This window comes from Leptonotus elevatus, chromosome 17 (assembly GCF_054856555.1).
Source record: "Leptonotus elevatus isolate MCC_2025b chromosome 17, RoL_Lele_1.0, whole genome shotgun sequence".
Lineage (NCBI taxonomy): Eukaryota > Metazoa > Chordata > Actinopteri > Syngnathiformes > Syngnathidae > Leptonotus > Leptonotus elevatus.
This window is the reverse complement of record NC_141255.1, coordinates 18605536-18674975: the sequence shown is the minus strand read 5'-3', so window position 1 is coordinate 18674975 and position 69440 is coordinate 18605536. Positions and strand designations below refer to the sequence as shown.

The 69440-nt window shown below is 41.2% G+C and overlaps 7 protein-coding genes and 1 long non-coding RNA gene across 12 annotated transcripts; 5 read left to right on the top strand and 3 right to left on the bottom strand.

Moving 5' to 3' along the window:
- Positions 1 to 11098: 11098 nt before the first annotated feature.
- Positions 11099 to 27618, top strand: dcn (decorin). The gene is made up of 8 exons (XM_086059822.1): positions 11099 to 11289; positions 20832 to 21070; positions 24074 to 24186; positions 24819 to 25032; positions 25113 to 25226; positions 25315 to 25408; positions 25896 to 26034; positions 26713 to 27618. The coding sequence occupies exons 2-8, from the start codon at positions 20854 to 20856 to the stop codon at positions 26911 to 26913; spliced, it is 1092 nt and encodes a 363-aa protein (XP_085915948.1). The 5' UTR covers positions 11099 to 11289; positions 20832 to 20853; the 3' UTR covers positions 26914 to 27618.
- LOC147160322 (uncharacterized) lies at positions 27071 to 28335 on the bottom strand. The gene is made up of 2 exons (XR_015090542.1): positions 28156 to 28335; positions 27071 to 27703 (listed from the first exon to the last, which is right to left on the bottom strand). It is a non-coding gene; the product is annotated as an uncharacterized LOC147160322 (long non-coding RNA).
- Positions 28336 to 31401: 3066 nt separating this feature from the next.
- On the top strand, positions 31402 to 33978 carry lum (lumican). Its single transcript, XM_086060345.1, has 3 exons — positions 31402 to 31543; positions 32125 to 33003; positions 33103 to 33978. The coding sequence occupies exons 2-3, from the start codon at positions 32130 to 32132 to the stop codon at positions 33255 to 33257; spliced, it is 1029 nt and encodes a 342-aa protein (XP_085916471.1). The 5' UTR covers positions 31402 to 31543; positions 32125 to 32129; the 3' UTR covers positions 33258 to 33978.
- Positions 33979 to 38487: 4509 nt separating this feature from the next.
- Positions 38488 to 41640, top strand: kera (keratocan). Its single transcript, XM_086060332.1, has 3 exons — positions 38488 to 38717; positions 39205 to 40084; positions 40149 to 41640. Exons 2-3 carry the CDS (start codon positions 39223 to 39225, stop codon positions 40310 to 40312), a joined length of 1026 nt encoding a protein of 341 aa, XP_085916458.1. The 5' UTR covers positions 38488 to 38717; positions 39205 to 39222; the 3' UTR covers positions 40313 to 41640.
- A 1231-nt stretch (positions 41641 to 42871) lies between these two features.
- On the top strand, positions 42872 to 53678 carry epyc (epiphycan). The gene is made up of 11 exons (XM_086058113.1): positions 42872 to 43015; positions 43125 to 43220; positions 46252 to 46441; positions 48899 to 49055; positions 49284 to 49958; positions 50106 to 50300; positions 50555 to 50674; positions 50831 to 50989; positions 51068 to 51270; positions 51356 to 51451; positions 53098 to 53678. The coding sequence occupies exons 3-11, from the start codon at positions 46259 to 46261 to the stop codon at positions 53266 to 53268; spliced, it is 1959 nt and encodes a 652-aa protein (XP_085914239.1). The 5' UTR covers positions 42872 to 43015; positions 43125 to 43220; positions 46252 to 46258; the 3' UTR covers positions 53269 to 53678.
- LOC147160318 (uncharacterized) lies at positions 52418 to 55420 on the bottom strand. The gene is made up of 3 exons (XM_086058115.1): positions 55254 to 55420; positions 54712 to 54893; positions 52418 to 54621 (listed from the first exon to the last, which is right to left on the bottom strand). Exons 1-3 carry the CDS (start codon positions 55324 to 55326, stop codon positions 53998 to 54000), a joined length of 879 nt encoding a protein of 292 aa, XP_085914241.1. The 5' UTR covers positions 55327 to 55420; the 3' UTR covers positions 52418 to 53997.
- Positions 55421 to 55772: 352 nt separating this feature from the next.
- On the top strand, positions 55773 to 58745 carry psmc2 (proteasome 26S subunit, ATPase 2). Its single transcript, XM_086058114.1, has 12 exons — positions 55773 to 55960; positions 56345 to 56382; positions 56479 to 56560; positions 56674 to 56773; positions 56886 to 57017; positions 57108 to 57180; positions 57255 to 57350; positions 57539 to 57703; positions 57785 to 57872; positions 58039 to 58241; positions 58332 to 58428; positions 58505 to 58745. Exons 1-12 carry the CDS (start codon positions 55891 to 55893, stop codon positions 58660 to 58662), a joined length of 1302 nt encoding a protein of 433 aa, XP_085914240.1. The 5' UTR covers positions 55773 to 55890; the 3' UTR covers positions 58663 to 58745.
- A 1-nt stretch (position 58746) lies between these two features.
- Positions 58747 to 68062, bottom strand: slc26a5 (solute carrier family 26 member 5). Of its 5 annotated transcripts, XM_086058107.1 has the most exons (19): positions 67898 to 68062; positions 67455 to 67476; positions 67241 to 67385; positions 66519 to 66658; positions 66226 to 66336; positions 64476 to 64654; positions 64238 to 64402; positions 63930 to 64165; positions 62979 to 63126; positions 61827 to 61940; positions 61663 to 61740; positions 61327 to 61422; positions 60828 to 60934; positions 60684 to 60753; positions 60508 to 60600; positions 60197 to 60295; positions 59672 to 59851; positions 59473 to 59527; positions 58747 to 59194 (listed from the first exon to the last, which is right to left on the bottom strand). In XM_086058107.1, exons 2-19 carry the CDS (start codon positions 67456 to 67458, stop codon positions 59067 to 59069), a joined length of 2148 nt encoding a protein of 715 aa, XP_085914233.1. In that variant the 5' UTR covers positions 67459 to 67476; positions 67898 to 68062; the 3' UTR covers positions 58747 to 59066. The 5 variants fall into 5 exon arrangements, with proteins under 5 accessions (XP_085914233.1, XP_085914235.1, XP_085914232.1 ...); XM_086058109.1 differs by having other exon boundaries at positions 59672 to 59898; positions 67241 to 67476; XM_086058106.1 differs by having other exon boundaries at positions 67241 to 67476.
- Between the last annotated feature and the right edge of the window lie 1378 nt (positions 68063 to 69440).

Here is a 69440-nt window from a genome sequence, read left to right as displayed (position 1 = left end):
CTGCTCCCACACATTCAAATAAAACGATTGGTTGTTAATTTGAAAGTCGGGGTTATGCCATAGGGGAGAAAGCCCGCTGGGCTCCACTTTGGCTTTTGTCATTTCTAGTGCCTTCCACCAGGCAGTCAGGGTGGCGGAAATCATTGGATTTTTAAAGCAGTTATGGCGCTTAATCGATGTTGTAATAAAGAGTAAATCTAGGAGTCTGAGGTTATTACAATCCTTCTGTTCTAGTTCCAGCCAACAGTTAGTATCTCTATTGGGTTGTGCCCATAAAATAATATATTGTAGCTGGTTGGCTATATAATAGTGCATAAAATTTGGTGCCTCTAGACCTCCTTTGGATTTATTTTTCTGAAGAGTAGATAGACTAATCTTTGCTTTTTTTTTTTTCCAGTAAAATTTTGTAACGGCTGAGTCCAACAACTGGAACCAGTTAGCCGTAGGTTTAAATGGAATCATTGAGAAAAAATAGTTTATTTTGGGTAAAACTTTCATTTTAATAGTGGCTATTCGTCCTATTAGAGAAATAGGAAGATTATTCCAGCGCTCCAAGTCACTATAAATGCTATCCAGAAGTGGAGTGAAATTTAAATGAACTAAATCAGTTAATTTAGGTGAGATTTTTATGCCTAAGTATTTTAAATTACCTATAGGAAATGAGTAGTATGGGTCCTGTCTTGCAGGGTTCCATGAATTTTCTGTAATAGGTAGAAGTGTTGATTTTGTCCAGTTAATAGAATAGTCTGATAACTGTGAGAATTTAGTTATTAAGTTAAATACTTCCCCTAATGAAATAGCAGGCTTTTCTAAATAAAGTAAAATATCATCGGCATATAGATTAATTTTATGTTCTGTTACCCCAGAGTGAATTCCTTGAATCATTCTTTCCTGGCGTATGGCTAATGCAAGCGGTTCAATAAATATTGCAAATAATAAAGGCGACAGTGGGCATCCCTGTCTTGTGCCTCTCTGTAGAGTAAAACTCTTAGATATAATCCCATTAGTAGTAACAGTAGCTTTAGGAGAATCATATAATACTGACACCCAGTGAATAAATGACTTCCCAAAGCCAAATTTATTTAAAACAGCAAAGAGGAAGGACCAGTTAACTTTATCAAAAGCTTTTTCTGCATCCAATGATATAATAACTGCCTTTTTATCATGCCGCTGTGACATACTAATAAGGTTAAAGAGCCTTCTAATATTATTAGTAGAGTGACGCTCTTTAATAAAGCCTGTTTGGTCGCTATGAATGAATGTCCACCATCTTAATGCTAACACATTATTAGAAATGGCATAGACATGCAAACGAATAGCAGCTGTGTGGCGGTGTTATAATCCTTTCTCAAATCAACTCAATTTATAAAGCACTTTAAAATAACCATTGCAGCATACAAAGTGCTTTACATGGAATAAAAATCAGGTCGGAAGGTCATTCAAAGGGAGAGATTGGCAACTGAAAAGGCTTGATCCCCTCTGAGTTTACGCTTAGTCCTCAGTACCTCCATTTGAGTCTGGTCTGCTGACCTGAGGCATCGGGCAGGTGCGCAGGTTCTGGTAATGGATGGATGGATTCTACTGCCCCCAGGTGGCCAAGTTGTGCAACCAGTAGGAGCAGCGCAGTGTCCATTGAAGTGAAGGAATAATGTGTCATAAACTTTTTGTATTTATATTCTATTTAATTATGGCATTACTAATTTTTTTTAAATGCAATTAAATACAATAAAAACTGCAAAATTATTACAGAGTGTTATTATTTTATTTTTCTTACAAAAGGACATATTAAAAAATTGTTAGTTGCAAGTGTGGTCACACAACAACAAACAAGGTCTTCTCAAAGTTGCCAAAAACACGACTGCAAGTCCACTTCAAGCTTCAGTGTGTAGCTATTTGTTAAGTCGACTCGTCAATTAGTTGACTAATTGGTTCAACACCGACTTCATACACCAAAATTAAACTGTCAATATGCCAGTGGTGTTTTATTCTGGTGTGTGAAACGGATCCAAGTCACAAGCAACCTGAGTGGAGGAGCTCATTCGTCAGGCTGTATGCCTCCAGATGTGCACTGCAATTGACTGGCGACTATTCCAGGTTGAGTGAGACCCATCTCACAACAACCCTGAACATGATAGGCAGTCCATCTGTGGAACTTCATAGCTTGGATCACTTGAGCAGACATGGATAATGAGTTTTTTCGGAATACTTCAATTCCATCATCCAGTGTGGATTTTAATGACACCATTGTTGACTCATCAGGCCCATGGCGACACACACACTCACAGGTGGTCTTGTAAAATTCCCTCAGCCATCTGTCGGCCTCGGGGAGCAAAACTATAAAGCAGGTCACCGCAGGAAGCGCTTGCCCTTCTGCTTCCTGTCCAGCCTCAGTCGCAGTCTAGACAGCCAAGCCAATAACAGAACATTGTCGCTGGAGTGTGCAAAAAGTCATGGATTTGCCACTGAGCATTAAAGGTCATATGTGCTGTTTTCAAACGCCGGGAGCAGACGTTACCGAAGCCAATACCCCCTTGGAGACACCACAAGCGGAAAAAACGAAGTGTAGGCGACTCTGCGGCAGTCAGCAAAGTGCCTAATTTGACATTTTGAGTCATTTGACACACAAAGTGTTGCCATTCTTGCTCGGGTCTCTCATTTAGCAGTTGTAAAAGAGATTTGAGGACACTGAGATGTGAGTATGTGTTAATGTGACCAATCATCACAAATGGGCTTTTTATTTTTATTTTTTATTTGGGGTGACATTTGGGCACACATACAGGACTGTAATGTATGTTATGTTACCTTACTTTTGATGACTTATTGCTATTCTGCAATCAAAAGCGCTAAACGTTCAAATGGCACATAATTACCTTGCCATTTGTAAAAGAAGGTACACAGAGTTGACATCTAAATAAGCGTCTCATTTGGGGGTGGCATTCTATTACTTTCCACGTACTTTATGGTGGAGGTATAAAATACTACTTTCACACCCAAGTTGAAATTTTGCTTCGCTTGCGTTTCTCACAGGAGTGTGACCGTGCAGGATACTACAAACATAGCTGCTTCATTCACCACACCACAACTGAGAAGAGGAGGGGCTCCTCATTCTCCTCCAAAAACGGGTGGCCATCTCAACTTTATCCTACCCGTCATCCCTTGATGATTTCCTGCAAAGAAGTGGCTTTAAACACAGACGATATTTTATTTGTTAATGAATAACTTGTTAATGAATGTATTAAAGCCTAATGAGTAAAAAATACTACAGTGGCAGCAGATGCTTGGATGAGGAGCACCGGTGGAATACTTCATTTCATGCGCAGAATTCGGACATGTGAAAAAGTCAATGATGAAATGCGATTTACGGCCCTCGGCGGCGAGTCCGCATCCGTGTCAATGCTTTAAATGGATCAACGTACGGTATAATTACTTTGATTGCAGTACACGAGAAGAAACAAAAGAGCTGTCTTGACTGCGGACTGTCACTTACAAAATTAGAGCAGCAGGAACAGGATTATGTGACCACTTAGGAGCAAACCACTGTGTCCAATCAAGATAGGCCCCAGATTCCAATCCAGAGGCAAATGGGCTGTCGTGACTGTATACGCGATGACACCACGTAGCTTAGTAAACTATTAGAGCAGCAGGAACAATAATGGATGAAAAACTTTTTTTATGCACAATTGGTTTTGACTATACATTTGATTACTTATCAACGAGTCATCGTTAGCACAGCCGAAACACGAACGTGTGATCATTTAACAAAAGCAGATATAGTCACAGTTACCTGTACATTTGGCTCCTTACCAACAGGTCTAAATTAAAACAGCAGGAACAAGAGAACGTGTTCACAAAATCAAGTTTAGGAGCGGATACCTATGATCACACCTTTGATTCCCTGAGTTACGGCATCCCAGTAAAGCATCAGTTTTGTGAATGCATACAAGACATAATTTTGAACTGTCAGAGACAGGCTGTTCCAGAACGGGTTTCGACCACACAGCTGAAGAAATAAACTAAAAAGTTTCAACTAAACGTTGACTGATCAATGCCTTCGGAGCAGGGGGACCCTTTCTGTCTTGTCTAGCTAGAATCAGGAAGTTTCTTGCGTAGTGAGCGGTATAACCGGAATCCTTGTGTTCAATCAGGATGAGCCCCGGAGACCAGTCGGGTTGGCCAAGGTCGTGGATGATGATGGACTAAACCATCAGAGTTCCAAATCCATGATTTCCGCAACGGTCAAGTCCAGACAGGCGCTTCCAGTAATAGCAGCGGGAATATGTTGTAAGTCGTTTCATCAGGCGACAAGCTAATGTTGTTCCTGCTCTGGGCACGGATACGCACACCATTCCACCATCCCCACCACCTCCACTTGAAACATTTTCCATGTTGTTGTCAAACGTTTCAAGATGTTTGGTAGGAAATTTCCATCAGATAACCTGCCAGTTTTTGCCAAACATGGCCAAGATTTTTCCTAAAAGAATCAATGGAGCGGACGCTGCTGAGCAGGCAAACACACACACACGCACCCCCCCCCCCCCACACACACACACACACATATATATATATATATATATATATATATATATACTTCATTCACTACAACATTAAAACCAAAATTACTGAATGAAAGCATAAATAAATAAAAGGTTTATTGATTAATAGTCATAGTATTTTTTTGCTTATTGATTTTATTAATACTGATAGTGAAATCATTGATTTTAATCTATATTTATTGGTTGTTAATTCTTTGTGAAAAAAAATTATGAAATAAAAATACACCCATTTGGATCCAAAATAGAACATATAATTTAAACACAAATAAATAAATAAATACATTTCTGCATATAAATAAATAAATAAATACATACATACATACATACATACATACATAAATAAATAATATCAGTATTCCATTGTTAAGTTGTTCCAAAAGAAGTGTTATTGATTTCATTAATAATGATAACGAATGAAATACAATTTTGATGATTATAAAAATAAAATCTAAACTTAATATTCCTAAAAGATGTAGCATAATATAACGTAAAAAAATGCATTGCTTCTTTCTTTCTTTTTATACAGAATTTAAATTAAATAAAAGAGAGGGGAAAAAAATCACTGACTGGCTCAGAATATGTTCTGTCACGTTATTGTCCAGATTCCATTAATACGTCTGAACACGCTCAAGGAGCGTGTTCAGACGTGCAAACTAAAAATAATTATCTAACATGCCAAAAAGGAAGCAAGAAAATCACATTTAATTGTTGAAGTTCAGCCGTGGGTGTCGTCTGATGTGATTTCAATTAGAGATAGACCGTTTATCGGCTGTATTGAGGCTGAGAAAAGCAATAGCTAATTTGTCTCCAACAAGATGTTCATTTTGCTGTTAAAACTTAAAACTTTTGAATTGTTTGAGTTAGTGTGATGCTATTACAAGCCGTGTGTTGGGTTTGTACGGTGGTTGGACTCTCTGTGTGTGATTCGTTTTGTTTGGAAGACATCTAACGAGAAGCCGGAGGGGGAAAATGTCCATATGACTCGCAAAGCATTTTTTTTTCATTTAAAATCTTGGAGTCTGACACACAAAAAGGATTCTGGGAGAGAGTTGTACTTCACTGGCAAAGCTTGTTGGCTGCTCACCTCGCTATCAAGCCAATCAAAAGTCAAGTCAAGTCGTAATGGAAAGAGAGGAAAGCCCGGACAATCCAGAAGATGCATGGGATCCATTACAGCTCCTCGGTAGCCGTTAAACGCTTGTTGCTAATACAGATTTGTGGCAAGACTGGCTATGAGAAAGGAATGCTGGATGGGAGAAAAATGAGATCGCACACGTGTTTGTGTATAATTTATTTTGGTATATAAGAGTGTACAGTATAGAGAGATGGCCACTATGTCTGTGTTAGAGAATGATCGCTGAGCAATCTGACTGGATGTTAAGCAAGTAGCCTTATAGCCATGACTTGGGGTTGGTGTTAGGTTAGGGTTAGTGTACTCAAACTCAGGACATCAATGCTTTTTGTGGGGGAAGGTGCTGCTATGAACAGGCTAAAAAGACAATAATCATAATAATAGTAGTCATCATAAAATACAATGAATTATGTAACTTTTACTTAATTAGTAAACAACAAAATATTTGAAATTTATCTGATTTTATGAATTGAATTAATTTTGAAATATCAAATAGAAAACATTGTAAAAATATTATTAAATGGACATCACTGTGACGATACCATTGATATACACTGAAATACACAAAGCTATAAAAAAGCAACTCTCAAAATATTATATTAATGTTAAAATATTAAATAATGCATTTTGTAGTGTTTAGTTTAATTCTGTTTATTTATGTAAAATATTTTTAAAATGTTGCTACAAGTCCAAAACAAAATTTGATAAATATTCAGCTACCGCATCTAAAATATTAATTTATCATTAAAATTATATGAAATTCAGTTCAATAAAAAACTGTAATTCAGTTCATAATTTTAAACATCAATAAAGAATGAATGAATATTAAAATCGTGTTAAAAAATAAAATAATATAAAAATAAACTAATTTTTTTTTTTTTAAGAATAAATGGAAGTATATTAAATGAAATCGAATTGCATATTAATTAACTAAAAAACATTTTTGTTCCCATTATGGTGTAAGCATATGTAAGCGAGTTGTCTTTGACACTTAGTTTAATCACTGTTTGTGGTTGTGGTCAATCAAATATATAGCTTACACGTTGTGTATTTTGTCTAATTGGAAATAAAACATTTTTGAAGAAAAGCCACTGTTGTTATGTGGATCTTGTCCAAGCACTTTAACAAGCTTGGAAACAAATATAGATAAAATGTCAAGCCACCACATTTGAACATTTCCACACTTCCTCCTGGAAATGATTGACGTGCATATCAAATCAACATGGACTTCGTTCACTTAATTAGCTACAAAATGCATTCTAAGAGTCGTCGTCTTACCTGTCTTACTTGTAAACACAAAGTACCGACCTCAGCATGTACTTGTTCCATTCCATCCACTCCGAATCGCCGCCTTTCTTCTAATCAAGAGCTTGATCCCACTTCGCCATATTAAACCAACCAGCGCTTAAACGCTCGTAATATTAGCTCAGCCTTTTTGTCTTGCAATTTGATTATTCTTCTATTATTCTGCTAAAACTCCTTGGTGTAATAACTTGTAAACCCAACAAATCACAATTAATTGAGTCGTCTGGCAAGCTGGCATACTGGTGGGCAACTGTGTTTGCCGACATTAGCATATCCTGGATTTTGGGCCGCGACAGAAATGTTCCCTTGGCCAGTTACCTAGGAGACGGCACAGACAGCGAGTGTAAAGTAATGCAGTCATTGCAATTGTAAGAAGCTGAAATCTGATCAGAATGTCTTGGTGAAGCAGCATGCGGCTCATCAGCCAATTGGCCATTTTTTCTTTCTAGTTGAATAGAGACAGACAACTTCAAAACAAGCATCAGATAGTGAACAAAACCACATTATGACAGACCACTAACTTAATGCTAACACACAATACAAAACGTCATAGGTGGGCTAGCAAAAGTAGCATTGATGGTGTGGTAGATGATAACACGTAGACAGACTATATAACGATACTCACATGCTTCTATTCTTTATCCACTTGTAAAAAAAAATTAATATTACTGCAGCTTACTGAGTCAATTAGTTGTGAAACTCTTATTTGAAATCATGATGCACAACCTATTTAAACTGATACATCAAGAAATTTACATAAACTTAAATACCGTGATGAGCCAATTTTTCTTATTTAACATGCTACACAAATTCTCAAATGTACTACTTTTAGTAGTTTTTATTTTTTATTTTTACAAAAGTATCTGTACTTCTACACACATACAGAGTGTACGTTTTCCACTTCTGTGCTAGTCAGAAAATGGGAGTAAAACAGCTTTAAATGAGCAACTAATTTCAGTGAATGGATGTTACTTTGCCCTAATGAGCAACCACTTTGTGTGTGCGCATGTGTATGTGTTTGCATGTGTGTGCGTGTTACAAAAGAAAACAGTGCAAACATTGAAGCAAACTTCTTTCATTATCACATGAATACGCATCAACAGCCAGATTTGTTTGCATTGGCCCACAAAGGTCATTTCCCACAGGGCCCCATGTGTGTGTGTGTGGGTGTGTGTGTGTGTGTGTGTGTGTGTGTGTGTGTGTGTGTGTGTGTGTGTGTGTGTGTGTGTGTGTGTGTGTGTGTGTGTGTGTGTGTGTGTGTGTGTGTGTGTGTGTGTGTGGGTGTGTGATCTGTTTATTCCATTAGCCGAGATACAGTCGGTCAAAAAATGGGGACAACTTTGTTCCCGTTCCTGCAAAAGGATTTAAGAATCCATCCAGTCTGGGATTTACTTGCACACTCCCAACTCTCATTCTTCAAATATTTCCACTTAGTATGAATATAAAAACACCAGTTGGTCTATTGAGGAATAATGGTGGAAACAGTGACTGAAGTCAACAATCTGGTTTTTAAAACAGCGGCTTTTTTTCATTTCAGGTGCAAGCGCGATGTATTGAAGAGAAAATGCTTGAGTCAACACACCAGTTCAGCTTATGTGCTCCAATTCAAAAGAAATCTTCTGTAATTTGTGGAAAATTTGAGCTTGTGTTGACCTTTCACTTCTATGGAAAAACATTTCTGAACAAATAAGCGTCCTGTGTTTTTTCAACTTCTTGACCTTTTTTGTAGGTCTACTCATGACAGAAGTGTTAAGCAAAATTCTTGTTGCTAAGTGTAACTGCCTTACAGGGATGAATTTTCGAACCCTTTTGTTAAACTCTGACCTCGGGAAGCTGACGTACTTTTATGGCGAGTCATCGAACATCCGCACGCAATGTTGAAATCTTAAATGATTCACAATTTTGTGACGCAGGTCAGGTGGTTCAAATATAGCAATCGACCAAAATCTTAAGGAGGAATTTGTCTTTGAAGAAGCCCTAGAAATGACCTAAACTGACCCTAAAATGAACAATTCAAATCAAAATGACAGAGTTTTTGTCATGGCTTTCGTCAGAATTGTTTGTGGGTCTTTGTGTGATATATGAAAAACATCCAATTTCATATTGCAAAACAAAGCTGGCTTCAGGGGCTGAATTTACAAATATTCTTCGTTTGGATGTGGACTCAAATGCAGGGAAGTCAACGATGCAGGGGTGCTAAAAAAAAGTTATTCTAACAAGGATGAGAAGGCAAACATCACTAAGTAAATAAAAAAAACTGAGATACAAACTTCATGGACAAGACTGGACAATGAACTGACAAGGACTGAACGCCAGCCTGGGACTAAGTACACACAAACTGACAAGACAACGTGGCTGAGGAAATAAATAAATAAATAACTTTAATACAACACTGACCGAGGGCTTTTCCTCGTCATTGTCATTGTCAATTAACTAATGCTTTCCATTATGTTCTACAGATTGACAGATCAAGAAAAACCCATTACTTTTTTGAAAGCATTATTTTCACATTTGCCACACAATTTTGGTACCATTCTTCATTTCCTCCCTTCAGTAGACTCAATCAGCACTTTAAAGCTAGGAATTCAACCCCAGTTGATAAAATGAGCTTTTCTTTCACCCACTGGCACATGTCAAACAAGCTAAGATGGAACCTTTCGACACATTTGGGGCTTCTATGTGCGAGTGTTCTGCCTTTTACCTTGTCTATATGTGTGTGCATTAGGGAGTGTGGGTGGAAGGGAGGGTGGGGGGTGTAAGACAGGATCAAACCTGCTCCCCTGCTATCTGATCCTGCTAAGCTTGGAAAATTAACTCAAACTCAATGCACGTAGCCTATATATATATATATATATAAATATATATATATATATATAAATATATATAAAAGAGCGATTGATTGACCCAAACAGAGCCCACTTTTGAAGGCCTTCTGAAAATGTCCAAAATAGCTGCTCCAACCAAAATGGAAGACTTCCCGTGTGTTTTCAGGCATGGCTTATTGAGACTTTTTTGTGGACCTACTCATGATTGGTTACAGTACGTCTAATTTAACATTCCTATGTGAAACTGGCTTCAGGGGCTGAATTAAAACAACGAGGTTGATGTTGAGCTGCTTCAAACCAAAACAGCAGACTGTGTCTTATATTTATATAGTGTATGGTTTCTTGAGACTTTTTTGTTTCGTCTACTCATGTGAGAATCTTCTACCAAAGTTCATATTTCTATGTAGAACTGGCTTCGGGCTGAATTTTGATAAGTTTTAGAGGGTAGTACCAAAGCTTGACATCAAAATGCAAGATTTTCTGTGTGTTTTCAAGCAAGGGTTTATAAGACAAATTTTGGGGGGGTCTACTCATCATAGACATGTCTTCCAAAGTTCACATTTCCACATGAAACTAAATTCAGGGACTGAATTTAAAAATTAAAAAAATTAATAAAATAAAAAATAGGGGGCAAAAAACATTCTAGAGGGTGCTACTGAGCCAAAGTGAGTATCTTAAACTTCATGTGTGTTTTGGTTTAGTGACTTTTTTGTGGGTATACTCATGATAGACCTGCCGTGCAAATGTCATGTTGCTATCTGAAAATGGCTTTGGGCAATTAAAAAAACAAAAACAATTATGACTTTTTGGGGATGGGATTAACTCAACTTTCAAAAGAGCCTTCGCTCCACATCTGTCATAGCTTATTTCCTTGGACTACTTGTCAAAAACGCAACATTTCTGAAGCATTTGGTGAAGCAAATCATGAAAGACGGAGAAGAGGATGTTTCCTTGCAGTCCCATGCAAACCCTGACGATTGGTTAGTCAGGAGTGTGTTAATGAGAATGAAGCGAAGAAGTTTTCAAGTCCCCCTATCATTCCCAGATGTCAGCGCGCCTGGCAGCTGAATCACTGCTCCACTCTCCCTTTCTTCCCCTCCTTCCTTGCCTTCTTCGTTCCTTTCCAGCTGTTTTTGCTCCACCAATTGTTTTGGGTCTTTTCCCTCCCTCCTCTTTCTCCTCTCTCTCTCTCTCTCTCTCTCTCTCTCTCTCTCTCTCTCTCTCTCTCTCTCTCTCTCTCTCTCTCTCTCTCTCTCTCTCTCTTTCTCTCTCTCCCCTCCCCTTGTTGTGACACAGCACACCTGCTTGATCTCCGCTGTCGAGCACTCCCAAGTACAATTACCCCAAAGGCCCGAGCAGCCGCTTTTTGCTGCCTCATCCCCCCGAAAAAACAAACTTGCTTGTTTTTTGTTTTTTTTTGTTTTTCGGGGAGTCCCAGCCTCTGCTCTTTGCCTTCTGCTTCTACCGGGAACAGGTTGGTTGCTGCATCCTTTAGACTTTTGGGGGGAAATGACGGGAATTGTATGACAGGTGGGGAAAAGAGCTGGAAAGTCATCGGGACATATGTGCAATGTTTTTTGGATTATGTCATTTTATGTAAATTCTGTCTATGTGTTTGCAAGCTTTTCTGATTCCCACTTTGAATTCCACTCAGGAACCCTTTTGCTGGGAAAAAGGGGGTGTGGTAGGTGCCTGTTGATGCTGGTCCCTCACTCTCCCCCTTTTTGCCTTTTGTTCAGGATTTTTTTTTTCGTAACCAAGTGAACTGTTTTGACACTCAGTCGATTGATTGTTTTGATGGAGTCCGTGTGGAACCTCCTGCATTCCTACGTGGCGACGGCTTGAAAATCTAATTTTTGTGTGTTTACACAGAGAGAACTGGATTCTGGGGGGGAGGTGGTCGTTATCATTTGTGTTGGGAAAATGTTTGGAATTGCTGCATAAATGAGGAAAAACAAGCATTTCTCTGTGATGATTCACCCCATTAATATTAGTAATGGCTTGTTTTTGAGCAGCAAACCCCTTATCTGTCAGAAAAAAGAACCTCCTCCTACCCAACGTTTCCCTGCAGGAGCCAAATTGCTTGAGGGGCAGTTTGAATTAAAAATTTAATTTTTTTTTAAAAAAGGTCGTACCTGCCATTAATTCTATATTTGCACAGCTTCCATCCTCTCTCATTGAGAGGAGGTCTCAGCTAACTCATTACATCCTGTTTGCCAGCAGCAAAAGGAACTAATAGGACTCAGCTGCAGTGGAAAAGAAGAGAAGAGAGTCAAAAGTGATGAAAATCTGGGCTTGGAGGACAATCAGCGTGAAGCCAAGCAGATGTTTAACATTTGAAGCAACCATGAGTGAATGGAAGGTTTGTGCAGAGGAGCTTTTCCATCTGGAGTCCAAAAGCTAAAGAACAATACAAGTTACATATGTCTTTCTGTTTAAGAAGAATCAAACAGGGGACGAACATACGAAAAGCGGCGGAGGGATGGAATTGGGTGGTGGCATAAATGTGTTCAAACATTGTTTTTGTTTTTTTATCCTGATAATGGTGAAGTCTATTGTCTTATAAGGCGAGTCTCGTTCACTCACTCTTGAGTGCTTGCACATGTTCTCTCTTGTGAAATCGCCTGATAAGTCACAAATCCGTCGTTGGGAGGTCTTCCAGAATTTTTTTCATGACAAGCACATGGGAGGAGGAGGCTTGCAACTGGGACAAAAGCGACACACATGTTTTAAATGTCGCACGGCCTTGAGAATAACCTTCAACGCTTCGGCCTCCTTCAGCGTTGTCAAAAGTCAAACGTAAGCTGGGAAAGTCGCACAAAAGCCAATGGAGGAAAAATGATGTGAGCCATGCTTTGTCTGGGATTCATTAGGAGTGCTGGAGCCACGTTTTTTTGTTGTTTTGGGTGGGGGGCTGCCATGAAGGGGGAATGGGCCTTGCTTCCTTGGTCATGCATTAAGATATCAATCATGTCTTAGAAGAACATGGCAATTTTTTCCAGTATGGGAGCCAAATTTTGATGAGGTCCATGCACAGAAACATCACCCCAGTTACACAACTTATAGCGGTGGGTGGATTCACCCAAATATTGATACCAACGTTGGTACTGATCATACTCAACATTTGATGGTGCGTTGACTTCAGTTATTCAAAAGAATTCTGTGGACAATACCCAATCGTCCAGTATCCTTACGACTTGGAGTTAATCCACCTTAATTATTAGAAAAAAAAGAAAAGAAACACTGACACAGGCCTTGTATTGAATCAAAAGCAAATCTTAAATGTCACCCCAGACGCACCCAGAATAAAACATTTTCAAAGTGTAAAAATTAGCTTCATGATGCTTCATGAAGGGGCTGTTGTTTCACAAATTTACTTTTTTAGGGTGTATAAAAGATAGAGGGGGTGTGCCAATGATGATGAGGAGGTTTTTAAGGGGTGGGGCTTAGCTAAACATTAGTTAGGTCCCTTCACCACTTAAGATTAGTTGGACATTTTACAACTCGTGATGACTCAACTAAAAAGTATGTTTAAAAAAAAAAAAGAAGCAAAATCCTCCCCATGGTAAGTCCCTGCAGTACCTGCCACACAAACACACTTCCGCACACAAAGCCACAGCTGGGAAAAATTACAAGCCTATTCAAAAAGGAATGCCGTGAAAAATGATCAGCAATCATCTTTGTGAAAATATCCTTCTTGCTCACTGGAAACGGGACAAAACATAAACGTTGATTTTGTTAAAATATTTTTTTGGGGGGGGGTTGCTTTTTTCTTTGAGGTACAGATAAGAAGTGTTTGAGGTGGAGACGTGTTGCGGCGCATTTTGACACGTGTCCTGCTTTTAGCAGATTCTCCACGAGACCATCATCCCGCCAAGCCTGCGCACGCCGTCGCGAAAAAGAGGCGCGAGCCTGAAGGCGCAGCAGGTCGACTCATGTTTTTCGACTTTATTCATGGCAAGAAAGAGGAGAAATTGCACAAAATGAGGCGTACTAACAGCAGCACTTGAAGATTGAGTGGCCCCGTGATGACAAAATTGCTTACAGTTGCTTGGAAAAGAGCGTTCAAAAATAACAATAATTTACATGCTGCTTACCAACGTCTAAACATACATACACATACTGTCAGCCTGTTCTGATAAGTTTTTATCACATGAAGCCTTCCTGACAGGCACCCCCTCCCTTATTTTTGAAAAATGGAAATGTGTGTTTACCATTACTCTTTGTAATCCAGGGCACCCCCAGGAGTACATCACGCAGTAAAATTTGGAACAGGGAACAATCTAAAAATTCCAATAATTTACACTATTTACTACACAGCAAATTTTGTAGTGTTAAATTGAGTTAAAAATCTAGTGTTAATTATTTTGAGTTACTTGGTGTTGATTTGGGTGTTATTTGAACACTCAAAGTGAAGAAAAAGCCCTACGGGTGGTGTTATTTCAGCGAGTCAAACTCATTGACTCCAGGCTTTACCTTATACATCCGGGCTCTTTTCTCGCTTTTCTCGCTTTTCTCATTTACCGTGAGTCGTGCAAGAAGTAACACTAAAACTGTGAGAAATTAACACAAAAAGGAATGAAAATAGCACTTCGTGGTTTACTTACTCCTGCACTCGCACGTGATTTCTAACTATTTTGTTGACATTGGGATTTTTAACTTCATTGTTGCAATATGCCTGGCGGAAAAAGAGCTGACGAAATTAAGGAGATAAAATCTTCTCTTGTAAAACTCAAAGAAATGGTCACCGAAATACTTGAAATGAAAAAGAGCATTGAGCCACTTCTGAAGGAAATTCAGCAGTTGAAGAAAGAGACACAAGAAAAAGATTGACTCATTGTCACCTTGGAACAAAAAGTGGATGATTTGGAACAGAATCTTTGAATCAACGATGTGATAGTTACAGGTATCCAGATTAAACCGCGCCACGGCCCTCGGGCGAGGGCTGCGGCCAGCACAAGTGCAGTTGATTCTGACCAAGCTTCAGCGAACGAGACAACAGCAAGTGACAACTCAACTCAGTGATTTGGGATTAATTGTGGATCCAGCATACATTCAGATGTGCTTCTAACTGGAGGGACACGACTACCAGCTGTTCTGATCAGGTTTGTTGACAGGAAGAAAAAGATTTCTCTTTTGAGAGATAGCTACAAGCTTTAAGGTAAACATGTCTACGTCAATGACAATCTCACTAAATGAAATGCTGACATTGCCAGAAGGGTGCGACACTTGAGAAAGAATGGATTTATCGAGAACAGATGGACAAAAGACTGTCGGATCTTCATCCAAACAAAAGAAGACTCATGCTCTGAGAAAAAAAATACGGATTGTGAAAAGAGTGGAATAATTGGCAGAGTTTGAGAGACAATAACTGCTATCAGTAACTCACATCATTAAATTGTAAATTATGTCTTACCCAAATTAAATTATTGTAACATATTACTAATTAACCCAAAACTGGAGCTGTCATGATTTGAATAATGTAAATATAGCATATGATTACTTGCTGACACTGCCATGGTTAAAGTTGCAATATGGAATCTTTTTCCCCAAAATACATTTACAATAAGCTTTTTATTTGACCATTTTTGTGTGAAATGCCTTCTAATTAGTAGATTAATACCTTAGCTGTTCACAAGGGGTACTCCTGCAAACCTCTGGCCAATAGTTTTCACACTGGATTTGGGTTAGAAATCCCCGCGCCCTGTCTGCGAATGTGACGTAATGTGGGTGGTGTGTATGTGAAGAACAGTATGTGCAGTTTCATTTCTCGTCAGCAGGTGTCAGTAGCGATTTGAAATGGAATATTCTACGTTCAGTAGCTTTAACTCTTGTCTATACACATGCATTGATAAAATGTATTGCTGTTCCTGTAAGAATGTAAACATTGTCTGGCTCTATTTCTATTTGGACATTTGATGTAACATGCAAGGCTGTCGTGATAAGGTTGTATTGTGGCTGCAATGTCCATCCATCCATCCATCCATCCATCCATCATCTACCGCTTATCGCGGGGGCAGCAGCTTTAGTAGGGAAGCCCAGACTTTCCTCTCCCCAGCCGCTTCAACCAGCTCCTCCGACGGGATCACAAGGCGTTGCTAGACCACCCGAGAGACATAATCTCTCCAGCGGGTCCTGGGTCGTCCCCAGGGCCACCCGCCGGTGGAACATGCCCAGAACACCTCTCCAGGGAGGCGTCCAGGAGGCATCCGAACCAGATGCCCAAGCCACCTTAACTAATTCCTAAATGCGGAGGAGTAGCGGCTCGACATTGAGTCCCTCCCGAATGACCGAGCTTCTCACCCTATCTCTAAGGGAGAGCCCGGATACCCTGCGGAGGAAACTCATTTCGGCAGCTTGTATCCGGGATCTTGTTCTTTTGGTCATAGGTGAGGGTAGGAACGTAGATCCACCGATAAATCGAAAGCTTTGCCTTTCGGCTCAGCTCCTTCTTTACCACAACAGACCCATACTGAGTCCGCATCACTGCAGACGCTGCACCGATCCGCCTGTCGATCTCCCGCTTCAACCTACCCTCACTCGTGAACAAGACCCAAGATACTTGAACTCCTCCACTTGGGGCAGGATCTCATCCCCGACCCGGAGAGGGCACTCCACCATTTTCCGACTGAGGACCATGGTCTCAGATTTGGAGGTGCTGGTTTTCATCCCAACCGCTTCACACTGGCTGCAATGTATCTGCTGTAAATAGTTACAATGGGGTTGGTGAACATGGTTCCAGGATGTGGCTGGCTGGGGCTACTCCGCCGGGTGGGCTGGCCTTGGTGAGCGCTCAGGAGTATCAAGGTCTAAGCATCATTGGATGCTGGCAACAGTGGTGGCTGAGCTGAACAGAATGGAGTGAACATTGCTGTGGACGCAATGGGCAGAATGCAAGCCGATCTACTCTTCTGGAAGCCACAACATGTGTGAAAGCTGATCCAAGGTCAGTGAAGACGCTACTGGTGAACGAGCATGCGCACGCCTTGGCTGCTTGCCTGATTGGGTGGGCTTGTTGGTGGCGTTCGGGAACCGATTTACCAATTCCAAATGATTGGTGCTAGCTGCAACTTACACACAGACATTACTCAAGATGAACTGAGCGAGGAGTGTGCAGATTTAAGTCTGGGATTAAAACAATATGAATCCATGACTATCATAATCAATGTATATGACTGATAAGCATAGTAAGAATCAATGGGAACAGGGGTTACTAATAAGCCATGGCTTCTACCAGTGAGCCCTTCTTTTGAATGTCAATGTTGCAAATGATATTATGTGATCGATGTAACCTGTAATAATGTGTCCGAAAGGAAAAAATTAATAAAGCAAAAACTAAAATTACAACAAAACTGTGAGAAATTAATACCAAAAAATGAAAGGAAATAACACTTTTAAGTGTTAAAGAATAACACTGATAATGTAAAAAAATAACACTGATAGGTGAAAGTAGATAACACTTTAAAGTGCAAAAAGTTTGCTTTTATGTGTCAAATAATAACTCTCTATGAGTGTTGTAACGTCACTCTACCAATGAGTTAAATTGTTATACTTTTGGAAGTGTACATTTAACTCTGAACTTGTGAGAACTATATAAACTCAGGGAAAGTGTTCAATTTAACCCTATTGGAGTTAAATTTACACTTCTGATCTTACTGTGTAGTTTAAACATGATGCCTTTTGACTGGACAGGATTTGTGAGGGGGTGTGCCATCTCTGATACAAGACCTGTGGTGGGTGGAGGTGGGTGATCACACCCTGAAAATCAAGTGAAACAAAACCAATAAGTCAATAAAGACATGTTGAGTCAATCAAACCTTCAAATTGAACTGAAATACTGCCAAGAACTAGACTTTTTGAGGGAAGGGGTGTGAAGGTGTGCCGTCTCTCTTTGAAAGTTGCCAATTGCATCTTCAAAAAGGTATCATTGGAACAAACCAATCAATGTTTTATATAATTGTAAGTCTTAAGCACACCGTCAAATCTAATTTGAATAACCAAATTGACTTCTACACCAGCTGAACCGTGAAGAGCACCCTTTGACCAAAATCCTGACAGTTGGCGCACCCCTCTCTCCCCCGCTAAAAAAGGCTTCATGTTTTATCAACTCAAACCGAAACAACAAAGAAATTAGCTGTGTGTGTTTTTATCGGGAGATGGTGCACAGTTGAAGAGATAAACAAACCAAGTGTCTGATCATGCAGCACTCTTTTTTTACAGACGGGATTAGCTGCTGTGGAAAACAAGATGACTGGCAGAAGCTGATGAAAACTTGACGGGGGCAAAAAGGAGGATGGGGGTGCATGGACATAGCGGGTAGGAGGCAGGAGACATGGTTAACTCAGTAACAGTGAAGGCTGTTATTCCACGCGCATTGTCGGAAATACTTGGCTCCGCGGCATGCAGCCAAATGTGCGTCCAATCCCTAAAATGAAAAATTTGCAATGAAGGACCTCGCCCTAAACAAACAAGCGAAAGGCATCTGTAGAGAACTTGGCCCACTATGTGCGCAGACAAGAAGTATTTTGCTGAATTTGTACTTTTTTTGAGATAAGAGAGCTTGACACGGCCAAGATGACTCAGCCTGCGAGGAGAGTGGAACATGTCCTCTGGATCTCATGAAGCCCAGACAAGAAGTCTTTGTTGCAGCTAACATGAGACAACATGGCAAACATGCTGGAAAGTGCAGCAATATAAAATATGTGTGTGGTTTTTGTTCAAATTCAACAGATTACTAATCCAATGCAGGTAATTCTCAGTTAAATGGAAGTAGTTGGAGCTGGTGGGGTTTGCCGTGCCAGGTTCTGCTGAGTTGGGCTTGGGGCGCTGGCCGTGTCAGGGGGGAGGCACCCGTGGGGCCCGGGGGGTTGTGCCCTGATGCTGCCGCAGCCTGGGGGGCTGTGCTTGCCTGGTCGGGCTGAGGTTGACGGCTCCCCTCTTTGGTGGAGGTTCTCATGCATGTCAGCTCCACCACACCCGCATCTACTGAAACTCAAGTAGAATTTGCTTATCCCAGTGGTCGCTGAATCAGTGAAGGCTGGTGTTTGTGGATCTCACTCTGCTTCATCTATCCTTCCTTCCTTCCTTGAGGTCTTCCTAATCTGTTAGAATTTAGATGTTTCTGGGGTTAGTGAAAGATTCAGTTTTTTTAACTCTATGGATGGTTGGTGTTGTCTGGTTGGTGCTGGATTTATAACAGGTTTCATGCGAGTTAAAGAGCACAAACACACGCACGCACACACACACACACAAAGAAAGCGATGATGATGATGATACGTTGATTTGGGAAGGCTGCTGAATCAATAATACTGAAAAAAAGGAAGTGGTTGGAGATTGTTATTGTGGCATTTTCGGTGGACGAGGGTTATCATTACGGCTCGGGTCGAATGGTCATCCCTGTGACCTCATGTAACCGTGCCTCGGTTTCCGCATCCTAGTAGCGATTTCCGAGCAGTTGCGCCAAATCACTTGTTCGCTGCATGTGGCTCATGTGTGCCATTTCATTACAGAGCCTACAGAGGCTGCAAAGCATGGCAAGAAGATTGGCGGGTCCTTGTGCTGTGAAAGGTCGGCGAGTGTGTGATGCAGTTGCATTGTGTGCATAGAAACTGTACAATTGTGAGGAATGGCAGTCGAAAACAAATCATTTCACATTCTTATTTGCTTCTCAGCTGTTTGGATGACTTGCTACTGTTGCACAAAAACTCATTATTACAAAACAGTGGGCTTTATGGAGAACTGGTTCGAATCAAAGTATGGAGCTAAAAAATAACTTTCATTTGGACAAAGCAAAAAAATGGTACTGTACAGTGCAGCATATATTTTTTAGAACATTTTTAATGAACAACATCTGACAATTATGTCATTTTTAACTGCTGTATGATTGATATTTTTATACATATTATGTTAAAACTGGCATCGCATTCATCACATCATTTTAACATCTGACTGTACATCATGCAATTTGTTTTTCAACAAAGTCTATTAGACATGTTATTTTTAAACCATAGTCAGGTTTGCATTGAGCCTTGTTTTCTGATTAGAATAACAAATGGCAGTGTACTACCAGACCTTGTCTGCCAAGGGAGAATTGTTTTAAAGTACTTGTAACTTGTTTTTTCTAAGCTGTTGCTTTAATAAAAGTGTTTGTTTTTTGTTTTGTTTTTGGTGAGAGCTCAGTATTGTTCATTCTGTAATTTTACCGATTCGACATGTCATCATCATTGCTCTCTCTCTTTTTATTTTTTTATTTTGTATGTGCGTGAGTGTGAGTATGTGCATGTGCGCGTGTATGTGCATGTGTGTGTGTGTGTGTGCGCATGTGTGTGAGTGTGTACTCATTAGTTCACCTAAAACCTATTAAAAATCCCATACCGTTCACCTAAACCGAATACTTCAGAATCCAGCTAGAGTCGTGAGGTTGTCGGGAGACCCGAGGAAGGATCAAAGAAAAGAAAGGAAAGTGATATCCAGCACTGACCAGTTATTACCTACTACCCACCGGGTTACCAACCAGAGTCTTTCACCAACCCCAGAAACATCTAAATTCCAACAAATTAGGGAGACCTCAAGAGACCAAAGAAGAGACTGAGGAAAGGAAGGAAGGATAGATGAAGCAGAGTGAGATCCGCAGACATCAGCTTCCACCGATTCAACGACCAGAGGAAGAAGCAGATTGTGTTGTTTAATAAAAGTTTTATAACAATCACAGCTACTGTGCGAAACAGACAAATGAAATCCATGTTGATCTGTCCTGTGATGTTAACTTCAATCTCCAGTCCAAGTGTAACACAGATGTAAAATGGCTGGTCTGAGTCATGTATTGGCAGATTGGAAGAGATCACGTCACATGTAAATAGTTGACCAAAGATCTTCAGTCGGAATTAGAATGACAAGAACGTCTCCATGTAAATCTGACTATTGTTTTGTTGTCTTGTTCCTAAATATTGGACACTTTAGTCAGTTTCCATTTCCAGATAGAAGACATCTATTGACATTTTGTCTCTATTTCTGCAGGTTCCCCTCCATTAGCAGCACCATGAGGTCGGCCTGTCTCTCTCTGCTCCTGGTCACCGCCTGCTGGGCGCTTCCCTTCCGCCAATCGGGCTTCCTGGACTTCATGATGGAGGACGAGCCCGGTTCCGGACTGCCCGAGTTACCCAAACAGGTGGATGAAGCATTCATGATGCCCGAAGGACCCAAGTGCCCATTCCGCTGCCAGTGCCATCTGCGTGTGGTCCAGTGTTCCGACCTCGGTAAGACCACTAGACAGAGTAACGTTTCCTGGTGTTTGGGATTTTCATCCTTGAAACAGCAACATTTCACAGTCTTAATCCATCAGGAGGAAATTGTGTTACCAATAGGCCTGGAATGGAGGAGAAATCTAAACAGTCAAGAGTTAATGAAACCCAAATGTTGCAATTACTCTCCACAGTCACAGCAGTTTACTCCATTGTTATCTTCTATGTTTGTCTAATCTGATGTCCAGCATATACACAATACAAGAATAGTCCCTCTTTCCGTTTTTGTTTAAAAGAGAAGGGGTGCTCAGCTTTCAGGGTTAAGCGAGGAGTCAAACTAGGTGGTGAAATACGTCAAATATATGCATGTCCAACGACCATCTTAACTGAGATGTTCCAATAATGAGCAAACAGCGTACTCTGAAGATTAATTTCCATGACTGAACATCTTTAAAACCACACAGACATCCGGCATAACCATTCCACGTACAGTCCACGGTAGCAATACCCAGTTGGGTTCAAATGACACTTAGCGTGGGTTGTGAAAATATTGCGGTCGCGTCGTTGTGGCGATGGTAATAACAGGAAGTGGGTACCTGCGTCAGGGGCACCGTGTAGCTCCAGTGATTAGAAACATGTGAATGTTAATAGTGGTACACCAACCACAGGGCTGGCAGGTGACTTTAATTATGACCAAGTTAGCGGAATGTCGCAAGTGGTCTCCAGGGCGGTGTCCCACTCAAGGTACTTAAGTTGTCTCATGTACATGACATAGCAAAATTTGCTGTCTGCATTCAACCCATCCTTGAGGAGTCGGAAGATTTTCTGTTAATATCTTGAAAAAGAAATGACGCAACTTGAAAATGTATCGCATTCTTATTTTATAAAAATATGACTCTTTTTATAATAATGATAATTAGAATGCATCAGATTTATATAGCGCTTTTCTAGACACTCAAAGTCGCTTTACAATGGAATGGATACATTATTCATGCACTCACACATTCACACTGGGGTGGCAGTAAGCTACTTAAGTAGCCACTGGGACAAGCTGACAGAAGCATGGCTGCCAGTGTGTGCCTACGGCCCCTCCGACCACCATCAAACATTCACACCTTCCATACACCAGTGTGATTAACACTGGAGGCAATGTGTGTGAAGTGCCTTGCCCAAGGACACGACACATGACTTGGAGAGAGCGGGGATTGGACAGCCGACTTTCTGGTTACTGAACAACCGTCTCTAAACCCTGAGCCACGGCCGCCACATTTTAAATCAGTCCTTTTTTTCTAGTCTTCCGTACACAAGTATATCTTCTAATTTAGGACGGAGAGCGGGTACTGAGCCACCTCTGATGACAAACTCTCACGATTTGACATGCCAAAGAATCGTCGATTGCTGAGTGCGCAGTTTGCTGCTCATCGATCAGAAACAGACACATTTTCGTAAGCCACTGTCGCAGACGTGGTGAGGAAATTTGCTTCACGTGTTTAAAGTGATTCAAACACGGCTTTGCTATCAAGCAAGATTCATGGCAACTTTCAATTGCATGGGTGAGTCATAAAGTACTTCTCTTATCCATTTCCTGGACGTCATTCGCTTACTAATTTGTCATACTTGACACAAGGTTGGCCGCCAGTTTTCAAATGTTGCGTAAACTTTGACATATTGCCACGCCCTTTGTATTACGGCAACATTTTTGTGGTTTAATGTAAAAATCTGTTAGGATAGGTTGAGGAGCTCACAACCCACACCTACGAAAGCGCATTAGGGCCATGTATAAAAAAAAAAATTTTTTAGAGGGGGGGTAATATTCCGAGAAAAAATAAATTGGCCACTTCATAAAGTGGCAAATTTGTGAGAAAAAAACTCAGAAACTTACAAGTACACGTAGCGTAGCGTAGCGTAGTCTAACGTGAGGATTCGTTGGTGGTCTTTATTAAATGGCAGGATGGAGACAGATTTATTCTGAATTTAAACTTTACTGTTATACATGACAGCTAGAGCAACAACACTTGCTGACTAACGCTAACCAATCAGAAGCTAGCATACCTTAGGTAAATGCAAGTGAATGACGCAGAGAGCAGCAGATTCAACACATCAACTTAGCTACTTGTACAAAAAAAATACCAAAATGTAGGTATGTGTAAATAATAATTATGGTAACATAAATGTACATTTTAACAAATTAACTTAAATGCTTGATCCCCAGGGTGTGTACCTTCACAAAGCGAGGCGTCTTTGTCATTGGCTGTACCCAACGCTTTAAAAGTGCAATGTTTAACATCATATGGTTAATCTCTGCTAAAGCCATTACTATCTCCTTATTTAAAACCCTACCGAAAACTATTGGCACAAAGTAGTAAGCTACGTGTATTTCTCGTAAGTTTCTGAGTTTTTTTCTCGCAAATCTGCCACTTTATAAAGTCACAAAATTGCGAGTTTATAAACTTGCAAAATTTATAAAATTTTTATTTCAAATATATACACCCTCCCCCAAAAAAATAAAAAAATAAATATATATATATATAAATACGCTGTTGTACAAACAGACCTCAAAACAGAAACAGTATATTCGCCCCTCAAATGTAAACGAACCATTTGCGTGTCGCCACAGATAGCAAACCGCCGTAACCGGCAGATGCCTCTCCTTCAAAACATCTCTAGTCTTGAGCGCAGGTATCGGTTTCGCAAGTTGTGTCGACGGCCCGTGTCCTCCGACGCTAAAATCTGAGCTTGGTGTGCAGGTATGTCGTTCAGGAAATTTGTTTCCAGTTCCATTTCCTGCCATGTGTGCCTCGGAGAATGCTGAATATTTATTGTTTTATTTATTTAGTCCCTTGGGAACGTCAGCATATACTGTGTCCAAGTTTCTGCCTTTTGGACTTTGTGTGGACTCAACTAATTTCCATAATAAGTGATTGAGCGTTCGAAGAATTTTCAATCTTGATAAACATTAAAATTTAATAATCTTTTATTGGGATATTTTCCTTGATAAGTCTGTTTTTTTCTCCCCAGGTCTGAAGGAGGTTCCCAAGGACATCCCGGATGACACCACCCTGCTCGATCTGCAGAACAACAAGATCACCGAGATCAAGGAGAACGACTTCAAGAACCTGAAAGGGCTGCATGTAAGAGACCTTGGACTCGTGCTCGCCGTTTGCATGCACCTGGTGACTAAGGAATTCACCAATTCGTATAAAGGTGGGATAGTGGTGAATCCTTCTGTACCGCCACTCCCTCAGTCGCCAGGTGCACAGAAACAAATCATGTGTCGATTTCCAAGATCTGGTTCTCCCGTCGGAAGGGGTCACATTCCTTGCATCATCTCTCATCTGTTTACATGAGCATGGAATGCCAGTGCAGACTTGGTTCCCCCCCCCCCCCCCCCCCCAACCACCCGTGCTGACGACTGATAAGGTCCCAGCATGTCATGGAAAACTTTACAGTGACCTTGCAGGAACGCAACATTGTGGAGAAACATGTAACTTGAAAATGTCAGAATTGTAGAAGGACTTAAAATAGTTTATTCTGTGTTTACGAGGCCGAGCACAGAGTCTGAGTCTGAGTCTCGCTTCTAAGCCTTGGAATTTTTTTTTTTTTTTTTTATGACGTGAACACATGGTTGTAGTCTTGGCAAAACATTGTTGTCTGGCTTGATTTATGGCCTCTATATGTCATTGCTTCCAATTACAATGCTAAAGTGTTCCACTGATTGGAAACAGAGCACCGGTTGAAGATTCCAATGTTTTTCCGTCCACAGGCGCTGATCCTGGTGAACAACAAAATCAGCAGCATCCACGCTAAGGCCCTCAACCCGCTTACCAAGCTGCAGCGCCTCTACCTGTCCAAGAACAATCTGAAGGAGATGCCAGCCAACATGCCCAAGAGTCTGCAGGAGCTGCGCATCCATGAGAACGAGATCACCAAGATCAAGAAGGCCTCCTTCCAAGGAATGTCCCACATCATCGTCATGGGTAAATCAAATTAAACAAGTGTTTATTCCACAGAGATTAATCTTGTCAAGGTTCTTCTGGTGATTGAATTCTCATCTCAGAGCTTGGATCCAACCCCCTGAAGAGTGCAGGGATCGATTCCGGCGCTTTTGCTGACCTCAAGAGAGTCTCTTACATTCGTATTGCGGACACTCAGATTATGGAGATCCCCCAAGGTACCTCGTCAATATAACAGGATTTATTCGGCCTCAGCATTGATGTCTTGGTGGTGGTGGTGCTTTGTTTTTTGTTTTTTTTGCTCAGGTCTGCCCAGCTCACTCTCTGAGCTCCACCTTGATGGAAACAAAATCTCCAAGGTCACTGCTGAGAATATGAAGGGCCTCAAGCAGCTGGCCAAGTATTAAGAATGCTTTCCTTTGTTTATATGTCAATTTAGTTTGCCGGAAGTTACATTTCAGATGTTTTTCTTATTTCCTCAACTTTAATCATTAATCAGAGCAAAAACAATTTATATGTTGTTGTTGTTTTTTAAATATATGATTAAGCCTTGCCGGAGGTCTTCCCACAAGACTGACACTTATGATGCACAGGATTTGGGATATTTTATCCTTTTCAAATCTCTTTATCTCCTTGGATACAGCTTGGCAAAGCAAACAATAGTTGCGGCATTGTCCAAATTACTTGTTCGGACACAAAATAGACTATGGAAAATTGGGAATGAACAAAGAGAGCTTTGATGCAGCACCGGTAGAATGTGTTTCACTTTCCATTTTGTCATACTAAAATCTTGGATTGGGCCAGGTGCGAGTAGCCCGTGTTTCCATGTCATAATTTTTCACTTGACTACTACTAAAGCTAGTGGTGATGTGACTTGTTCCCCACAGGCTGGGTCTGAGCCATAATGAGATCAGCCTGGTGGAAAACGGCACCCTGGTGAATGTCCCCCACCTGCGGGAACTCCATCTCGATAACAACGCCCTGACCACTGTGCCCCCCGGCCTGCCCGACCACAAATACATCCAGGTTCGACTTTAGCTTGTGATTACAGCAATGAAACATGGCTTGTTGGCTCTGATCAAAGCCACACTACATGGTCACATAGATTCATTTACTTTGATCATTAGGAAGAACGCTGAAATCCCATCCTTGTAGAATGTGCTTGACTTATTTTCTCTCATTGAAAAAAGTTTATTGTCCCGAAAAGACAATCATGGGATTATTCACCCCATTTGTGCGACCCCAAATAGTGCTGGCTCTCATGAGAAACACAGTTTATTTGCGGGATTCATTGGAAATGAATCAAAATGCTTCCCAACCATCCAGTTTGTGAGACTGCTCATAATTTTTCAATGTTATCACATAATTGTATGTGTCTCAACCCTTGTTTTGTAATACCTCTGTGAGTTTTAATTGAGTTATGTGCTCTGTTTTCAGCAACATTTGTCAGTGGTTAGGATTTGGCCAAAACGACTCAACTTATTACCACGAATGTTGGCCAGCATTTCCTTAAATTTTTCAGGAAATACTGATCCAATTTTGGATTGTTGGCCCTGGTATTCTCAAGTGTCCTGGTAGTTTGTCAGTCCAAATTCCAAATTTCCAGTCTCTTGGTTTCTGATCAGATGAAGTTTTCATCTGGTTGCTGTCATATTTTTTAAACAAAGGCTGTACTTTGCCATTAATGCAATGCCCTTCACGCAGGTGGTCTACCTCCACGCCAACAAGATCGGTGTGGTGGGAACGGAAGATTTCTGCCCTCCCGGCTTCAATACAAAGAAGGCCATGTACTCGGGCATCAGCCTCTTCAGCAACCCTGTCCCCTACTGGGAAGTGCAGCCCATCACCTTCCGTTGCGTCTTTGACCGCTCTGCCATCCAGCTGGGAAACTACAGGAAGAAGTAGAGAAGCTCTGTCCCCAACAACCGCCATCCTTTACCACCACCACCACAGAGGAAGTGTGCATTTGTAAATGAGTGTGTGAAAGTGTGTGTGTTTGACCACTGACCGTCACTTCTCCGACCCGACTTTCTCCTGATGGTGGACATGGACCTCAAGCACATTTTTGTTTTATTACATTGTTTTTTACAGTTATTTAGTTCGGCTTTGGTTGGTAGTAAACACGGCTTGCAGCACACATGCACTGCACATCATTGGTAGAGCCGTAATATATTCTCACACTCATACTGTAGCATAGTCATGTGCATCATACGGGACAGTTATGAATTTTTTTTGTAGACGAGGCCTGTGGAGCAGGCGGCAAAGCCAAGAAAGTTTTCAATCATTTCTGTTTTTAGGAAAGCGTGACTTCCATCACTTCCTCACGCTAACTACTCGTCTCCTCTTCCACTTTTGCTGTCCAGTGAACCGAGGTTACTTCTAAATTTAGAATAAACCATATATGTTTTAAATGTCACAACCAAAAATGTATATGCATGCTTTTATTCTGGACTCTCTTTGTAATGTCTTTCCCCTGCCACTTCATTGTTTGTTTCAAAAGAAGAGGCATCCCGCTGCACCCGGAAGTTGGTGTGAATGTTGTATGTATAGACACTGTATATAAATGCTGTATAAAAACCTCTCATTGCATACAAAAGGCACAAGCACTTATCATAGCTTAAATTTTTAATGACTATATCAGCAACAAAGGTGCTCCTCTTCATCTTCAGGGCAGGGGGCTCCCGCTAAAGGTGTCCTGAAAGAATAAAAAATACTAATGGAAAACATTTGCGATGGTTGTAATGACAGAAACCGTGCATTGACGTCATCAAACACTTGTTGGGAAACAAGGCCAAAGAGAAGGTAAGATTGTCGTAGAAGAAGGTGCAAGACTCCAGAAAGACACCACATCCTGGTCTACTAGCCAGCAGGAAACGCCACCTTTGCACTGCCTAACTTTACGTGACCATTTTCATGGTCCGAGCCAAAAAAATATTGACACAAGAAGCACATTGGGCCTCTGTGATTTACAGCTCTCGAGAGACTGTGGGAATATTTAGGTTAAAGAAATGGAGCGGGACACAGTGGGTGAGACAAAGTGTTTAGCTCCAAATAAGCCCTTTGCGGTTGAAGAACGGCATTGATCTCCTGCCGCAACATCTGTAAAAACAGCAGCCCTGACAACCAAGCTGCTGGGATCAAGCGTACCTTTTCCAGGACCTTGTCTTGAGGACCAGGAAAGGAAAGGTGGCTCCATCTTGAGATACTATAAGACATATAAAAGTGTTTACTGACATCAGTCGAGATTTCCGTGACGAATGGGCACCTTTTCCCTTTGCAAACTAACGTAAGCTCACGGATGCGGCAGACAACGACGAAGCACAAGGGTTGCCAGGATGAGCAAAGTCCTTTTCAGGTATTTACTTTGTCGTTATGTTGGTTTCCAAGTCAACGCAGGGGCACACACAAGCATAACAAACCAGAAATGACGGACCACGTACTCCAGTGAACATATGCCACCAGATGGCATATGTCACTATGGACTCAAGTAAAATATTTCAAAAAAATGTGTTCATACTGATAGAGTAGACAATATTATTGTACTCTTTGCGTGTTCAATATATTGAATGGTGAGATTCTGGTGAAGAAGTCCCTTTGCAAAGGTAATTAGTCAGAAGCTTCTGATCACACAAATGAAGACACCCAAGCAGTGATCTGTTCAAAAGTGTGTCTCCTCCTCCAGCACACAGCACATTTATTGAAAGTCAGTGAATACAAGAAAATCCCTCTTGCCTCCCTTCAGCAAGTTCCCATAGGTACAAATCAGATTAGACTACAAGAGTAGTAAATCAGCCTGTCCTTGGACTATTTTCGACCGAACGGAGACTCGTACCAACTATACTCCCTTTAGATAATATAGAAAAGAAACCTGTTACCTTCCTCTTTCCCAGGCAAGAGACAGATAAGAATACAATAGACAGTACTATTCATTGAGCTATACTGAGTTAACATAACTATACCTATATCTACACAGCTATAACTAAATTCAAAACAGTTAAAATATAAAGTAAAACAATAAAAATGTTAACAATGTTAACAATACCAAACGAATTACCTTGTCGTCTGTAGCACGTTTTCCGTATCACATAAAAACAGTTTATTCGTATTAATTAACATATTTACATCAGAATCAATCAATGAAACAGAAATCACACACCATGTTAGGGATTGTGAATGTTATGGTGTGTTTCCTCATGCATCAGTCTGTTGCCCCCATGTGGAAGTTTGGCACATTGCTTCTATTCTCTGACACTCTTTCTCACACATACATACACTTACACACACGCTCAATTAGTCTGTCGTCAAGCAATGTAAACCTGACCGAGCCTCATTACCCACAATTCAGTGGGTGGCTGCAAGGGGAGTCTAATGTAAGCGTGCCATGCGGTGTGAAAATCCTGAGATGAAATGCAGAGGGAAAAAATATATAATAATTTCCATCTGCTTTGTAACACTCACAATCGATTGCAGAGGGTTTTTACATTAATACAGTAAAGTTGCCAAATATAATCTGACCTCAAGCACATGCGTCACTGATTCACGGCCTTGGTTGTTCTAATCTTTAATCTGACACCAAATCTCATTAGGAATATCTAAACCAACCCCTCAAATCACAAGTTTATCACTCGTGGAGATTCTCTTGGGCGCTTATGCAACACATGAGCCCCCACGAGGGCTTGCAGCGACCACATGGCTGCACAGCAGGGACAGAAGGTGGCGTCTGGCTGCTTGTCTGACAGTTTATTAGAGGACTCAGTGTGTCAGTGCCAAGGCGTCCCAGAATATCCCTGTTTGCTAATGCTGTGTGTGCCTGGACCTGTGTAATGCCCCGTCGCAGCATGTGCGTCCCATTGGAGTGTTTCTGAGCACTCATTCACTCAGTATGTGTGTGCTGTTTTATGTAATTTACGGCAAAAGTTTCCCAGTGCTACAATGATGAAAGCAATACAATTTGCTACAAAACAAAAATTATGATTAGGCTACTAAACATTTTTATTGCCAAGTCTAATGCACACGCTGATATAAAAGAATGAGATTAAACATGGAGATGGCTTTGTGTGAATAACTGCACACTTGATTTTGTATTGCAATGGCTGTTATCCAATGGATATTTTATGTTGTATTAAGTATACCATTACTGTTAGCATGACACTATTACCACATATACCAATTAAACCAACCTTTTTGCAGTCTATGTGGTAAGAAAATTGGGATTTGTCTTGTTGGCAAATGGTTTCAATAGGACAGGTAGAGTTTTTGACCATATGGGACTGATCAACATCAGCCGGCTTGTGCCTTGCTGAAGATTTAGATTTTTGGTACATTTCCAACAAAAATCAGACAGTTTTCTCCATTGGGCGTCTGCCCGGGGCTGTTGCTTCAGTACAAAACCTGTAAAGTTTTCCTCCTGGTTTGCCTGCCTAAGACTCCCCATATTGAGTGGGTTGAAATGAAAAATGCAACCTATTGTGGCTAGTAGAACACAAACCTCCACCAAAAGTCGAACAACGCTAATGTGGGCCATCCAATGATGCAAACGTCAGACATGAAATTCACACTACGAATGTCTGCAACGTCGAGCAAATGCAGGTAATGCTTAGAGCATGTGTGCAATCAAATAGACTTTCTGAGAGGACACTGGCTTCTATGCCAGGTGGAGCAACAAAAGGAGAGTGCGACCAATCAAAAGCAGCCGTGACATCCCGCCGTGCTTTGACAGGGTGATGAACGTCCCTCAACAAATAGGGGAGGCATTTGGCTTATCTTCCCAACCATTGCCCCAACGCCCCTCCCACCAAAAAGCCCCCCGCTCCGTTCTCAATGGGGAACCAATAAGAGGGTGTAGTTGGACGATTGTTGGCCTTCAAAATGTGCTGAAAGGAAAGAATGCAGCGGTGGTGTAAAAACATTGAAAGAAACACGAGATGGATGCAATCTGCTTCTACTTACCTTCTAAAAGTACTTGGTTTTGCAGTCTCAATGTTATGTAAGATTTTCTGGCCATCTTGCAGCAGCATTTTGTCAGATTTTCCAAAACTGTATTCACAGAGGATTTATTCTTGCTCATAAGTCTCTCGGTTGTAATATTTTTCCTCAGTTCCCCCCCACTTTTTGCACTTTTCCCAGGAACAATCAAGTTTACCAAAGTAATCAGCAAAGTGCTGGCAAAAATGTGTCACCCATAGACCTGGTTGCACCTGTTGTTGACTTTGGACACTTGCATCCATCCTGTTGGCATCTTTTGATTCTCTACAACCTGAGTTTGCAGGAAAAAGCTCCCTCATCACTCCCATATACCTCCCAAAACCTTCTCCTCCTCCTCCTTTTTCCCATCCGCCATCAACATCTCCTCCTCCTTTCCCCCTCTGTCTCTCCAATCGCCCCCCCCCCCCTTTCTACCCTGTCTCTCTCTCTCCTCCCTCTCTGTCTTTCTCTTCTGTGTTTTTCTCCAGAGACGTCTACTTTTTGAACACCATTGTGTTCTTCCACTGGCCCTCCAACCCCAAGCAGACAGTACGCCGTGAGAGGAGCGCAGGTAAGTCAGTAAGTTGCAGAGACAAATTGGTTGATTGATTTTCGCATTTGATTGGTTGTCTGTTGGGTGAGAGCTTTTGAATTGTTCTGGACTGAACTGGTGTTGCGACAAAGAAAATGTATAGAGCAAAATGAGTAGCAAGCAGTCCTCGAGGGTTGTGTTCTTTGCATTTATGTATTTGGACATGCAACATATTTAATGGTTTAGGACCAAGTCTGGAAAGATCCTTATGCCTCTGCAGGACTGTCAAAATGGATGGTACCATGGTAAGTGATGGGCTGAGGACCCGAGCAATATTTCAGGCTAATTTGCGCTCAAGGATTTCTGGGACATCTGTCTTGCATTACCACTGCCGTCACCTCTGTATGCACAGGAATCTGTGAAGGCGATAGATGATAGATTTGTTGTTGAGGGTTCAAATTGCCCCCTTGGGTCTCCAGTCTTGAACTCTTGAATGATTAAATAACGCTTCAAGGGAGTGGGTGTGGCAGTGCTGATGAATGCGTCTGTTTTTTCTTGTTCTTGCAGCTCTGTTGATCTTCATCTCACGTCTCCTTCTCTGCTTCTCATTCCCTTTGCAGAAGCCATGTTTCCTCTCCGTGTACACCTGTTGGCAGCTCTTGTTTGCCTGGCACTGTGCCAGTATGAGGACTACGACTATGTGCCGCCCTCCTTGATAGGACCCTCGAGCGCAAACTGCGACCGCGAGTGTGAATGTCCTATCAATTTCCCCAGCGCCATGTATTGTGACAGCCGCAAGCTGAAGGCTGTGCCAATGGTGCCATCGGGAATCAAGTATCTGTACCTCCAGAACAACCAAATCGAAGAGATCAAATCTGGCGTTTTTGATAACGTCACCGCCGAGCTCCGGTGGCTGGTCCTCGACAACAACCAGATCACCAACGGTAAGATTGCAGCAGGTACCATTGACAAACTGACCGCCCTGGAGAAACTCTTCTTCAGCCACAATCTACTCACGGAGCCAGTGGTCCCTCCGTCTAAATCTCTCGACGAGCTCAAGATAACGCACAACAAATTGAACAAGTTCCCCACTGGGCTCATGAACGACAAGGAGAATCTGACCTCTGTCAACTTGCAGCATAACCAGCTCACCTCTGAGGCTGTCGCCGGCGCGTTCAAAGGGTCCAAGAAGTTGCTGTCCCTCGATGTAAGCCACAACATGTTGAAGAAGCTGCCTGTCGGCGTGCCAGCCTCGTTGGAAATCCTCTATGCTGACTACAACGATATCGACAGCATTGGCTCGGGGTACCTGAGCAAGGTGCCCGGTCTGCGTTCCCTGAGGGTGTCTCACAACAAGCTGGTGGACTCCGGACTCCCAGCGGGAGTGTTTAATGTGACGTCACTGGTGGAGCTGGACCTGTCTTTCAACAAGCTGCAGACCATCCCTGACATCAATGAGCAGCTGGAGCAACTGTACCTCCAAGCCAATGAGATCAACAGTGAGTGGGCACAGACTCGTCTTCATTAAAATGTATTGAGTTAATGTAGGCATTGACTAACATAATTGTTTTTGGTCATATTCTCTCCCTTTCCTGCAGAGTTTGACCTGTCAAGTTTCTGCAAGTACGTTACCCCCATCAACTTTTCTCACCTGAAGCACCTGCGCCTGGATGCCAACTACATCACACACCACAGCATGCCCCCTGAAACTTCCAACTGCCTGCGCATGGCCTCTGAAATCATGTTTGAATGAGGACCATAACTCCCCTCCACCTGTCCTCCATCGTTTATGGATTTACTTGTTGAAATAATAATCCTCAACAGGAACATGTTCACTCTTTCAAATCTGATTATACAGCATATAATGGCAGGGCATAATTAAGTTTGAATACATAGCAAATATGTGTATGGAAAAAAAAAAATAATAATTTGAAGGGGGGGGGGGGTAATCCTTTGGGGAAAAAAAAGCTTGAAAACGACAAAAGGTTTAGTAGTGCTGTAGCTAATTTTGTAGATCTAAATGAGAAGGCTAGTCACCTACTTGCTCTCATTTAACTTTGATTTCGGGGAAAGAAAATAAGTACACTTCAAACATTCCAATTAGACACTTGTCAAAGCAAGACAAGACAGAGTAAACAATGACGTTAGCATCTCCATTGTCTCTATAGTAGCTTTACTTTGTCTTTGTCTTGTATGTTCTGTGTGTAGCATGTATAGGTATCAGGTTTCATAAAGCCATTGCTGTGCAAAGGGCCAGCAAGAAAGACCGCGTATTCAACGTATACATTAATGAAATGTAAAATACTTGTTCAGTATAGCCTACTAACTTAAATCTTGAAAAACTTCAATAATAGCTCATGAAGCTAAAGTGTTGCATATTTGTTTGTCGTGCACATCGCTGATTTGTATTATTTTCATTTCATGCATGAATTCAAATGGTATCATTCTTTTGATAATAAACTACAGCTTTTGCAGTTCTGGAAGTTCTCTATTGTTGCTTAACGTGACATTGTCATAGACTATAACATCTTGTCTGGATCATTTCCTTTTCTTCTACTTCTACTTTAGAGCCACTTTGGAATAGTCAACGCTCGTGAAGAACTCAGTTTGAATAAACCATGTTTCCAATACGTTTTTATGTATGGAGCTTTTTGATATCAAGTGTGGTTGCATGAAAACACATCAAGTATAATATCAGATCAAAGAAATTCCTTTTGATTCCTTTTCTTTAAGTGTTAGTTTTATGTTAGCTTGTTTTTAGCTTGCTGGAAGAATGTACTAGCTTGTATCAGAGATCACATTGCAATGCACATTGTATGAAATATAAATTATTTGGCTGAGCGCCAATAAAGATATTGGTTATTCATTAAAAAAGGAAATAAAAAGGAGGCCTTTTGCATTCTAATATGGCTTGCTGCTACCATTTGCATCAATCAAAGCTCTCATAGTGTCACCTTTTAAAGTTTCAAGCTGTAATCTTGTTTAAAATATAATTTGTTTGGGTCCTTTCAAGCCTACAACAGCTAGGTTCACTGGCTCCGGTACATGATAATCTGCACGTTTGGCTCTTTGCATTGTCCGTCGCGTACTTGTTGACACAACTTGCAGTTAAATCGCTAAATATATTTCGGAGCACTTGGCTTGTGAATGCAACACAAATGCATACACACACATAGAGGTCACAGGCAACTGTATTTTCACACAATAAGTTCAAGGACACATTCTCCAATGCTCGTATTTATATGTTTTGGGTTCTGTGTTTTTTCATATTGCGGTGCATGGACAATGTCGAGAATGCTAAGTGGTGTACTTGAGGGGGAAAATGGAAAAAAAGGAACATACTTTTGTGGTTTCTGCTCCATTTTGCAATCTACTTGACAACTTTTGACATGATATAATCGGAGTAGACATTTCTCTTGGTAGAAGGAAAGTTTCAGGTCTCAGTGACCCATTTAAACACTTGATGGTGTTTAAGGTTTAACACTTGATGTTTTATAGGCATTCATTTACTCAAACTAATCTCGTACACACAGAAGCATTTCAAAATTTGCGTGTCCAAAAGAAGACGCTGAGGACGTTTAACGGCTGAAATGTATATGTCAAGTCTGGAGTGGCGCTGTAGCGCAGCCACAGGGAGTTAACGGAAAGCGTAGAAGAAGAATCAGCGAAGAAAATTTACACTTTTTTTTAAACTTTATTGCAATCTACAGAACAAACATGGCTTTGCATGTATCAAAACAACATGAAAAAGACGAACACAGGAGAAGTGACAATGGCGAGTGATTCAAGTACAACACCGCTTTTTGGATGTGGGAATAAAGAAGCAAAATATTTTGCTGCAAAAGCATAAGCAAGCTAAGGAGGCTGCGCAAGACAACTATGACACGGCTATCTGCCATTGTTGTTGACAGATTGACGGTTCGCGCAGTCATGCGAGAATTGGCGCATACGTCATCAATCTGCGACAATGCGTCGTCATCGATCTGCGACCATTACGTCATCACTGGAGGAGTATTCTGCATAAGGTGTCCAGACGGACGCGTACGGGGCACGTATTGAAATCTTTCCACTCTGGAGCCCAGTTTCAAAAGTGATCGGTTTCAAGCTTTGAAACCGTGCCGTCAAGTGGACGAACGGCTTAAATGGTAAGAAACTTGTGGGGTTACATTGAAATTGGCTTTCGTGTGGACGGGGCCTTAGAGACAAAACCAGCAGGCCTCATATATCATTGACTGATTGCCGAAACGAGAGACAGCTGGGTATGACACAAGGCAAGGCAGTTAGCTGATTAGATAGCACTAGGGTGCTAAAAAAAAACTCCAAAAAACATAGGAAACGAACAATAATTTTTATAAAGCGTTGAGCTAAATCTTCTGCATACGTCTTGCTTACACAAGTAATGTTAGAGGAAGCTGGGGGTGACATTCATCAATAACAAAATAACATTTGGTGTAAACACAGCTAGGAAAGTTAACCCACCATGAGGGGCAGACTCGCGATTAGGGCTGTGCAGATCGAATACCAACGTGAGTATCGATATCAACACCAGAGCGCTAGTATCGATGTTTGACATTCACTTATTTATTTTGGTTGCTCATGGGTCCCTCACGCAATCTCTTTGTAGCACATGACAGCGGTGGGCGGCAATGGAGGTAACAAATAATTATTTTTTACAGTGAATGACAATGAGTCATATTATGCATCGTTTGAGCTATTTCAACACTAGTTAAGATAGGTATTAGTGTAGCACATGTAAGTTTTGTTTATGCAAGTGACTAGACTAGAATAACTTCGGTGGCTGACGTTTCTTTGAGTGCAGAAGAGTGACAGGGACTAAGAATATGAAGATTATTACTAAATTGCAAATTTAACTAACAACCCAGGTATGTTTCCGTTAAGAATATTATATTATGGCTGTTTAAGAACCTAACAAGAAAGTCTAAGTTGCACCAAAAAAATACAAATTAATAGGACAAGTCATTTAAAATGCCATAATATTTTATTAACCTAAAAGTTATTGGTATCGGCATCGGTATCGGTGATATTGGCACCAGTGTTTAGCTGGTATCGATCGATACCAAAATCTCAAGTATTGCACAGCTCTACTCGCGATCCCATGACGTCAGTGAATACTATTGTTGACATTCTGCTGTTTCAATTTAATTATAACTGTTTTGATTTTAGTTATAACTGTTTAGATTTAATCATAACTGCTTTAATTTCCTCAGCAAAGCTTGATGAGTGTAATAATGTGACGGAACGTTTGAAGATTCTTCCTTCCTTTTCCCACGTAATTAGCCATCTGTTTCAGGGGAGAAAATGTGTCAAAAAGGATTCCTTTTTAAAGTTTTATTTACTGCAAAGGTGCCATTTTCGTCTGAGACCTACTGTGTTTCCGCACGGTTGGCCATCTGTCGGTTTGCCAGGTTGTCTGACCTACTATATTTCCACATCAATCGGCCATCTGTCCATGTGTATTGAGTACTGTCTGTCTTGGGACTTAGGGGCGGCACTGGAGAGGGGCGGGGCTTAAGGGCAGCAAAGGAGTAAGAGGAAGGGGAGGGGTTTTTTTGGGAGCTGCTATGCTGAAACTATAAGAACGACTACAAGTGGGAGGAGACACACACACAAGGGGAACTACAGCGATTTTGTCTGTATCTTGTCTGTGTCCAGAAATTTCTGTAAAATAAGTCCTTCCAAGGACCTGTTTCACCGCTCTCCAGTCTGATTTTACGAACACGTGGAAAACACAAGGATCGTTTTCTAACATTATCTATAGTATGTTTGTCTGTGAGCTGCAGAAGAAGTATATAAACTTCCATTACAGTCGGTTTTTAGAGCAGATAATATGTTAGGCTTGTGATTGTGTGTTAGCTATTTATTTACCATGTTTTCGAACTGGTGTTTTCTTCAGTCACGCAATACTAGGATCATTTACATGGTATTATTAAACTTCCTGTGTTTTATGAGGTGAATATGTCAATTCTCCACTCTCTCATTGACATTATGCTTCTAGACAATGTTGTCCTAAATAAAGCTTCAAACTTCCTGCTAGTGTCACACAACATTTCAAAATTTAAGCTCCTTCTAGATCTCAAACCTTCCCAGCGGTCTTAGACTTGAACCACAAATCCCAGTTGTCACAGAATCGTCCTCACCCCTGCAAGCTTTTTGGGGAATCCAAACAATAGCTGAGTAACTGCCAACTGTGGAACATAAGTGGACCTTACATAAACTTCTTATTGATCCAACTTGGCCTGTGGACAGTAACTGGGAGAGCAGGTAACAACAACATTTTTGGTTTCTGAACTTTTGTGTGTTTAAAAGGCTTAAATGTAATACTGATTAGTGTAATGTAATAACTTGAGTCATTCCTGTTTTAAGTGTCTTTGATCAACTGTTAGGGCATTTCTAGACCTAATGTCTGATTTGTCCGATCTATCTGCCGTACTAACATTGGGATTCACAAGAGCGCAGACGTGCTAAGAGGCTGTAGTGTGGCGCGTTGCCTCTGCCCTCACACAAGTCGCCGGGGATAATCCTGTTGCATCGCGGCCTCTGCCGTCATCGCTGGAAAGGAGCAATTAATTGTTAAGGAAGCAATTGACCTAACAAGCCTGCATTAAATTAAGTGCCCCTCAGATTAAAACTGACCTCACGCCATTTGGGCCCATGTCTTCAAATTGCTTAGACAAAAAATCCCTGACAATTGCATTAATACTTATCATTTGAAATAAAACAAGTACATAAGGCATTGTGTATAACTATCTGTTCATCTGCAAGGGTGCAAACACAAAACTGCAATCTGTTGTCTGCTTGTCAAAGAAAAGACAGTTAATCCTGGATACACCGCAGATGTTGGAGGAACAGAATTAACGCAAAGATTGGCAGTGACCCTCAGGGATTTGTTAGTTCAAAAGAGATCAAGTGCAGCGCAGAGGAATTAAGCAAGACTAATGTACACGCGGACGCAAGCAGACAAGGTAGAACAGGCAGAGGTGCAGTGACCTCTTTCTAAATGGGCCATGTCTCCAGTCTTGTTAAGGCTTAGCACAGGAGTCCTCATTGGCCAGTCAAGGCCTGAGTGACAAGCTGGCATGTTCTGAATTTAAAAAAAACTGGTCGTACAAATACTAGGAGGTAAGCGCTACAGCGTCAATAATTGGGACGAGCCTTGAAAACTCCAGGGAGAACGTGTTTGACAAAACTTGAGGTAGGTTTCTTTTTTTCCTGTGTCCTTACATTATGCACATCTCTTAAAACAGGTGCGCTGACTTTGTTTTTGAAGAGTGTCTATCTGTGGAAAATGTATGCCTGACAAAATTAGTTCCGCACAAAACGTTGAGGGCATTAAGAATTTAAAACAGATGCCATCTGCAAGGACTCAAGTAGAATCGAAAGAGATCATGGAAAAGTCTGACCTTGATTTTTTTTCTCTCTCTGATTTGCACCGCAAGGCAGATATTTATCTAAGGAGCAACATGCATATTAGTACTAAACAGCCATATTTTTACAGTTGTCCTACCTGTTGATCCAATCTATGCTCTGTTTGTGGTTGTTCTCTTAGGGAAAGGGATGACCCAGGAAAAACCTTGTTTGTCTGCAGTATGCGTATTCATATTGACATTTGTGCGAGACAACTCGCATTACAGGCCATTAATCTGCATCATATTTTCTCAATATCTCTTTTCACTTTGCAGCATAGGATTTCCATCAAAATGGAACTCTTTGTAAAGCTCCTCTGTGTTGTCTGCCTGATCGGGACAGTCCTAAGCCAGGACATGCCTTATGAGGAGCTAATGGCCCAAATCCAAGCGTGCCCTCAAGAATGCCGCTGCCCCACCAACTTCCCCCGTGCGGTCTACTGTGACAATAAAGGTCTGAAGAGCATCCCCCCAATCCCTCCATTCACCTGGTACCTCTACCTACAGAATAATCAAATTCAAGTGGTCTCAGCCGATGCCCTGCGCAATGCTACCCAGCTGCGTTGGGTGAACCTGAGTCGCAACAAAATAACCAGCGAGGGAGTGGAACAAGGCACCCTGGTTGCAATGTCGCACCTGGAACACCTCTACATGGATGACAATATCTTGTCCTGGGTGCCGTTTCCCCTGCCGGCCAACCTAGAGCACCTAAGTCTCTCTCGAAATCGGATCTATAAGATCCCTGACGGGGTCTTCATTGGCCTGGATAAGATGACTCTCTTAGACCTGCAGGGGAATAAGCTGATGGATGATGCCGTGACTGAGGTGAGTCTGAAGGGTCTTAACAACCTGGTGCAGATCAACCTCGCCAAGAACCAGTTGAGCAGCATGCCTCTTGGCCTGCCGCCCACCACCACTCAGCTCTTCCTTGACGGCAACAACATTGACAAAATCCCTACAGGCTACTTCAAAGGTTTGCCCAAGGTGGCTTTCCTTAGGCTAAACCACAACAAGCTCGGTAGCAACGATGTTCCTAACAACGTCTTCAACATCTCCAGCATCCTAAACCTGCAGCTGTCTCACAACCTGCTCACTGAGGTGCCCCTCATCCCCCCTGGCCTTGAACAGCTGTACCTGGACCACAACATGATTAAAAGTAGGTTTCCCATGAACATACTTATATTAACTGGTGATTGTAATTGTTTTCTGTTTCATTTCAGGCGTCAGTGGCTCCAACGTCTGCCCCATGGACGTTGAAGCCGTGGATGCTAATGACAGTACGCCGCAACTGCGCTACCTCCGACTGGATGGCAACGATATTCAACCGCCGATTCCCAGGGATGTCATCCTGTGCTTCCGTCTCCTTAGGTCCATTGTTATCTAAATAAAGTAACATTTTACCGCTCAGAAAATACTTCATTACCAGGAATTGTAATCAAATCAGGCAGTTTAAGGGACCACGAGCTGTGCCTTCAATGTACAAATCATTTGATCTTTTAGATAATGACATGAACTTTCTACTTGTGCTTATTTTTTTATTGTTTTAAGATGAGTTGTTGACTGATTAGTACTTTTTACAAATATACATTCATATTCATTAATAGTAGGGGTGTCAGGTGATTAAAATGTTTAATTGTCATTAATCGCATGACTTCAATATTTAAAATTTTACATCAGTTCTAAATGTACAATAAAAAGGTTTCATACTCTTGTTAACATAAAAGTGGAAAAAACTAATAGAAATATGGCTGCATCTTTTAGTTATTGATACAGTAAATTCATAATTCATAAAATTGAGTTAAAATTAAAAAGATGTACTGTACTGTAAAAAAATTAGTGTGATATTTATTTGTGTTGAGGTCATTTCTTTGCCACTAGATGGTATAATTGCATTTGTAAGATGTTGGTGACAGCTCAGTGCATTTTGCATTTCATATTAAAGGTGAGGTCTTTAGTTTTCACTCAGAAATTAACACTTCTTAAACACTGGATGTATACACATGTAATCCTTCTCGATCGATGTTAATGTGTTATCGTTAACCCCAGCCTGTATTTTGCCATTTTGTTGTGTTTTGCCATGAGAAGGACGTTTGTGGGCGGAAAGTCTATGTTTACCCCTCCAGCGAATCACAGAGCGGGGGGCGTGTCGCTGAAGGCAGGCGCAATGTTAATGAGTGGGGGTTGAGCCATGGGAGGAGTCAATTTTGAATTGGTTGTTTACAAACACAAACGGTTGTGTTTACAAACAAACGCACAAAACTAAAGACTCCACCTTTAAGAGCTATCTAATCTTGAACATGAATTAATTTGTAAAATTCTACACATTTTTTGAATTGTAACATACAATTTGACCCCAGTATCCACAAATATATGCATTATTATTACATTTATTACTGCTAAATGTTGACGTGGACATGTCTGCTGGTTTGCAACTGGAATTCCCCCAGTACAGGCTTTCAAAGTAAGGGGCGGTCATTAATCGCGTGTTTAAAAAAATGAGTGGTGTTAAAGGAACTATAAATTAACTCATTAATTTTGACACCCCGAATTAATAGTAATTTATTTTTCATCCATTGTTACTTTTTAGATTATGGTCTTTGTACATCTGAAAAAGTCAGATTGAGCATATTGTCTCCAGTTTTGATTACAAACCCAATTCCCAAAAAGTTGGGACACTATACAAATTGTGAATAAAAACTGAATGCAATTATGTGGAAGTGCCAAATTTCAATATTTTGTTCAGAATAGAACATAACAAGGTCAAAAGTCTAAACTGAGAAAAAGTGTCATTTTAAGGGGAAAATATATTGATGGTAAATTTCATGGTGCCAACAAATCTAAAAAAAAAAAAAGTAGGGACAGGTAGCAACAAGAGGCTAAGTCAATTGCACTTATAATAAAAAAACTGCTGGAGGACCAGTTACCACTAATGAGGTCCATTGGCAACTTGATTGGAGTATAAAAAGAGCTTCTCGGAGTGGCAGTGTCTCTCAGAAGCGAAGATGGGTAGAGAATCACCAATTCCACCAGTGTTGCGCAGAAAGATAGTGGAGAAATATCAGAAAGGTGTTTACCAGCGAAAAATTGCAAAAAGGTTGAAGTAATCATCATCTACACTGCATAACATCATCCAAAGATTCAGAGAATCTGGAACAATCTCTGTGTGTAAGGGTCAAGGCTAAAAGATCATACTGGATGCCCATGATCTTCGGGCCCTTAAACGGCACTGCACCGCAAACAGGAATGCTTACTGTAAGGGAAATCACAGAAAGGGCTCAGCAATACTTTATGATACATTTATAATACATTTCACAGTGGTGAAAATGGACTTGTCCCAACTTTTTTTTAGATTTGTTGACACCAGGGAATTTAAAATCAACTTCCACATAATTGCATTCAGTTTTTATTCACAACTTGTAAAGTGTCCCAACTTTTTTTGGAATTGGGTTTGTACGTACAAACGCAGGATGTCCTGTGGAACCCAGATTCATTCCCACTGTGTCAGGTCAAGAGTTCTTGATGCCTCTTTTGTTCTGATTCCAGATCAGCAACTTTTCATCCAGGTTGACACTTGCGTGGTTCACGGCTGAACTCCGATCAGCTGTGAGCACATCTGAGCTGGGCCTGAAAAAGGAGGGCCTTCCTGGAGAAGCGGGGAGACTTCCTTTCGGCTCCATGCTAACAGGGGCTCCTCACAGAGGTCCCATTGTGTCCACAGGCCCCTGGATCATACACGGACACACACACACACATGAAAGTTTCAACTTCAAGAAGTGAAATATTTTAGAGTGATTGAAATACACTTGTAGCAAAATAAGGGATACTTTTGTAAAGGATAAAAATCCTGGTGTGGGAAGTGTGTGTGTGTGGAGGGGGGGGGGGGGTCCCTCGTCCCTCTTGATCTGGTCTCTTGTTCTTTGTGTTTGATGTCGGGTGTATTTGTCTGTGTGTGTGTAGTGACATGCCCATTTGGGATGTACCCCCACCCCCTACCTCCCCTACTCCTAACCGAGTGACCAAAAGCAACCTGCTCCAAACCAATCAGCCTCAGTGCCTACCTTCATACGTAAGCGGCAGGGGCACTCAGGTCTGTCAGACCCTACACATGCACACGCCACATACACACTTGAGACAACTGGACACACACGTTGGTACACACCCGGCCCCCCTCACCACCCGCTCCCGCCCTCGTCCAGGCACCTCTGCGCGACCCCTTCGCCACTGGCCAAGTTGCGAGCCCTCAGCATCTCCATCGTGGCTGAAGGGAGCATTCGGGAGAGCGGGAGACACAGGTAAGTGTCCCCGCCGTCGCCGCTATCTTCATGATAAGCAGAGGGAGGGAGAAGGGGGCTCCTTATTCACTCTTGAGTTTGGGGGCGCTACAGTTTTTGTTTTCCTTGATGATTGGGATGCAATGGAGGGTGCTTTTATGACCTTCGTGAGGGATGTATAGAGATGCTTTTTACTCTGGTTACTCATTTCTTGGCGGCGGGGGGGATTTACCATTGCTCAATTATTTGAGCCATGATCGAATTTTTGAGTTTGGAAAAGCTGCAGGTGACGGATTGTTATCCTTGATGAATAGAATGCATTTCATGGTGTTTTTAGTCATAGATGTATTTTGGGGGTTTTCCCTTGTTGCTCATTTCTGATATGAACTTACCACTGCTCACCAAGCGAGGCAACATTTTCCCTTTGGCTAATTCAGTTGAGTTTGTTAAAGCTACAGGTGAATGATGATAACTGTGGTGCATTGTTGATGAAGTACGGATGGATTTAAATCCGGTTGCTTTGCATACTTGAATCTTGAATGGTCTTACCATTGCGCGACTGTTTATAAAGCAAAGCCATCATTGCACTTTGGCTGATTCACTTGACTTTAGGACAACTGCAGGTGAAGGTTGCTTTGGAATGCAGTTTTCTGACCTCTATGATGACCGGCTCATCATTCTTATTGATGTTGCTTTGGGATTTTGATTCAATTTACCGTTGCTCTTGAGTTCAAACTTCAAATGCTATCGGTTACGGGATTGTTTTCCTTGATGATTGAATTGTGGGTTTATGACTTTCATGATGGATGTATTATTATATACATTTTTTTATCTGGTTGATTTAATTTAGCATTTGGGGATTTTAAATGGCCTTACAAGTGTCATATTTGGCATAATAACATCAGGGTTTGTTTTTTGTTTTTTTACTCTCCCGATAGAAGTGTGAGGACACACTTTGATTGATTTTAAAACTTTAATGGATTTTTTGGATTTTGGATCCAAATGAGATTAGAATAGCTACGCCGAGAGCTTTTCTGCAAACTTGTGCTATGCAGCTGGGTAGTGTGGCTATTAGGGAAAAATGGGTAATGAGGAATGTCCGACATGGGGCCAAGCATAACACAGATGATAATTTCCTTGACTTGTCACAGCCATTATAAAAGTCTCCATTCTGGTCATCTAAAAATCTGCAGGTTCTTATGCTTTGTTGTGGATGTAGAATGCTTGAGGCGTCTCTCTCACTCTCGCACTCTCTCTCTGAGACAGTGTGCATCTGTGAGTCTTTCCAAGTCTGTGTGTGAGTGTATTATGTGTGTGTGCGTGGTTGTGTGTGAGAGTTTCCTTGCAGCCCAAAAAGCTGACTGCCATCCTGTCCACAAACCTCGGTGGAATTTGGAGTTTGAGTGCTGAGACAGGCAGTGACCAGGCCCTCATAAAGGCGCTCTGTGAAGGGCCAAGGGGTCGAGCAAGTCTTGAACCGGACCCCTCCTCCCTCCTGTCCCTGCTTTTTGCACTCTCTCCGTCTAACCCTGAGGGCCAACATATTGTCCACGTCTCGCTCTTTTTCGTCTTCTTCTGCTTCTTCTTCCCTCGCTCTCCATTTCTCTGCCCCGGCCTGGAGGACTCCTGAGTCCGTTTTTTTTTGTTTTGTTTTTTAAACCTGAAACATGCTGAGATTTGGCTGCACCTGTCAGGCCAATGAATCCCTGATCTAGAGTGTAAGCACGCTAAATGAGAGCTTGTTATATGCAAATCTCTTGATAATGCCAAATGCCTTGCCTCCGATTGAACTGGGATACAAACAAGAATGAACTGAGGTAGTCCAAAGTGAATACGTGCTAAAAGTGTCCTCTTCAGCGGATTCCAAGCCAAACCTAATATTAACCCAAAATGTCAATAGTGTTTGCTCCCTAAAATTTAACAAGCACTGACTTGGCTTACCTGTTTGACAAGTTCATGTAAAAGTTGGCCCCGCACACACACAAAACAGAAGGCCCTCGCATTGGGCTGATTTGATTAACCCTCACCCAGTAATTGTAACACACTAGTGGTAGATGAGCTGAAAATGGCCGTTTTTCAACGAGGTTAATGATGATCATGATGCAATATCAGCACGTGTGTGGGGGGGTGGGGGGTGGGGGGGGTGCTAGTGCGTGTGGGTGTGTGTGTGCGTGTGTGTGGGGGTGTGCGTGTGTGTACGTGTGTGTACGTGTATGTGTGTGTGTGTTTGCGTAAGATGTTAGGATCCAGTTGCATGTGAATGTTGTGCACTGTTTTATGGGAGTATAATTGAGATGTATAATTTGTTTACAGTTATGGTGAGTGTTCATGCAGTAGTCTATTGTGTTACATACTTCCTTGGCAGCAATTACTAATTAATTAGCCAGGGCTTTGGGGCCATCTTGCAGCATCGATGAATAGCTGAGGATAGGATTCATAGATGCAAATGTGAATAGGTGAATTTGTGAATTTGTGAATTTATGAATTTGTGAACCACAAAGTTTTTTTCCAGTACACATGGTCAAAATGACGACTCATGAATCTCAATACATTCAAGGTTAGTTTTATTCTAACGACAAGGCTTGGGTTTAAAAAAATTGAATAATCAATATCAAATCAATTTCCTTTTCAACCCCGATATCGATTCATAAAACCATGAATCGATTATTTTGTATAGCTCATTTTCCCATAAATTCTTAAGAAAATGGAATTTTAAAGGACAAATATTTTTTTGGATCTTAACTGTTTTCTTGAAATTTACTGTTAACATGAATTTTATTACATTTATGAAAGACCTGACTGATTGCACTTGAAAACAATACAGAATCTTTTTAATTTATATTAACAATTGATTATTAATTATTATTTATCACTTAAGTGATTATAAAACATACTACTTTCATTAACAAACAAACTAAAATCATTTGACCAGTTACTGCCTCCGCAAAATTTGAATTTAATATTTGTGGAGTTTTTATCATCTCCATGACATTTAATTAACCGATACCCAGCCCTGCTAGCGACACTTATGTATTTTCTCTGTGTCCCAAAGGTGAACAATGAAGACGCTCGTGCGACTGGTACTAGGACTGCTCGTCCTCAAAGTGGTGGTGGCCAAGCCCCGGTTCTCCCGGCAAGCCGACCTGGACTCGTACAACGACGGCAACTACGATGTGGACGACATTAACTCAGAAAATCAGGAGTATGATTACGAGGACGGTCCGACCATCGAGGATCCCGAGGTGAGTTGAAAAGCGGGCCCCGGCGGTACCGTAAATTTATCGCAATCGAGAATTTGTGTTTAGGCAGCTGCATAACGGTTTCTTCCGATCTCAACAAATCACATTAACAGTGCGGATGACTTTTTTTTGGAACAGTTCAACAGGACAAAATTCCTTCCAAAGCCTGGATGCACCTCCAGCTTGGAAGATTAACAATGACTCGAAACGAAAGAATTCAAGGCCACGATTGGCGGTTGTCATAAGCAACAATGACGGCTGCTTTTTCCACCTCGTCTGCGGTTTTTCCCTCTCAAAAAAACGGGATTCCACAACTGGTTTAGCTCAACTTCAGCCGTCTGATGTGGCGGACCTGCGAAGCATGTGCTTCCATCTATCATGTGAATGTAGGCTACAGAAAGACCAGGTTCAAGGCAAGTGGGGCGTCTATGAGGGGGCGACTTTAAGCTAGGAGACTTACTACTATGTCAACGAGTTTAAAAATGACTTGAACAAAATTATACCCCCCCCCCCATTCTACACCTAAGCACATGCAAAGGGTAGCATGGTAACCCATGACTATTACACCATTAGAGCCAATCAGAACCCTCACCAAAATTCATTTGCAGAAAAAGGTGCAAATGAATCAAGGGAAATGGCCATGTGGACTGATAGGGAAATAGACTTACATCTGGATATGATATTGGTCTACTATGGTCTTTGAAGAAGCTCTATCCACACTGTACATTCGTCCACCCAAAAAAGACGAAAGATTTATTTTTGCTTCAGCAGAAAACGGCAAGAAGAACATACCATAAAGCTATGTCAGTCTTGGAGTTGTCTATCTACAAGTGAAGGTGTCCAAATTTGAGTTTCTTGACAGATTGTGCATCAGTTGTGGAGGGAACAATGAAGCATGAGTATGAGCTCCATGCCTCTGGAATGCTGAGTCTTGACTTTCCACTTCCAAGCTGTTTTGTGGGTGTGTTGCGATTTATCTCCTCTCTTCTTCTCAAGGGAGAGCAAAGGCTCATCGGCAAAGAAAGTGGAGCAAATCTTTTGCTTGGAGGCTTTTTTTCCCCTCCGCTGTCTACCACGTCACAATTGGACTCTTGATGCAGCTTTTGTGTAGGGAAGGCCTGGATATGCACAATAGTGTTCCCTATTGCTTTTGTCTCACATTGTAATATGCAACAATATGGTTTGTTGTACTTTTCCTGAGAGAAAAATAAATTTTTTGGTGGAATTGAAGAAATACAAATACAAAGCATGAGTATTAGCCTCGTGTTTGTCTTTGTCTGCCCATGCAAACATTATTTTGGAAACCTCAGAGACTTTGTCTCCTCTGAAAGCCACAAATATTCTGACAGAGCAGGACACTGCATATGTATGATATGAAGTATTTCTAAAGCCAGTGCTGCTTCTCTCTAGCTGAATGCTTCCAGTGACTATTAAACTGTAGCGGGGAGCGCGGGGGAAGCAGCAACATACAGTTTGGTTTTGACTCTGCACTGACATTGAGCGTCAGTATTCCCTTGCTGTTTTTTCTGCACGTCTGCTTGCCAGCTTTTCGCCTCTTCTTACCCCATGGGTGAATATGTTTGTTTTGGGTAAAGGGTTGGGGGTAAGGGGGGCGGGGGGGGGTCATTCGGTCCTTTCAAAGCCTGCCTTGTTGCATCACGCACTATCATCCTGCCAAAGCTTTAAAACATTGAGACATCTCTTAATTACTCCCTTTAATGACTTAGTAGATTTCAGAAAGATCTGCTCATGGTTCTTACATAGCTTTATTCTGTTGTCTTGCTATACAGTCAATACGCTACAACATAGTTTTACAGTAAATGCATTGCAACAATAAAGATTCATGTAGCTACCATGTGTGTCTTGATTCCACAAGGACCATTGAGTGGTCTTTTTTTACTGCATATGTTGAAGGAAGTGTCAGATATTACCTGTGCTGTGTGGTGTGTGGAGGTTCATTGCCCCCAACTGGAGGAGGCTCAAACTGCAGAGTTGTGCTGACTGATCTGGTAAATTGTCATGTGTTTGTAAGAAAACTGCATACGCAATTTATTTCATCTTAATTGTGTGTGTGTTTGGGGGGGGGGGGGCGCTCTTTTTGCAGACATTAGGAACATGGAACCATCACTATTAACTTGAAGGTTAATGAGCAATGTGGTGGATTTGGAGTGTAGGCAGCAGAGGGAGTCTCTGCTGCTATCTAGTGGTGGATCCTGAGCTCAAATGCAATTTTAATTTGCCACTCCATTTAGTCCTGATTCTGAAAAATGATATGATATGATATGATATGATAGGATAGGATAGGATAGGATAGGATAGGACAGGACAGGAAGGATAGAATACCAGGTCAGGAAAAATGAAGTTATTGTGATCCACATAAAGCCAATTATGGGTTTAAATGAGGTGAGTCTGATTATAACACTTGGCATTCTGGTCTCAGGGCTGTTGTCTTCTCCTCAGATAGAGATTGGCACCCTGGCCCCGCCTGACTACAACTACCCAATGCCCGAGGCCTCATTGGAGGAGCAGGAGGAGGAGGAGTTGCCCCTAAAGCCCCAGCTCATCCCGCAGGGCTCAGGGGGGTCTGGTGTTCTCATGGGCCCGGACACACAGAAAGGTCTGAAACAGCTCAAACCTGTCACAAACAGGAAGTTTTTTTAAATATGATGGTTTTTGGAGGGTCTTGGAGTTGTGCAAGCAGCATTGCCCTTCAGCAGCAACAACTAATCTGTTGTGGTTGTCCACATCTTTTCTCTGTGCATGTGTTCCATTTAACTAGCTGTTCATGGTTAAATGTGTCCTGTTTGTTGTGTGTCCATTAATAACTAATCTTGTCTCTAACAAGAGGTGGAGCTGCGTCTGACGCCCATTGACATCCTTCTTGTCTCCGGGGATTTTGAGGGCTCAGTGGGGTCCGGTTCCTCAGAAGCCTTTGGGGTTTCTGGGTCAGGTGGTTCAGGAGATTCCCTGGTCTCTGGTGCCTCTGGGAGTTCCGCTGATATTGTCTTCATCTCTGGGGCTTCTGAGGAGATCCTCAGCAGCTCCGGAGGATCAGGGGAGTTCTTGGTGTCCGGGAATGTGGATTTCTTGATATCAGGGGATCTCTATGGATCTAGGGAGATCATTGGATTTGGGGAGAGCTCCGGATCTGGGGAAATCTTGATTTCTGGGGATATTCTAGGATCAGGGGACTTTCTGATATCCGGTGATCTTTCTGGGTCAGGGGATCTCTTGATATCCGGAGATCTTTCAGGATCTGGAGATCTCTTGATATCTGGGGATACCATGGGATCCACAGCTTCTGGAGACTTTGGCTCTGGAGGGTCTGGAATTCAAATTAAATTAGGATCAGGGGGCTCTGGCATTGCCAGTGAACTCCCTCTGGGCTCTGGAGGTTCTGGGGACCAGTCGGGTTCTGGGTTCTCTGGAGATCTCCTGACCTCAGGTACCTTTGGAGGCTCTGGGGTATCTGGGGACCCCGATGATTCTGGGCAGTCAGGGATAACATTATTACCTGGAGGTTAGTACTCGTCACTGTGTTACTTATAACCGTTGTCACCCTAACCTGCTGTTTGGCTTTAATTGTGAGAGAACAATTGGTTCACAAGTTAATTGAATCTCATCCTCCCAATGTATCTCCTAAACACTCCACCTTGGCTCAAACAAGAGGTGGAACTGCCTCTCATTCCAACAACTATCCCACAAGAGGCGTCGGGTACTTCAGGGGATTTCTCTGGAGTTTCAGGAACCTCAGGGGATCTTGGAGTCTCTGGAGACGGAGATGTCTCTGGAACTTCTGGTGTCTCTGCCTCTGGAGAACCCGAGGAGCCTCATATAATACTGATTCCTGACACTGATAAAGGTCAGTATCTAATCGAGATCCAAGGCATATGCCAAAGGTTTTTTTGATTAGTTAAATGGTGGTGTCAGTGGAGTATCTCTGCTTACTAACACTCAAAAGTAATTTCCATTTAACTATTGTTAAATGCAACAAACACATTCTTGGTAACACTGCTAACTACTGCGGCAAACAGTTTCCCACTGATTGCCTGACTTATGGTTCAGTCCATGCTCATCTAACCTGTTTCCTCAACACCTAATCTTGTCTCTAACAAGAGGAGGGGCTGCTTCCGACACAAGAGACCCCTCAAGAGGGTACCGGTGGTGTAGAAACGACACTGGGCTCTGGCTTACCAGAGCCCGAGGAACCTGAAGAATCTGAGTTTGACACGAAAGGTGAGCAAGGAATGAAGAAAGGGACTAGGAAACCAAGTTCCACGTGTATTCAGTGTCAAACCATGGTGACAAAACTAGTCTAAAACACGTAATTAGCTCTTACTATTATGTTCCCTTGCTCTCCCCCTGTTTTCTCTCTCTCCTTGTGTCCTTCAGGTATGCCCACCTGCTTGCTGTGTACATGCCTTGGTGGTTCGGTCTACTGTGACGACTTGAAGCTGGACAGTGTACCACCTCTGCCCAAAGACACCACTCACTTTTATGCCCGCTACAACAGGATCACCAAGATCAATAAGTCCGACTTTGCCTCCATGAGTATGTTTTGCACCTGGTGTTGGCGTAATCAGCTGATGCAAAGAGCTGACAGACAGTGTGGGTCTTGCTGCATTCCAGGCAAGCTGAAGAGGATCGACTTGACAGCCAACGCCATCTCGTCCATTGACAGCCAGGCGTTTATGGGTCTGCCGGAGCTTGAAGAGTTGGTGATTCGAGAAAATCACATTTCACAGATGCCAGCCCTGCCGGAGACCATGACCCTGATTGATGCCAGCCACAATAACATTGAGTCCAAGGGTATTCCCAAAGAGGCCTTCAAGGTGTGCCTGTCAGAAATGGAGAATTATTGGTACCAATTAGTCCTCTGTAATTCAACTTCTTCATTCAATCTCTTGCGTAATCCAGGACATGACCAGCCTGCTCTACTTGTACCTGACGGACAACGAAATTGACTACATTCCTGTGCCTCTTCCAGACAGTCTTCGATCCCTACATCTACAGGTAGGTTCTGCTCAGGTTTTGAAGGAACCTGCTTTCTGGTTCTGTGGTTCAACCATTTCATAGCTTGGTAGAGTGGAGTACTGTACATGTAGTGGGTATACCAGTTTGGCAGAAAGAAAATTGTATTTTTACTGAGTGGAAAACATACGACCATTCATATCAGTGAAAGTACTTGACCATTAAGATCTTAATCTTACACATAGGCCTAGTTTGCAATATGTGAGAATGGGGGGACTGAGGTCAATGACCTTAGGTTCATGGTTCAGATAGGGCTGGAAATAGATGTTATTTGAGAGCCTTTTCATTGTGGTTGACTTGCCGCCTGACTTCCATGAATGCAGTGTTGGTTGGTCATCTGGCGAACAGTGTAGTTAGCCTTTTGCTGGAAGCACAGAAGAGCGCTGGAAGTTAGTTTTGGGACGCTTGTGGTAAAATATGTTCACATTTCTCTCCATTTTTATTTTAAATGCTTACAGAAATTACATTTTCAATTGACATTTTATTGTACAGGTTTCAATACATCATAAACCTAAGTGTAAGTTATACAGCTAAAATACTAAAAATGTCAAATAATAGTTTATACCGGCAGTGCAAGTATTATCAGCAAATTTTGTACTCACTTTTGCATTTGTTTTCCTAAGGAGAAGGCAGCATTAGACCAGTTTAGGATTTGTCTCCTCTGTCACACTACAACTATTGGGTGAACGTAGGCACTGATCATCCTCTTGGCTATTGTTCATTGTTACTGCTTTATGCAAGATCCAACATATAAGCCTTTTTGGGTGGTGGCCCTGTCAGAAGCAGCACTGGTACATATATTGATGATATAATACTTTAGAATTTTAGTGTTTATTTTATATTTCAGGGCCATTGTAATTGCATTCACTGCAATGACAGTATCCTGACCTCACTAAATCAAGGTAGAAGCACAATGTGCAATTTTATTTTTTACGTAACCCCTTTAGACTCGCATTTTTTCTGCTGGGCAATTTTGTTTGTTTGTTTTACTGATTTTGTCTTTTCTCACATAAGAACAACATGGCAAACATTTTTGGATGTTATCTCATGTTTTTATTTGATATACTGTGCACCAGGATAATAGCGCTGTATTGTGTTGTAAAATTACCAAGCTTATATATAACATCATGCAAATCAACTTGCAATTGTGATTGGTTAGCTAGGATCCACTCATGAACCAGAAGAGTTGACATTATCCAAAATATGCGTTTTATTGGTTTAGACATGCAAATATGTCCACTGCAACCATCTATGGGGTCTGATAGGGAGGGGTTAAAGGCAGTGCCTGCCCCATGCCCCTTTGAGTTTTGTCCCAGTATGTGCGGGTCGTTTTCTTTGTTCAGATGACGCATTACTGCAATGGTCCTTGTTGCCATCCATACAGAAGATTGCTAGTTGGAATCCGCCTTGATGGAACATAACGCCAGGCACGGCTACAGGATTTTTTGTCGTCTTTCCCAGGGCATGGGGGGCTGAGGAAATCATTTATAAACCTATTTTTAAAATATCAAATAAAATGCGGGAGGGGCTTAACTGGGGTTACAGATTTCTGATGGGGCTATATCACCCCCTGGCCCGGTGTTGCGCCTTCCCTTCATAACGGTCTTATTTTCTTGATTCTTCCGTAGCGTAACAACATTCAGTCGATGCACGAAGACACCTTCTGCAACCTGCACGACTTCAACTACATCCGCAATGCGCTGGAGGACATCCGCCTTGATGGCAACCCCATCAACCTGAGCCGAACTCCGCAGGCGTACATCTGCCTGCCTCGCATCCCTGTCGGCGACCTCATCTAAAAAAACAAGCAAACGCAGCGACCGCCACATGTCCCTGTAAATATCGACCCAACACGTGCACGGGACGTGCGGACACTCGTCTTTCGGCGACTTTCCACCCACCGCTGGAATACACTATTTTGCGGAGAGGTACCACTTTGCGTGGATATCCACGATTCCATAAATGCGCGAGATGTGACTGATCATGCACATACACACCGCTGTAACACACCTCCACGACGGGGATACGCATCACTCAAATAAAAGCCAAACTATTCCACAACTTGATTTAAGAATTTAAGTCAACTGAAAGTTTCTGTCTGGTGTCTACACACAACTGTTTTTTTTTTGTTTAAAGATGATTGTTTTGTAAAAATTAAATATAAATATTAAATAAATCTAATGCAATAAAAGACGCATTTTAAACACAAGCATTTGTGGTAATGTCTGTACTGTAAAATAAAAATAAGATGAGGGTGTTGACTGGACACAATAGCTTATTCCAAAGCTACTATTGTTCATGATTTTGGAGGAGGGTTGTGGCCAAGAACAATGCTAACATCTTGCTATTGTGTACTCTGTATGGAATAATTACAAGTGAATAAAGTTGTTTTGAAGACTTCTTCCCCCCACCCCCCCAAAAAAGAAGCTTTTATTCCCCGAAGTATTCATGGTTGTTCAAACAACAAAGTAGTCCCTACTTTTAGTTTAAGAAGATAACATGTCAGTTTTGCTCCAAAAAGTTCCCAGTCAAAAACTATCAATTAGTTTTTCAAACAAGTCGAGGAAGCGTTCTGTCCTGTTCTTTGGGCCGTGGTCCGTGGTGGTCTCTTGGGAGGCTGGCGTTTCCAACGCGGCTTTCCGCCTTTTCAACGCCAGCCGCTCCCTGTTGACGGCATTGCGGCCTTTGGCCACCATCTCTTTCTCCCGCTCTATCAGCAGTCTCTCCCGATCCATCAGGGCTCGGTCCCGGTCCACGATGGCGATCTCCCGCTCCAGCAACGCCCTGTCCCGTTGCAAAGCTATGCGCTCCAGCTCCATGGATCGCTTTTCCCTCTCCATTGCCTCGCCTTGTGACATGAACTCCTGGTTGCCTTCCATCCCATTCTCATCTTCATTACCATCACCCTCCTCCTCTTCTGTTTCACTATCTCCATTCAATGTCACCTCTATTTCCGGGACTACATTTGTTACTTTAGCCGAAGAGATGCTAGCAGAGGTTATCTTTCTCTTCTTGCCTCTAGGCGAGATGTAGAATTTATCATCGCCGCAAATTTCCAAGATGGGGCCACTGCCATCTAGTCTGCCCTCCATTGCGTCATCCATCAGAGTGAAGAGAGGCCACATATAACAATGGCTTTTGCCCTTAAGGTCCTATGAAGAAACAGTCATGTGTCAAAATACATTAAAAACATTTATATTCAATATTATTCATATTCAAAGTTTTTTTTTAAAGAATTATACCTTGTATCGTTTTCTTAGGTTATGCCATTTTGCGCTGGCTTGACTGTGGTTTAGTTTGTGTTGCAAGCCCATCTGTCTGAGGATGACCATCCATGCCCACGCAGAAGTATTTCTCTTTTCAGAGAAGAGGTACTTATTAGACACCCTAAGCTTCACGAGCTCTTCTGCTTCCTTTAGGCTCCCTAGAAAATAAAATAAATGATTACTACAAAGCAGCAGGTAGAAACGCAGAGTACAAAATAATGCACATTTAGAATTTCAGATTTACGAGGAGCACTGAACGCAGCACAATACAAAGCAAACAACTTCATTTATACAGCGCTAGTCAACATGTGCAGCATAACGGAAATTACGATGGCGTTAACGTTGATGCTAGTAAACTAAAACTTTATTAAGAATACTTAATTAAAACGAGTCATTTCAAAAGCAAGTAGTAATCGCAACATTCACAAATGCAAACGTAGGGTGCTTCGTAGGTCGTCATTTTTAAAATACCACGCAGCCTTTTTCCCCTTTCCTGTTTGTTTACAAATCAAACTTACAGTTATAAATTGGCTCTGCGTGGCTAACTGTAACAAATGTGGTACTCGTGTACGCGTGATCTTGGAACGTCATTTCGAGTCCAGTTTGAAGACTTCTTCCAACAAGTACACTTCGTAGGGCAGACGCTATTTTCTTCGTAGCTGTGGCAAGGTAGCTTCGTGTCACTTCCGCCTATGCCGCGGCAATTACATCACTTCCTTCCCATACTGAAACTGTTGTATTGAGCATTAAAAATAAAAGTACGAGTATATTTGTGAGAAATTCCAGTTGCCACGCTGCAAAGCATTCCTTGTGTTACAGTAGATGCTCCTGAATATTTTGCATGTTGTCCTTTTCACACGCGCACGCACATACACTAAACAACACGAAACAACTTTCATATCATTTGATTCGAATAAACATGTTTAACGAATTTATTATTCATCAATTTTACAGTTTCAAGAACCTAGTTTATGTATACGATAATAAAAAAACAACAACAACAATTATTGCGTCTAATCGGTGCAGCGGAAATAACACTCCGACATTTACTTCCGGTCTGGGGACGGAAACGCAAAGCTGCTGCGTAATCGTACAATTTTAGGTGCTACAGCAGCTCCGTGTGGTATATAAAAACAATAAAAATCTAAATTAAATATGCCAGACTATTTAGGAGATGACCAGAGGAAGACAAAGGAGGAGGACAAGGACGACTCACCAATCAGAGGTATACTTTAAAAAGCAACGGTCTTTGTTAAATTAGCTACCTAGCCAAGGTTAGCTCATGTCTGTAACAGCGAGATTTGTATAGATGTGCTAGAAAAAAACCCAAAGCTTAACTACAAAATGAAAGTTTCTGGAAAAATTGCGTGTAACTGTTGCAGTGCTGAATGAAAAAGAAAAAAGGGAATATGGAAACAAAAGCATGATTTTGACTGAAATAGAATGTGGAACGATTTTAAAAAGTGCAATATTTTGGGGGGTTGTAGAATGATATAGAAATATTTGGAATGATGTGAAATGATATTGTATGACCCGAATGATGTTTGTGAAGAAAGTAACAAACTTTAAATGGGGTACATTCAATTCATTGTGTTCATCTTGCATACAGCTTTGGATGAAGGAGACATCGCTCTGTTGAAGACTTATGTGAGTGTCCTCCCAGGAATGATAGAACAAGTAGTAGTCATTAATAAATATATTGTGTGTTTTAATCCACATCCTTAAACTGTCATGCATCACCAGGGTCAAAGCACTTACTCCAGACAGATAAAACAAGTGGAAGATGACATCCAACAGTTGCTCAAAAAAATAAACGAGCTCACAGGTGAATTCAACACATTCCTTGAAAAGACAGTTCATTTGCCTCTAAAGTAGAAACCATAAGCCTTAATGTAGACAGTGTGTACCATTTGGCATAGTGTTTTGTGGCTGTGACAGGCATTAAAGAGTCCGACACAGGACTGGCGCCACCTGCTCTCTGGGATCTGGCTGCTGACAAACAGACCCTTCAAAGTGAACAACCGCTACAAGTTGCAAGGTAAATGTTGACTTTTCTGCATCTGTTTGCTTGAGCTGAACACAATATCAATTTGAATGCTTCAATTTGTGCAAATTTAATTTAAAAAAAAGTCTTAATTGGATTTTAACAGATGCACAAAGATAATCAACGCAGACTCCGAGGACCCCAAATACATCATCAATGTCAAGCAGTTTGCCAAGTTTGTGGTGGACCTGAGCGATCAGGTAGCCCCGACTGACATTGAGGAGGGCATGAGAGTTGGGTGAGGAAAAGAAAAAAAATAGAAATTCAAATTACCTCAGTTCAATTAAGACTTCAAAGAATTACTTTGGCAACTTCATGTTTGTCTCAGTGTTGACAGAAACAAGTATCAGATCCACATCCCCCTGCCTCCTAAAATTGATCCGACAGTCACCATGATGCAGGTACAAGCACACTAGCCAACCTCGACATGCAAGCGACTTTGTGCTTCCTTCACAACCAATTTGTTTCCCTGTAGGTGGAGGAGAAACCTGACGTTACCTACAGCGATGTTGGTGGCTGTAAGGAGCAGATTGAAAAGCTGAGGGAAGTGGTTGAGACCCCCCTGCTGCATGTGAGTTGTTCATCCAGTCCAATTTTGAAAGCTGCTTAACCACACAAGCCAAATCACATCCAAATGATCACATGATGTTAATGATTGCCACTATTCCATATGACAACCATGGCAGCCCAATACCAGGTACCGGTTCTCACTCGTCCCAAGGAAATAGCGTTATTTGATTGTGCATTTTCTCTCACCAGCCCGAGCGGTTTGTCAACTTGGGCATTGAGCCTCCAAAAGGTGTGCTGCTCTTCGGACCACCCGGTACCGGAAAGACCCTGTGTGCCCGTGCCGTGGCTAACCGGACAGACGCCTGCTTCATCAGAGTCATCGGCTCGGAACTGGTGCAGAAATATGTGGGGGAGGTGAGAGCACTAGAACAGCAATCATGTGCACTGTATAGTTTTTTGTTTTGTTTTTAATCCTGTGTCTACAAATTAATTTAGGGAGCCCGAATGGTGAGAGAACTCTTTGAGATGGCCAGAACCAAGAAGGCCTGTCTTATCTTTTTTGATGAAATAGATGCCATTGGAGGTATGGTGTCCTGTTCAAGTTATGATTTAATTTGTATAATCTGTGCCCCATGGCATAGTTTAAGGCCGTTCCCCCAAATAAATATTTAGATTGTTTTTTTTTTCTTGTCGGAGTGACCCTGACGTTCCTGCCATGGTATTTCCTCTTGTGTTTGTGAACCAACTAGGTGCACGTTTCGACGACGGGGCAGGCGGAGACAATGAAGTGCAGAGGACCATGCTGGAGCTCATCAACCAGCTGGACGGTTTCGACCCACGTGGCAACATCAAAGTGCTGATGGCCACAAACAGGCCTGACACGCTGGATCCAGCCCTGATGAGACCAGGCCGCTTGGATAGGAAGATTGAGTTCAGCTTGCCTGATCTCGAGGTGGGTAAAGCCAACATGCACGCAATATTTCTAATCAAGATGAGTCGAGGTATTAAATGTTTATTTCTTTTCTCTTTTTTTGTGCTTCAGGGTCGCACACATATCTTCAAGATTCATGCTCGCTCAATGAGTGTGGAGAGAGATATTCGCTTTGAGCTGCTCGCTCGCCTCTGTCCCAACAGCACAGGTTAAAACAAAAAACAAACAAAAAACTGTGTTGTTGAAACAATTGTGATTGCTCCAAGTTTGCCTCTTGTCGCCAGGTGCTGAAATTCGCAGCGTTTGCACAGAAGCCGGCATGTTCGCAATCAGAGCTCGCAGGAAGATTGCCACAGAGAAGGACTTCTTGGAGGCCGTTAACAAGGTCATCAAGTCCTACGCCAAGTTCAGCGCCACCCCCAGATACATGACCTACAATTAAGTGTTTTCCACTTTGGCTTTTCAAGTTAAGAAATGACGTCTTTCTGTTGTCAGATATTAAAAATAAAAGTTTATTCCACATGAGTCCCAAGGTTTGTTTTTATAAACCTTTCCACAGTAAGCATCTGCCATTACATTATGTATCTCAAACTATGAAAACACTAAAATATTTTGGAAAATAGTTACTGATTCATTTAGGAAGCAACAAATCTCATTATTTCATGTACAATGGATACTGCAAACTGAGCGTTTGAAGCTGATAACACATGACACACCCCACACGTTTCCAGCATAATGCAATACTGAAGGAACAAGAACAATGTATTTGTTAAAATTCCGGGCATTTTAACAAGCCATTGAGTACTTCACAAGTGCAAAAAAAAAATCATTACATTCTCAATCGTATCAGCATGTGACATCAGGTTGGGAATGTTGGCAGTGCAACACGGCATCATGAATGGTGGGGAACACCATCTTCGGGGTTATGATTCCATTGAAGAACTGCAGCTGGTCCAGCTCAGCCAGCAGACTTCCTAATTGAGACAAGCAGAAATGGAGTTAGATCACAACTTCATCAAATAGGGACCTCCGGTTAAGCCTAACACATACATTGCAAACATCCACTAATCCCTTCAGTGACATTGACTGAGATCTCATTTATTTTCATTTCATGCCAAATTGTTTCCAACGAGAAAATACTGAATGCTTTAAGTACCACCAGTTTTTTAAATAAAAAAATTTAAGTCGTTTTTAGTTCAACTTTTGGACGTTCTGCTGTGCTGTGCTGTCAAAATCTGTCACGATTACTTACTGTTGCAGCCAGCTATGACAACTCGAATATTTACTGCTGCATACTCCTTAATGACCTGCAGAGAGAGAGAGAGTTGCTCATGGACTACTTATTAGCATACACCATTTTGTCATTGATTAGTTGGATGAAATTTACTTGGAATGAGCATTGAGATATACTTTCTTCTCAATGTTGACTTAACTGACTAAATTAATAGAACCTGTTTGATGGCTTTGGCTCCCACGGAGTCAATAAAGCCAGTCTGTGTCCAGTCCAGGATGATGGAGCGGGTGGAACAGAGAGACTGAAGGAAGGCAACCTCCTCGGAATCCGTCTCTCTCTGACCTTCTTCGAGACGGCCGTTTGTCTGATTTCCAGACGTTTTGTTAAAGGACAAAACCTTTTGTTAAAGGACAAAACCTTTTGCGGCATACCTCCTACCTTATCCTAAAAGAAAAACAAAACCTGGAGGCATGTTTTCTCACTGACATACTTGCATGAACTGGCTAAACTAAACGAATTCCATTAGTTCTATTTTGTAAAGTATTAGTCATATTTTGTGAAAATTTGATACTAGTACATTATATATTTTTTTGGGGTATTATTCTTGTTGTAAAACTTCCTTACCTCCTCACCCATGAAAACAAATATGTCAGTCCTGTCAGCATTTACCCAATCCCGTACATACGTAACACAGTTGCTATTGCACAAGCAAACAGAGAGCACAATACATATTTGACCAGACCTCAGCTTTCCTCTTTGGAGAACACATAAGACTGTTGTCAGCCTTTGGTTTTTTCTCTGCTTTTCTGGCCGCTTGAATGTGTTCTGGGTTTACACCTGTCTGTCAAACAAAAAGCATGCCAAAGAGAAGATTCAAAATAAGTCCAAAAAGCAAGTTTCCAAATAAAGCACATGTTTACATCTCCAGGTTGTACAATCTTATCAAGGCTGACGCTTTGTGGCCCGAAAAAAGATTGTTTACTTTCTGTACTGAAGCAAGCAATCAGTGCGTTCACACGCCCATGTTACGGTCTCAAGGTAACACGGATTTACCTTCTCTTTGAGAGCGCTCACATAAAGGTCACTGTTGGCAAAGTAGATTGACGAGTTGGAGTGGAAAATCTTAATCCCCTCACATTCCACCGCCTTGGAACAAGACAAATCGCAGATGGTGACTGTTACGGGTGTTTTAGGGGCAACTTGGCCAACGCACTCTCTTCTCCACTAACCTCTTTGTATTCGTCCACGTCGTAGTATAGTCCCGTGCCGGAAACGCGCCCAAGGACAGCATTTTTGGGGCTGCAAGACAAAATAATGCAAAATTGTGAATAAAGGACATAATAATAATATGCTGTCAGACTAAATATACTAACCTCTGTGTTCTGTAGATGACTGTCAGTAAAGCAAATGCAATGGCGGAAAGAAGGCCATAATCCAAGCCCAACAGCACAGATGCCACAAAGGTCACCAGCCAGATAGCCTGAGAAAAGAAAACATTCTGTTTGTTAGTCTGCCCAAGATGGATTTGCAAGAATACTGCTACAAAGGCTTGTCAGAAAATAAACTATTGACTCTTTCACACATGGATGCTGTGACTTGCACTTGACATCTATTTAACCATTTTCTATAGCAGATAAGATAGAGGCTATCTCAGCTGACTTCCAGTGCATTCACACTTAAAGGGGAAGACAAGCCTTAACTCATATTCCACAAATGTAATTAAGATTCATCAGAATGTCATGTTTAGATGAGTGAGGCCACACGTAACATATTATTGTCAAGAAATGTTGAAGGTTGACTTCCATTTTAAATGGACAATTGAGTGCACCACTTTTGTTTAACACAATTTATGTATCATTTTGTTTGACTGACCATTTCAATCTTGCTGGTTCTCCACAGAGCTGGGATGTCTCTGAACTGTTTGAACATCCCAAGCAGGTTGACCATGATGATGGCCGCCAATGCAGTCTGGGAAACAGAACAGACAAAAGACACAGTAGGTAACAATTCATAAATGTGGTGCGGCTTAAAGACAAGTGTGTAAATTTTTTTGCTAACATTTAAGCACTCTGAATAATCCGCAAATCACAGTACAGGTAGCAGCTGGTTAGCAGGAAACACCGAGCGCCTGGTAGTTTTCCCAACAACGCTGCAATGCTAAAAGAGGAAGTGTCATGAATGACATCCCCTGCAATGGCCTCAGCTCACCTGTGGGAGCGGCTCAAAGACAAACCCAATGGCGACGATCACTAGTAGCACCAGAAGAGAGCCGAGCAGTCCCGCAATCTGAAGCGAGCAAACGACAATGACGGTCAACATGATATTGCAACTTGCATTCATTTGGCTTTCACAAGACGCGTTTCACAAATGACCTGCGTTTTCCCCCCGGTGCTCTCCTGCACAAGACTCCTTGACATGGAGCAAGTGATGGTGAATGTTTGGAAGAAAGAGCTGATGAAGTTACACAGGCCAAGGGCTATCAGCTCCTGCAAACAAACATACGTACATACTGATAGCATGGCAGTCTTTCCAAATGAAAACGATCACAGACTACAATGAGAAAAATCATTGGAAATTTGTCAAGGACTAACAACAAAAAACTTTTGATAACTCAGATGTTTATAAAGTTCTTGTGTTTGCTATTATAGATAGTGGTAGAGAAAATGTACATACAAAATAAATTGAAGCACTAACCAAGGTTATTATAATTAAGGAAAACTAACAAAATAACGAAAACTAAAATTGAAAAAACACAAAGAAATGGAAATTATTTTATTTTATTTTTTAAATGAAAGCTGAACTATAATTACTGTAAAAATGTCCTTTGTTTTCATCTATGTCAATATCATAAAAGGGCTTTCAGGGTTCATTTTACTGATTTTAAATGTATTTATTTCAGTATTGCTGTATGAAGAGGAAGGAATTTTTTGCTTACTTGTACTCAACAAACACTCTGTGTATTTAAAAGAAATAAAACTAATACTAAAATGAAGCATACATTTTTTAAAACTTTTTTTAACAACTAAAATTAGCCGAATTGAAGAAACAAAATTCAAAACAAAATAAAAATAAAAATAATGAAAAATGCCAAATTATAACCTCATTCAGTCCTCTGAGGAGACGGTTTAAAATTCTGCTTCATGATAAGTCAAATCAAGTCATTTTGATTTGTATAGTACTTTCAAAACGCTGCAGCTGTCACAAAGCACTTTACAGAACACAACATAAGGAGGTCATGGACTCTTTCAATAATCTAGATGACCAACATTTCATGCAAAGACCAGTGGGACAAGTCGAGTTTATAAAGCAACCCTCTGAATGACTTTGCTGACACAACTTTGTTTTATGTTCAAAGACTCTCCAAACCTTCTCAAAGAGCATCCTTGACATACACTTTGCTCCAAATTCTTATTACACGGAGTCTGTTCTTTTTCAGCAGAAAGTACTGCTTGAAAAAAAAAGTAATTCTGTAGGGAAACAAGCTGAATGACGCAACATGTGAGAACATCCCCAGCCCGGCGCACCTGATTACTGTCCACACTGTAGTTGTGCTTGAGGGCAAAGATTTTGGCCAGCGAGATTCCCATGGAGAACCCGACAATAGCAATAGCGAAGGAGTCGGTGACCAAAGTGCGTAATAGGGAGAAGTCTGGAACCACGGGTGGGAGGAGCCTGAGAATACACAAGAGGATGCGTGATGCTATTTTCCAGCTCCAGGATGTGATTACATTTTTTCAAAGCACATTGGACCATGATTGTAAAATCTCACCCTGGTAGGAAAACCTGCGTCATACATTTACGCTTTAAATGTCAAAGGTCAACAATCAGGTCAGCTCAGATAAAGATAGCTAATCTACGAGGAAGATAACTCCTTACTAAGTAAATAGCCTTCAACCTTTTTCAGTCATCTGTATGCACAATTTTTATGGTTATCAGTGGAAAATAAATTAAAATATTTTATATTGATGTTTATGCACAATGTAATGGTACACCCCATTTTTGGGGGGGAACGGATATAATTTAGTTTGCCATAGACAGAACACCCGTCAAGCGAATATGGGTCACTTGATAGTGCCCAAACTACCCAAAACAAAACAAAACAAAAAAACTTTCTGATGAGAACTGTTCATTATCATGCTTCCATCTAATGCTAGCAACGTCAGTAGCAAATCATCTTTCAAAAAGTTATTTAATTAATCTACGCACATGCAATTTTATTAGATTTTTTTCTTTTCTTTTTAGTGAAGAATAAATAAATTGTAAATGGTTGTTTGTCTATTTCTACTTACTTTATCTGTCGAATGCTAATTTTTTTTAATGTTTTCATTTTTACAACATAGAGTAATTATAAACTTTGTATATTTTAGTTGAATTATTTAAGGACCCCAGGAAGACAAGCGACCCCGTTGTGGAGGCTAATGGGGATCCTAATAAAGAATAAAACATTGACAGACACAAGAAGCATAAATTCTTACCCAGTCGGTATCTCCCCAACCACGTCGACTTGATAGTCGGCGGCCAATGTCATTCCGTACGAGACGCCAGTTGACACAATGACGACAATAATCTCACCAGGAATCGGAATGGGAAGTTTTTTTTTGAAGCGCTCATTGAGGTGTTTGATCACAAACAGAAAGACGAGACATGCAAGGCCCAAGATGAGAGTGCTGACGTTCGTACTTGTAATGTGACTCAGTACGGCCTTGATGCTCTGCAAAGACACATGACGACAGCTAAGAATTGCCAACTACGCAGTAGAACATTTTGATTCTTGTAAACCCACAAACACAACAGAGAGGGGTCCACTGAAGCGCTTTGTTTTCACTCCAAGCAGATATTTTAACTGCGAGACCACCACGTGCACAGCGGCTGCTGTAGTGAAGCCTCGCACCAGCGGCTCCGTCAGGTAAATGGCCACAAAGCCAAACCTGAGAAGACCTAAAATGAACTAAAGAGGAAAAAAAGTAAAATCATTTGATTTTACTTAATTTGTGAAGAGTAATACTGGAGCTAACACTGACCTGAATTATTCCCACCAGGGTTGTGAGCACCACAGCCACCTGGACCCTCATGGCGTCACGATCCGCCAAGCTGAAGTTGGCGGATGTGTTGGACCCATTGCCGGGTGGTGGCACGTAAGAGTCTGGAACCTCCCTGACTGCAACGCTTCCAATCATCAGGCTTATGACTGCAAACGTGCCTGCAAATCACACACACATGAGCAGCATGACATTCTTCAAATGTCATGAGGATTAAGAGTCTTTTTTTTTTGGAGTACAGTACATGCTCAACATTCAAAATCATTAAAATCATTTAAAAAAACAACTGTAAATAAAAAAATTTGTGTTTTGCACTGTAAATTATTTCCATCCTATACTAGCGACATAAAGACACTTTTGTTTTTGGCCATAGAAAAATGCAATTCACAATAACAAATCCGAGAGCACGCAAACATTATCATCTCCACTGTCACGTTAAAAGAATGCACTTTTTGGGAGTTTGCCCGTGTTTACACATTTACAACTTCTTGCCCTTCAAGTTAAAAACACCCCGCGTGTTTTCAGCTTCTGTTCTTTCTTCAAAATTTTAACATGTTTTTTTTTTTTAAGTGACAGGAACAAGGATGGGTGACATTTCTTGCTGTCCAAGTAACAAAAGGTTAGAAAATCTCAACATTCCCAGGAAACAGTTTTTGGCCGGCCCTAAAAAGACTGTGGAAGCCAGAAGTAACAACAAACCTTATTTCTCTACTTGAGAATTTATTAGTCAACTTCAGTAAAAGTAAAGTAGCCTGCTAACATACGGACAAATAAAAACAGACACTGCATTTTTTCCCCCTTTTAGTCATTTGATCTTGGACCAGAATAAAATACTGTCGTATATATTCTATATATATTATTCTTTGTCTTACCAAGTTACGCTTGCTGATTGTTATGTTGCCTTTTGATTAGGGATAGACCAATTATCGCCCAGGCCAATTATTATTTGTCAAAATGCCAAATATATGCCTCTGCCTTTTTACGAATCTGAAAGCCAATAAAGCTCGTATCTCACTGAGAGGTAAATGCTTGTGAATGTAGCAGATTTAGGGTTTTCATCAAGATTTGTAAGATGTTCACAGACAATTTTTACTTGACGCAAAGACATTTCGAACATATTCAGACAATTTTTCACTGTCTGCGAAGATCTTGTGAAACCTTTTACGAACCCTGACAGAAATCCAAAATTAGCTACATTCGCATGTATTTGTCGCTAAGTGAGATACAGGGAACTTTAATTTATGAATTTATTTAAATTTCCACTTATTAAGAAATTATGTTGAAATGTTGGAAGACTTAATTTAAACTTTAGGGAGCTATTTACTTGCTTAGTTTTTAATTTAGCTTAACACATGCTGATGCCCCTGGAAGGTCCCTGCATTTTTTTAAATCATTTTTAAACAAAGCTGTCATTTCTTTATATGTTTAAAACGACAAGGAACATTTTTATTTATTTTTTATTGCTGATAATTTCTCTTTTACTGCAAATGAATATCGGCCGGGAATATTGGTTATCGGTCTCCTAGATTACTAATAATCTGTAACGGCCTTGATAAAACCTTATCGGTCTATCACCATCATTTGATGCCAAGATTTCATGTGGCACCAGATTGCTGTTGGCAGGACAGAGATCCATGTCCCGATGTCAGTCATTCATCATCATCCATGGCCTCTGTATTGTAATTTCTACCCAATTTTTATCATCCCAACAGGACATCTGTTTTTTTCTCACCTATGGATATGTGTCTGGACGTGCCAAAGAACGTGTAGAGCAGAACCGGGTAGAACGACGAGTACAATCCATAAACAGGAGGCACAGCAGCCAGCATAGCATAGGCAAGCCCTACGGGACAAAAGAGAGAGAGAGAGCCGAGTGAATAAATTGCTGAATTCATCAACAAAGTGTCCTCACAACCTCACAGCTCGAGAGATACCAAAACCAAAGCAGCAGGTCGCAACAAGAAGCATGGTAACAGGCCAGCAACACGTTGTTCCGTGTGATTCCAGATGATTCTCATGACTCACCTTGAGGGAGTTGCACGACTCCAGTGCTAAGGCCTGAGACTACATCTTGAAACAGGTATTCCCTGACCGGGTACTTTGGCAGCCATGTGAGAATTGGCAGGAAGCTTAGAACTGCTGCCTTTGCCCGCTCTGACGAACATCTATGTAAAGAGAGAAGTGGATTGATTTGGATATGATTTTGGAATAAAAAAATTAAAATTATGTTCATGCTGATCTATTGAAGTCCTCTTTCTTTAACATTGAGCTACTTCCTTGGGGATCTCTTAACTTCATGAGTCATTTAATAGTTTCATTTTGAATCACAGTTAAGACACTGACTCACAAGAGTATGATCATCAGCTTTACTTTCTTTCACTTTACAAGCATAAAAAAAAAAATAATATCTTTGACAGCACTCAATAAAATCAACTAATACTAAGAACAATGTCAAAAAAGTCCTAAGAACTTAATGATCTAACTTTTGATTTACTGACTTGTTACTTACTACTCTTGTTTTATATCATGTTGCCAATTTGTCACAGTGAACGTTTAAAACACTGCAGGTCAAGGTGTTTATTAACAATTCTAATTGAAGTTGGAAAAATGAATTAATTCATGCTTCGCTTACATTTATGTTAGTGTAAACCTAACTTATGAGACCAAAACATATAATTATGATATTGTTTATTGGACTGCAATAAAGCCCTCAGTTTTCAATCAAGTATTTTCTTCTCTCGCCTTACTGGAAGTACAGTGCAAGCTTCTGTCGGAGGGTGGTGGTTTTCTCTTTGCGGTGGAGAAGCTGTGACCTGAGGTACGCCTCGTTGTAGACCGGACGCTCAATTTTGTTCATCAGCAACCTCTCGGCATCATCCACTTGTACTGCCGCTGATGGTGATTCTTCTTTTGGTTCCATCAGAATTCTAGTTATTGTGTGTGTTCATTCCTTTGACTTACCCATGCAGGCAACACTTTCACTCTGATTGAAAGGAAACAAATGAAATCATCTCAATTTGCTTTGTTTATTTGTCTTGTGCAAGTTGTTGCTGCTGATAAGGAAGATTGGTTGTAGTTAACGTCAACAAGATGAGTCCAATTGTGCATCCGCCAATGAACGCTTATTTCAAAAAAGGAAAACTTGATAAATTATAAGAACGATCACCGCAATCATTTGTATTTAACGGACGTTAATGTCCACAAAAAGTCCCTAGTTTCCAGTATTTCTACAATTTCGTCAACTAGCTAACATAGAAAGAACGGCATTAATCAACTATTGTTTAAGCTTTTTTATTTTATTTTAACCAAATCAATTACACAACCGGCAGTGGAGCATTGAATATTGTTCTTACTTCGGTTATGTAAGCTAACACACGGGTGTTGTTGAAAGGCAGAGTTCTTACCTCTCTTCCTCCTCCGGCTCTCGTTAGGATGCTGGGGGCTAAACATGAACTTTAAAAGAATGACCTTCTAAGTTAAAGTTTAACAGCGGTGCCGTGATTAGAGGACATGCAACAAATCCGTGTAGGGACGACGACCGTCTACTCGGCTGACATTTATTGTTGACTTCCGGTTTACGTCACGAGCGTCCCTCGTCGTTCGAGTGTCTTTTCTTTTGGGCAATTTTTGTCAAACGGATCAGCAAAAATGAGACGTGTGTAAATACTGTTTTCATAGCTGAAAGAATTTGTCTACACAACATGTTGAAAGAAAACTCGACCAGTTTACGTTTCTGGGCTGCAAATTCTTTTTTTTTCCCTTTTCTTATGCTTTTATTAACACAATTTAACACAACTTTACATTCTAGAACATACGAACATGTCTTGCAAAGATACCTGACAAAATCTTTGTTCATGTTTTTTTTCTCACATGTGTATAGGTTATGTTTTTTTGTTTTATATGATTTTCAATATCTTTAAGTAGATTTTTCCCCCTCTTGTTTTCTTATATATATATATATATATATATATATTGAAGAGAATCTTCTGTTTCAATTTAATAACAACTGTTTGGATTTAGTCAACTGTTTTAATTTCCTTAGTAAAGCTTGGTGAGGGTAATTATGTGACCAAACGTTTGAAGATGCTTCCTTCCACATTTTATCACTTAATTAGCCATCTGTTTCGGGGGAGAAAATGTGTTATAATCTATTCCTTTGTAAAGTTTTATTATGTCTACAAAAGTGCCAGGATGTCTGGCAAACTGTGTTGCTGCCTGGTTGATCAGCTGCGGGGGGGCCGGATCGTGGCCCAATGTTTACATATCAATTGACCATTTGTTATTGTCTTGAGACTCAGAAGGCAGAGCAAGGGAAGGGGGTTTAAGGGCAGCAAAGCAGGAAGAGGAAGGGGAGGGGCTTTTTGGGATGCTGAAAGTATAATGGCGACTGCAAGTGGGAGGAGCGGGACAGACACATGGGGAATTAATGGCGTTTGGTCACAACATATGAGCTGTCCAGAAATTTCTGAATAAAATAAAACCTTCGAAGGAACTGTTCACCGATCTCAACTCTGATTCTGAAAACAACACTACGAACACGCGGAAAACATAAGGATCGTTTTCCAACAATATATATATATATAGACAGACTGCAACCTGTTTGTTAAATGCAGTGGCTCAGTTATAAGCCTGAATTTTTAGATAGATAAATAAATTTTCATACAAATCTTACAGTGTACAAGTTTACTGATTAGTATTTTATAAATTTGAGTAAAAAAAAAAAATATATATATATATATATATATATATAGATATATAAATATCGCAATAATCAATGTATAAATTTGTATCGAGATTAATCGGTATCGTGACCTATGAATCGTGATACGAATCGAATCGCCGGGTACTCGGCAATTCACACCCCTAATATATATATATAAAAGAAAACAAGAGGAAATATATATATATATATATACATACATACGTGTGTGTGTGGGGGGGGGGTGG

Excerpts from the sequence above, each read along its gene's own strand:
- lum (XM_086060345.1), top strand. The coding sequence starts at position 32,130 with ATGTTTCCTCTCCGTGTACACCTGTTGGCAGCTCTTGTTTGCCTGGCA. Across the intron at positions 33,004-33,102 it reads CCAAGCCAATGAGATCAACA|AGTTTGACCTGTCAAGTTTC; the intron begins GTGAGTGGGCAC and ends CCTTTCCTGCAG.
- LOC147160318 (XM_086058115.1), bottom strand. The coding sequence starts at position 55,326 with ATGACGTTCCAAGATCACGCGTACACGAGTACCACATTTGTTACAGTT. Across the intron at positions 54,894-55,253 it reads CGCAGAGCCAATTTATAACT|GGAGCCTAAAGGAAGCAGAA; the intron begins GTAAGTTTGATT and ends TTTATTTTCTAG. Across the intron at positions 54,622-54,711 it reads ACCTAAGAAAACGATACAAG|GACCTTAAGGGCAAAAGCCA; the intron begins GTATAATTCTTT and ends GTTTCTTCATAG.
- slc26a5 (XM_086058106.1), bottom strand. The coding sequence starts at position 67,413 with ATGGAACCAAAAGAAGAATCACCATCAGCGGCAGTACAAGTGGATGAT. Across the intron at positions 66,337-66,518 it reads AGTCGTGCAACTCCCTCAAG|GGCTTGCCTATGCTATGCTG; the intron begins GTGAGTCATGAG and ends TTTGTCCCGTAG. Across the intron at positions 60,754-60,827 it reads GTCATCTACAGAACACAGAG|CCCCAAAAATGCTGTCCTTG; the intron begins GTTAGTATATTT and ends TTTGTCTTGCAG.
- dcn (XM_086059822.1), top strand. The coding sequence starts at position 20,854 with ATGAGGTCGGCCTGTCTCTCTCTGCTCCTGGTCACCGCCTGCTGGGCG. Across the intron at positions 25,409-25,895 it reads GGCCTCAAGCAGCTGGCCAA|GCTGGGTCTGAGCCATAATG; the intron begins GTATTAAGAATG and ends TGTTCCCCACAG. Across the intron at positions 26,035-26,712 it reads CCGACCACAAATACATCCAG|GTGGTCTACCTCCACGCCAA; the intron begins GTTCGACTTTAG and ends CCCTTCACGCAG.
- kera (XM_086060332.1), top strand. The coding sequence starts at position 39,223 with ATGGAACTCTTTGTAAAGCTCCTCTGTGTTGTCTGCCTGATCGGGACA. Across the intron at positions 40,085-40,148 it reads GGACCACAACATGATTAAAA|GCGTCAGTGGCTCCAACGTC; the intron begins GTAGGTTTCCCA and ends GTTTCATTTCAG.
- psmc2 (XM_086058114.1), top strand. The coding sequence starts at position 55,891 with ATGCCAGACTATTTAGGAGATGACCAGAGGAAGACAAAGGAGGAGGAC. Across the intron at positions 56,383-56,478 it reads TCGCTCTGTTGAAGACTTAT|GGTCAAAGCACTTACTCCAG; the intron begins GTGAGTGTCCTC and ends ATGCATCACCAG. Across the intron at positions 57,351-57,538 it reads TTGAGACCCCCCTGCTGCAT|CCCGAGCGGTTTGTCAACTT; the intron begins GTGAGTTGTTCA and ends TTCTCTCACCAG.
- epyc (XM_086058113.1), top strand. The coding sequence starts at position 46,259 with ATGAAGACGCTCGTGCGACTGGTACTAGGACTGCTCGTCCTCAAAGTG. Across the intron at positions 50,990-51,067 it reads GTCCGACTTTGCCTCCATGA|GCAAGCTGAAGAGGATCGAC; the intron begins GTATGTTTTGCA and ends GCTGCATTCCAG. Across the intron at positions 51,452-53,097 it reads TTCGATCCCTACATCTACAG|CGTAACAACATTCAGTCGAT; the intron begins GTAGGTTCTGCT and ends ATTCTTCCGTAG.